This window comes from Macrobrachium rosenbergii, chromosome 2, assembly GCF_040412425.1.
Source record: "Macrobrachium rosenbergii isolate ZJJX-2024 chromosome 2, ASM4041242v1, whole genome shotgun sequence".
Taxonomy (NCBI): domain Eukaryota; kingdom Metazoa; phylum Arthropoda; class Malacostraca; order Decapoda; family Palaemonidae; genus Macrobrachium; species Macrobrachium rosenbergii.
The window spans coordinates 55,471,608-55,543,696 of record NC_089742.1 but is presented as its reverse complement, the minus strand read 5'-3'; the positions used below and the strand labels follow the sequence as shown (position 1 = coordinate 55,543,696).

At 37.2% G+C, this 72,089-nt stretch overlaps 3 protein-coding genes and 1 long non-coding RNA gene across 4 annotated transcripts; 3 read left to right on the top strand and 1 right to left on the bottom strand.

Moving 5' to 3' along the window:
- Positions 1 to 13,926: 13,926 nt before the first annotated feature.
- On the top strand, positions 13,927 to 19,792 carry LOC136847276 (uncharacterized). The gene is made up of 2 exons (XR_010855689.1): positions 13,927 to 14,227; positions 19,607 to 19,792. It is a non-coding gene; the product is annotated as an uncharacterized lncRNA (long non-coding RNA).
- Positions 19,793 to 24,630: 4,838 nt separating this feature from the next.
- LOC136847267 (uncharacterized) lies at positions 24,631 to 40,118 on the top strand. The gene is made up of 4 exons (XM_067118797.1): positions 24,631 to 24,795; positions 36,425 to 36,511; positions 38,248 to 38,472; positions 39,909 to 40,118. Exons 1-4 carry the CDS (start codon positions 24,646 to 24,648, stop codon positions 40,008 to 40,010), a joined length of 564 nt encoding a protein of 187 aa, XP_066974898.1. The 5' UTR covers positions 24,631 to 24,645; the 3' UTR covers positions 40,011 to 40,118.
- A 234-nt stretch (positions 40,119 to 40,352) lies between these two features.
- Positions 40,353 to 42,642, bottom strand: hoip (NHP2-like protein 1 hoip). Its single transcript, XM_067111120.1, has 3 exons — positions 42,631 to 42,642; positions 40,893 to 41,021; positions 40,353 to 40,607 (listed from the first exon to the last, which is right to left on the bottom strand). Exons 1-3 carry the CDS (start codon positions 42,640 to 42,642, stop codon positions 40,353 to 40,355), a joined length of 396 nt encoding a protein of 131 aa, XP_066967221.1.
- A 3,288-nt stretch (positions 42,643 to 45,930) lies between these two features.
- Positions 45,931 to 70,609, top strand: LOC136847264 (dihydrolipoyl dehydrogenase, mitochondrial). Its single transcript, XM_067118787.1, has 9 exons — positions 45,931 to 46,077; positions 53,524 to 53,670; positions 53,805 to 53,942; positions 56,276 to 56,392; positions 63,462 to 63,692; positions 63,883 to 64,095; positions 64,460 to 64,605; positions 66,662 to 66,851; positions 69,898 to 70,609. Exons 1-9 carry the CDS (start codon positions 46,033 to 46,035, stop codon positions 70,189 to 70,191), a joined length of 1,521 nt encoding a protein of 506 aa, XP_066974888.1. The 5' UTR covers positions 45,931 to 46,032; the 3' UTR covers positions 70,192 to 70,609.
- The last annotated feature ends 1,480 nt before the right edge of the window (positions 70,610 to 72,089 follow it).

Here is a 72,089-nt window from a genome sequence, read left to right as displayed (position 1 = left end):
CATAAAAACAACTTTACTGTGTATACGTACAAGTTACTGTTTCCAGGATATGTTGTGAATTTTTTTGGAATAATTTGAAATGGCAATGAATATTTAAATGCTTTTATTTTCACTTGACATGAAGTAGCGCTGTTGGAACTCGAGGTTCATTGCCCTTATGAGCAAACTTTGACACTTGAAATCATTAAGCAAAGGTTTCGGCAGCGGGAGAAAACTAAATTGCTTTGGTTCGAGAAGTGAGGATGTATTGGACAGGAGGAGCAGGCTGAAATGAAACACTGACCACAAAAAGAAAGGGGCAAAGCTGAAGTATGCTCTAGTCAGTCGACATAAACTGCACGCTAATTGTAGCTATTTATTTTAGGGAATAAAACGTAAATTTTAGTGCTGCGCAAAGACCAATACTGACCTAAAAGATTAAATCAGAATTTTAACGCGCAAGATTTTATGTAACTGCTGAGCGGTGATTATCGTATAAATGAATCTTGTATCATCAACTATTCATTAGAATTAAAACAAAACTAAACAAAAATATTAAAGCAAATAGTGCAAGAAACCAAGGTTTCGAATAATTATTCATTGAGTCCACAATATGAACTAGTCTCAACTTCCATAAAGACTTGCATGTACAGGCCAATATCTTCTACAATTTAGAAAACGAACTTTCTTTGTAGAAATGGTACAGTATTTCTAGCCTAGATGCAGCCTAAGACGGTTCGTCAAACCTTATAACTGGAGGAATAGAAGTTTGTTTAGAAGTTATATGATATACGAGAATAAAATGGAAGAAATGGGATATTTTCTCGGAAGCGTCGTTGTTTTATTTTGACAGCTTGGTGTAACATGATAGCGAGGGTGGGCACCAGACTCCCTCGTCACTCTCCCAATTTAGAAATCTACAGCATGTAAAGAGACGTTTTTATGAAACTACATAATTCATGCTATTTTTATTGAGGTCACTGCGAGACTGAAATTGAAAATAAAATAGTATGTCGTGCAAATTGATCGAAATGAAAAGCAAAGAGGACTCGCAACAGCGATCACAAGGAGCCATCTTTGTTCATCATTCAAAGAAGAAGAGAAAAACAAAAGCGCATCGCTGAGGCGATGGCAAAGTGCTTGAGATGGTGATCATTGATGAAACGCTTTCTATGCAATTAATATAATACGAGGTGGATTTCATGCGTGATTTTATTAAGAGAAGAGATGTGTTGGTGGCAGAAGTGTTTTGGAAGTGGTAAATGTTGACGGGAAGTAATATAATTTGAATTTGAGGCGATTAGAGTTGGCGTTGGTGCCCTTCTTACTCGGAATAGGGTTAATTTTTAGATACAGTAGAAGTTCCAAGACAGATTCCTTCGTAGAGCGGCATAACCGAGTGGTCATATCACTCTACCAGTTGGGCCACAAAACAAAGAAATACTGATCGTATATGGCGTACCCATATACGGTCGGAATTTATGCACAGCCGCACACCAATGTTATATAATATGACTATATTATTTGATAGAATAACCTTCCTTTTGCGACACAAATGGCGTTTTAAGAGGACACGACTGCTCTTTTGCGATCAGCGAAGTTAAGCTGCTTTGGGTGTGGTCAGTAACTGGATGGGTGACCGCCACCGAATCACTGTCTAAAACTCTCTCTCTCGGCTTTTAAAGGGATTCTTTTGTTTCATTATCATAATCTATTATATATATGTATGTAAATATACACTTAAACAGTTTATAAAATGAACAATAAAAAAAATGACGTCTGTCATGGACTCGAATCCTGCTCATGAGGGCCGACTTCAGTGCAGGTGAAGGTCGATTCTCACCACGCACGTCAGTTTTTTCTTTAATTCTTTATTTTAGAAATTATTTGTGTATATACATACATATATGCAATAGCTTCTCATAATGAAACAAAATAACCCATTTTAAAAATCGGGAGAGAGCAGAAAACAGGGATTCATTGGCGGTCACCCATCCAGTTACTGACCACACCCAAAGCAGCTTAACTTCGCTGATCGGAAAGCAGGTGTTTTGTCTACCCTGTACTTAATTCACCATCTCAAGCACCTTTCCTTCCTCTTGATAACTGCTGCTTCGAGTCGTGTTTTGCTTTATATTTAAATATGTTTACTATATATATATATATATATATATATATATATATATATATATATATATATATATATATATATATATATATATATATGAGTGTGTTTATCAGTACGGTGTCTTCTCCTTCTCATTCGTATCATTATGTTAACAAATTGGTCTAACTAGACTTTATGATAGTTAGCAGTTTGGCTGCAAGTCTTTAGTCTTTTTCAGATTAATTAGTTAATTTCGCCTTTTAATGTTTCGTTTTTTCTGATAATCGCGCAAATAATCTCGTATAGTTCCTTAAAAGTGATCATCCTCTTGTAGTACCAACCTTTTAAAGTATAAATTTGCATTACTGTGTGTTTTTTTTAATGAGTAGGCTATCATCAACAAAATTATTATCTGCTGGAGAGGAGAACGAAATCATAGGTGTCTTTGCTACAGAACTTGGCAGCGCTTAGGCCTGTTATTTATTACACAATATGTGAAAAAAATTGTGTTAATTGTAACTTAAGCATTTCATTTGTATTGGAAGAACCTTCATATGACCGAGATTATAAGCAGTGTTTTCCTATCCTAGAGTCATCATTGTTTCTGCCTTAATTACAAACTGTGAATTCATCCATAAGGACATAACCGCCTTCATATCACCACTTGCCGATATGAGCGCAGGGGAGGGCTTCGGTTCCCACCACAGACGTAGTTTTTATTCTTTATCTTTTTATATTATAGATAATTTAGGTGTATATTTACATGCATATATACAGTAGATCATTGTAATAAAACAAAAGAACCCTTTTAAAAAGCGAGAGAGAGCATAAGACAAGAATTCAGTGGCGGTCACCCGTGCAAGTACTGAACACACCCAATGCAGCTTAACTTCGCTGATCGCAAAAGAGCAGTCGCGTCATCTTAAAACGCCATTTGTGTCGCAAAAGGAAGGATATTCCATCAAATAATATATTCATATTATAGAACGTTGGTGTGTGGCTGTGAAAAATTCCAGTTGTATAGGCTACGCCTTATACCACCAGTATTTTTATTTTTGTCTCTCGGGGTAGAGTGATATGACCACTGGTTATGCCACTCTACGAAGGATAATGTCTTGGAACTTCTATTGTATCTAAAGATTAAGCCTATTCCGGGTAACAAGGGCACCAGCGCCAAATCAAATCGCCTCAAATTCCAATTATATTACGTCCTGCCAATATTTACTACTCCCAAAACACTTCTGCCACCAACCCATGTCTTCTCTTAATAAAATCACGCATGAAATCCATCTTGTATTATATTAATTGTATACAAATCATTTCATCAACGATCACCGTCTCAAGCACCTTGCCATCGCCCTGGCGATGCGCTTTTGTTTTTCTTTTCTTCTTAAATGACGAAGCCCAATGGAAACAAAGATGGCTGCTTGTGATCTCTGTTGCGAGTCCTCTTTGCTTTTCATTTCAATCAATTTGCACGACATACTATATTATTTTCAGTTTCAGTCTCGCAGCGACCTCAATAAAAATAGCATGAATCATGTAGTTTCATAAAAACGTCTCTTCACATGCTGTAGATTTCTAAACTGGGAGAGTGACGAGGGAGTCTGGTGCCCACCCTCGGTACCATGTTATACCAAACTGTCAAAATAAAACAACTACCCTTGCGAGTGAAACGCCCATTTCTTCTATTTTATTTTCGTATATCATATTACATCTAAATAAACCTCTATTCCTCCAGTTATAAGGTTTTACGAGCCTTATTAGGCTGCATTTAGGATGCACAGAAGATAGAAACCCATCGGGTATAAGCCAAGCACATATAGTTTGAGAAGCAACAAACTTAATGCCAGTTTAAAAGACACTCTCTTGGCTGCCATTTTTTCATATATAGGTTAGATTAGGCTAGAAATACTATACCATTAAATTCTAGGAAGAAAGGTGATTTTCTAAATTGTAGAAGATATTGGTGTATAAATGCTAGTCTGTATAGAAGTAGAGACTAGTTCATATTGTGGACTCAAGGAATAATTATTGGAAACCTTGTTTTGTAGGATTATGTGCTTTAATATTTTTGTTTAGTTTTGTTTTAATTCTAATGAATATTTGATGATAACAGATTCATTTATATGATAATGATCTTTTCAGCAGTTACATCAAATTTTGATTGAATTTTGAGGTCATAAAGTTTGCTTGCTACTGAATTTTATACACGATTTCTTAATAACTTAAGTACTGTGACCTCGCAATGGTGGACATTGCCGAAAACAGAACCAGTTAGTACAAGATAAGTTGTTTCAGGTCTTCCACAAAACCATTTTTGTATTCATATAGTGACGTTCTTACATAAAAACAACTTTACTGTGTATACGTACATTCATGTTTCCAGGATATATTGTGAATTTTTTGGAATAATTTGAAATGGTAATGAATATTTAAATGCATTTTATTTTCACTTGACATGAAGTAGCGCTGTTGGAACTGAGGTTCATTACCCTGCGATCAAAAGCAGACATTTTGAAATCATTAAGCTTGGGTTTCGGAAGCGGGAGAAAAATAAATTGCTTTGGTTCGAGAAGTGAGGTGTATTGACAGGGTGATCGGCTGAAATGAAACACTGACCACAAAAAGAAAGGGGCAAGAAGTATGCTCTAGTCAGTCGACATAAACTGCACGCTAATTGTGGCTATTTATTTTAGAATAAACGTAATTTTTATTGTTGGCAAAGACCAATACTGACCTAAAAGATTAAATCAGAATTTTAACGCGCAAGATTTTATGTAACTGCTGAGCGGTGATTATCGTATAAATGAATCTTGTATCATTAACTGTTCATTAGAATTAAAACAAAACTGAACAAAAATATTAAAGCAAATAGTCCAACAAACCAAGGATCTCGAATAATTATTCATTGAGTCCACAATATGACTAGTCTCACAACAAGATAATACTTGCATACAGGCCAATATCTTCTATGATTTAGGAAACGAACTTTCTTTTGTAGAAATGGTACAGTTTTCTAGCCTAGATGCAGCCTATCAGACGGTTAAGCTGTCAAAACTTAAACTGGAGGAATAGAAGTTTGTTTAGAAGTTATATGATATACGTTTAAAATGGAAGAAATGGGATATTTACTCAGAAGCGTCGTTGTTTTATTTTGACACATTGGTTTATAAAATACCGAGGGTGGGCAAACTGACTGTCTACACTCTCCCAATTCGAAATCTACAGCATGTCAAGAGACGTTTTTAAGAAAACTACATAATTCATGCTATTTTTATTGAGGTCACCAAGAGACTGAAATTGAAAATAAATAATTATGTCGTGCAAATTGATCGAAATGAAAAGCAAAGAGGACTCGCAACAGCGATCACAAAGAGCCATCTTTGTTCATCATTCAAAGAAGAAGAGAAAACAAAAGGCATCGCTGAGGCGATGGCAAAGTGCTTGAGATGGTGATCATTGATGAAACGCTTTCTATACCTTAATATAATACGAGGTGGATTTCATGCCACCGTTTTATTAAGAGAAGATGTTGGTGGCTTTCTTGTTTTTGAAGTGGTAAATGTTGACAAAGTAATATAATTTGAATGTGAGGCGATTAGAGTTGGCGTTGGTGCCCTTCTTACTCGGAATAGGTTAATTTTTAGATACAGTAGAAGTTCCAAGACAGATTCTTCGTAGAGCGGCATAACCGGGAGTGGTCATATCACTCACCAGTTGGGCCACAAAACAAAAGAATACTGATCGTATATGGCGTGCCCATATACGGTCGGAATTTGCACACAGCCGCACACCAATGTTATATAATATGACTATATTATTTGATAGAATAACCTTCCTTTTGCGACAAATGGCGTTTTAAGAGGACACGACTGCTCTTTAGTTCATAAGTTAAGCTGCTTTGCGTGGGTCAGACCAGCAACGGATGGGGACCGCCACCGAATCGCTGTCTAAAAACTCTCTCGGCTTTTAAAGTGAATCTTTTCCCCATTATCATAATCTATTATATATATGTATGTAAATATACACCCCAACAGTTTATAAAATGAAGAATAAAAAATGACGTCTGTCATGGACTCGAATCCTGCTCATGAGGGCATCTTCAGTGCAGGTGAAGGTCGATTCTCACCACGCACGCCGCTTTTTTTCTTTAATTCTTTATTTTAGAAATTATTTGTGTATATCATACATATATGCAATAGCTTCATAATGAAACAAAATAACCATTTTAAAAATCGGAGAGCATAAAAACAGGAATTCATTGGCGGTCACCATCCAGTTACTGACCACACCCAAAGCAGCTTAACTTCGCTGATCGGAAAGCAGGTGTTTTGTCTACCCTGTACTTAATTCACCATCTCAAGTGCCATTTTTCCTCTTGATAACTGCTGTTTGAGTCGTGTTTTGCTTTATATTTAAATATGTTTATTGTGTATTCATATACAATATATATATATATATATATATATATATATATATATATATATATATATGGGTGTGTGTTTATATATGTCTTCCCTTCATTCGTATCATTATGTTAACAAATTGGTCTAACTAGACGTTATGATAGTTAGCAGTTTGGCTGCAAGTCTTTAGTCTTTTTCAGATTAATTAGTTAATTTCGGCCTTAATGTTTCGTTTTTTCTGATAATCGCGCAAATAATCTCACCCGTTCCTAAAAGTGATCATCCCTTGTAGTACCAACCTCTTAAAGTATAAATTTGCATTACTTTGTGTTTTTTTAATGAGTAGGCTATCATCAACAAAATTATTATCTGCTGGAGAGGAGAACGAAATCATAAGTGTCTTTTGCTACAGAACTTGGCAGCGCTTTAGCCTGTTATTTATTACACAATATGTGAAAAAAATTGTGTTAATTGTAACTTAAGCATTTCATTTGTATTGGAAGAACCTTCATATGACCGAGAGATAATAAGAGTGTTTTCCTATCCTAGAGTCATCATTGTTTCTGCCTCACACAAACGGTGAATCAGGTGTCCATAAGGACATAACCACCTTCACCTCTTGCCGATATGAGCGCAGGACGTAGTTTTTATTTCTTTAACTTTTTATATTATAGATAATTTAGGTGTATATTTACATGCATATATACAGTAGATCATTGTAATAAAAAAAAAAAGAACCTTTAAAAAAGAGATTTTCATAAGACAAGAATTCAGTGGCGGTCACCCGTGAAATTACTGAACACAGCGAATGACGAGCTTAACAACTTCGCTGATCGTAAAGAAACAAATCGGCATCACAAAAACGCCATTTGACGTGTCAAAGGAAGGTTATTCCATCAACCCATATATTCATATTATAGAACGTTGGTGCGGCTGTGAAAAAATTCCGGTTGTATAGGGCTGCCTTATACCACCAGTATTTTTTATTATTTATGGTCTCTCGGGGAGTGATATGACCATCAGAAAGTTATGCCACTCTCCTTTAGGATAATGTCTTGGAACTTTCATTGTATCTAAAGATTAAGTTTATTCTGAAGAGACTAATTTAGCGAAAATAAATCTTACCAAATTCCAATTATATTACCAGCTGCCAATGTTATACTTACTCAAAACATTTTCGCCACCAACCCATGTCTTCTCACAATAAAATATAATGAAATAACATCTTGTATTATATTCATTGTATACAAAATCATTTCATCAACGATCACCGTCTCAAGCACCTCTGCCATCCCCTGGCGGTGCGCGTTGTTTTTCTTTTTCTTCTTAAATGACTATTTATGGAAACAAAGATGGCTGATTCATGATCTCTGTTGCAAGTCCTTTAATATCATTTCAATCAATTTGTAAATAATATTATTTTCATTCATCATGCAGTGACTCAATAAAATAGCATGAATCATGTAGTTTCATAAAACGTCTCTTCACATGCTGTAGATTTCTAAACCAGGGAGTGACGAGGAATCAGTGCCCACCCTCGGTACCATGTTATACCCAACTGTCAAAATAAACAACTACTCCATCAAGTGAAACGCCCATTTCTTCTATTTTATTTTCGTATATCATATTACATCTAAATAAACCTCTATTCCTCCAGTTATAAGGTTTACGAGCCTTATTAGGCTGCATTTAGGATGCACAGAAGATAGAAACCCATCAAGGGTATAAGCCAAGCATATATCAGTTTGAGAAACAACAAACTTAATGCCAGTTTAAAAGACACTCTTTGGCTGCCATTTTCTCATATAATAGGTTAGATTAGGCTAAATACTATACCATTTCTAGGAAGAAAGGGGATTTTCTAAATTGTAGAAGATATTGGCCATAAATGCTAGTCTGTATAGAGTTGAGACTAGTTCATATTGTGGACTCAGGAATAATTATTGCCTTGTTTTTGTAGGATTATGTGCTTTAATATTTTTGTTTAGTTTTGTTTTAATTCTAATGAATATTTGATGATATCAGATTCATTTATATGATAATGATCTTTCAGCAGTTACATAAAATTTTAATTGAATTCAGAGGTCGGTATTGTTCTTTGCTTGCTACTGAATTTTATGTTTTATTTCTTTAATAATAAGTACGTGGCCTGGGGTGAACATTGCGGCGAATAGAACCAGTTAATACAAGCGTGTTGTTTCAGGTCTTCCACAAACCATTATTGTATTCATATAGTGACGTTCTTACATAAAAACAACTTTACTGTGTATACGTTTTGTTACTGTTTCCAGGATATGTTGTGAATTTTTTTGGAATAATTTGAAATGGCAATGAATATTTAAATGCATTTATTTTCACTTGACATGAAGTAGCGCTGTTGGAACTCGAGGTTCATTGCCCTATGAGCAAAATTTGTTTTGAAATCATTAAGCAAAGGTTTCGGCAGTTGAGAAAAATAAATTGCTTTGGTTCGAGAAGTGAGGATGTATTGGACAGGAGGAGCAGGACTGAAATGAAACACTGACCACAAAAGAAAGGGGCAAAGCTGAATATGCTCCCAGTCAACCGACATAAACTGCACGCTAATTGTAGCTTATTTATTTTAGGGAATAAAACGTAAATTTTAGTGCGGCGCAAAGACCACTACTGACCTAAAAGATTAAATCAGAATTTTAACGAGCAAGATTTTATGTAACTGCTGATCGGTGATTATCGTATAAATGAATCTTGTATCATCAACTATTCATTAGAATTAAAATAAGTCAAAACTAAACAAAAATATTAAAAGCAAATAGTTTAAGAAACCAAGGTTTCGAATAATTATTCATTGAGTCCACAATATGAACTAGTCTCAACTTCCATAAAGACTTGTATGTACTCCAATATCTTCTGCAATTTAGAAAACGAACTTTCTTTGTAGAAATGGTGACAGTATTTCTAGCCTAGATGCAGCCTAAGACGGTCTATCAAACCTTATAACTGGAGGAATGAAGTTTGTTTTAAAGTTATATGATATACGAGAATAAAATGGAAGAAATGGGATATTTACCGGAAGCGTCGTTGTTTTTTTTTGACAGCTTGTAACATGATACTGAGGGGTGGGCACCAGACTCCCTCTACACTCTCCCAATTTAGAAATCTGTTAGCAGCGTAAAGAGACGTTTTATGAAACTACATAATTCATGCTATTTTTATTGAGGTCACTCAGACTGAAATTGAAAATAAAATAGTATGTCGCAAATTGATCGAAATGAAAAGCAAAAGAGGACTCGAACAGCGATCACAAGCCATCTTGTTCATCATTCAAAGAAGAAGAGAAACAAAAAGCGCATCGATGAGGCGATGAAATAATTATTTCCGAGATGGTGATCATTGATGAAACGCTTTATGCAATTATATATACGAGGTGGATTTCATAAGTATTTTATTAAGAGAAGAGATGTTGGTAGAAGTGTTTTTGAAGTGGTAAATGCTGATTGGGAAGTAATATAATTTGAATGTGAGGCGATTAGATATGCTATGCACTTTGTTACCCGGAATGGGTTAATTTTTAGATACAGTAGAAGTTCCAAGACAGATTCCTTCGTAGAGCGGCATAACCGAGTGGTCATATCACCTACCAGTTGAACCAAAACAAAGAATACTGATCGTATATGGCGTACCCATATACGGTCGGAATTTATGCACAGCCCACACCAATGTTATATAATATGAATATATTATTTGATAGAAACTCCTTCCTTTTGAGCACACAAATGGCGTTTTTAAGAGGACACGATCAGCTGTTTTGCGATCAGCGAAGTTAAGTTGCTTTGGTGTGGTCAGTAACTGATGGTGACTGCCACCGAATCGCTGTCTAACTCTCTCTCGGCTTTAAAGGGGTTCTTTGTTTCATTATCATAATCTATTATATATATGTATGTAAATATACACGTAAACAGTTTATAAAAACGAAGAATAAAAAAATTACGTCTGTCATGGACTCGAATCCTGCTCGCGAGGGTTTAGACTTCAGTGCAGGTGAAGGTCGATTCTCCACGCACGTCGTTTTTCTTTAATTCTTTATTTTAGAAATTATTTGTGTATATACATACATATATGCAATAGCTTCTCATAATGAAACAAAATAACCCATTTTAAAAATCGGGAGAGCATAAAACAGGGATTCATTGGCGGTCACCCATCCAGTTACTGACCACACCTAAAGCAGCTTAACTTCGCTGATCGAAAGCAGGTGTTTTGTCTACCCTGTACTTGATTCAGCATCTCAAGAACCTTTCCTTCCTCTTTGATAACTGCTGCTTCGAGTCGTGTTTTGCTTTATATTTAAATATATGTTATTGTGTGTGTATATATATATATATATATATATATATATATATATATATATATATATATATATATATATATATATATATATATATATATATATATGTAGTGTGTGTTTATCAGTATACGGTGTCTTCTCCTTCTCATTCGTATCATTATGTTAACAAATTGGTCTAACTAGACGTTATGATAGTTAGCAGTTTGGCTGCAAGTCTTTAGTCTTTTTCAGATTACTTAGTTAATTTTGTCTTTAATGTTTCGTTTTTTCTGATAATCGCGCAAATAATCTCGTGATAGTTCCTTAAAAGTGATCATCCTCTTGTAGTACCAACCTTTAAAGTATAAATTTGCATTACTGTGTGTTTTTTTTTTTAATGAGTAGGCTGTCATCAACAAAATTATTATCTCTCCTTAATCTTTGTTCACATTTGCTGGAGAGGAGAACGAAATCATAAGTGTCTTTGCTACAGAACTTGGCAGCGCTTAGGCCTGTTATTTATTACACAATATGTGAAAAAAATTGTGTTAATTGTAACTTAAGCATTTCATTTGTATTGGAAGAACCTTCATATGACCGAGATATTAAGCAGTGTTTTCCTATCCTAGAGTCATCATTGTTTCTGCCTTAATTACAAACGGTGAATTCATCCATAAGGACATAATCGCCTTCACCACTTGCCGATATGAGCGCAGGGGAGGGCTTCGATTCCCACCACAGACGTAGTTTTTATTCTTTAATTTTTTATATTATAGATAATTTAGGTGTAAATTTACATGCATATATACAGTAGATCATTGTAATAAACAAAAGAACCCTTTTTAAAAAGCGAGAGAGAGGCATAAGACAAGAATTCAGTGGCGGTCACCTATGCAAGTACTGAACACACCCAATGCAGCTTAACTGCTGATCGCAAAAGAGCAGTCGCGTCATCTTAAAACGCCATTTGTGTCGCAAAGGAAGGTATTCCATCAAATAATATATTCATATTATAGAACGTTGGTGTGCGGCTGTGAAAAAATTCCGGTTGTATAGGGCTACGCCTTATACCACCAGTATTTTTATTTTGGTCTCTCGGGTAGAGTGATATGACCACTGGTTATGCCACTCTACGAAGGATAATGTCTGGAACTTCTTGTATCTAAAGATTAAGCCTATTCCGGGTAACAAGGGCACCAGCGCCAAATCAAATCGCCTCAAATTCCAATTATATTACGTCCCCAATATTTACTACTCCCAAAACACTTCTGCCACCAACCCATGTCTTCTCTTAATAAAATCACGCATGAAATCCATCTTGTATTATATTCATTGTATACAAATCATTTCATCAACGATCACCGTCTCAAGCACCTTGCCATCGCCCTGGCGATGCGCTTTTGTTTTTCTTTTCTTCTTAAAATTTAATGACGAAGCCCAATGGAAACAAAGATGGCTGCTTGTGATATCTGTTGCGAGTCCTCTTTGCTTTTCATTTCAATCAATTTGCACGACATACTATATTATTTTCAGTTTCAGTCTCGCAGTGACCTCAATAAAAATAGCATGAATCATGTAGTTTCATAAAAACGTCTCTTTACATGCTGTAGATTTCTAAATTGGAGAGTGACGAGGGAGTGGTGCCTCCTCGGTACCATGTTATACCCAACTGTCAAAATAAAACAACTACCCTTGCGAGTGAAACGCCCATTTCTTCTATTTTATTCTCGTATATCATATTACCTCTAATTAAACCTCTATTCCTCCAGTTATAAGGTTTTACGAGCCTTATTAGGCTGCATTTAGGATGCACAAAAGATAGAAACCCATCGGGTATAAGCCAAGCACATATAGTTTGAGAAGCAACAAACTTAATGCCAGTTTAAAAGACACTCTCTTGGCTGCCATTTTCTCATATATAGGTTAGATTAGGCTAGAAATACTATACCATTTCTAGGAAGAAAGATGATTTTCTAAATTGTAGAAGATATTGGCGTATAAATGCTAGTCTGTATAGAAGTAGAGACTAGTTCATATTGTGAACTCAAGGAATAATTATTGGAAACCTTGTTTTGTAGGATTATGTGCTTTAATATTTTTGTTTAGTTTTGTTTTAATTCTAATGAATAGTTGATGATACCAGATTCATTTATATGATAATGATCTTTCAGCAATTACATAAAATTTTGATTGCATTTTTGAGGTCGGTATTGTTCTTTGCTTGCTACTGAATTTTATATTTTATTTCTTAATAACATAAGTACGTGGCCTTGAAATGGTCAACCTTGCCGAAAACAGAACCAATTAGTACAAGAGTGTTGTTTCAGGTCTTCCACAAAACCATTATTGTATTTATATATAGTGATGTTCTTACATAAAACAACTTTACTATGTAGCCGATACGTATAAGTTACTGTTAGCTGTAGACCCATTGTCTACAAACCTTTAGTACACGACATAATATCAGGACGTCATTAGGAAACACTGCTTAATGGCAAAATTAGCAATAATTAAAAAGTAATATGTAAATTGCTTCTGCCGCGTAGCTTGTTTGGTTTTGTTAGGCGGGTTGCGGCGGTTAACATTCTTTTGAGTTACCCCTGTTTTCCCCTCCCTCAAAAAATAGTCTTTCATGAAGAAGTTTCCAGGATATATTGTGAATTTTTTTGGAATAATTTGAAATGGCAATGAATATTTAAATGCATTTTATTTTCGCTTGACATGAAGTAGTGCTGTTGGAACTCGAGGTGCATTACCCTTATAAGCAATCTTTGACATTTGATATCATTAAGCAAAGGTTTCGGCAGCGGGAGAGAAATAAATTGCTTTGTTTCGAGAAGTCAGGATGTATTGGACAGAAGGAGGAGCAGGCTGAAATGAAACACTGACCACAAAAAGAAAGGGGCAAAGCTGAAGTATGCTCTAGTCAGTGGACATAAACCTTGTTCACATTTGCTGGGGAGGAGAACGAAATCATGACATTTGTCATATATTCCTACTGATTTATTTCATGAATTTTTCTTCTTGTGGGGAAATTACGAACAAAAGTATTTTTCTCCTTACGTTATATATATATATATATATATATATATATGTGTGTGTGTGTGTGTGTGTGTGTGTGGTGGGTACCTGGCTAAGAAAAGTCCTCTTGCGCACTGAAGTAAAAATGTATGCTGTAATCCTACGAAAATATTGTATTGCTGGACATTTCTATAATGAAGCTGGTAGTTCTTGATGTAAATGAACATTATATTATTATTGACAACTACTAAAGAATCAGTGTTTGCGAAGTGATAATGCAAGCAACTGCCCAGAGTTCAGAAAGTAACTAATGAGGGGCAGTTGTAAAGCGATTGTTGTGTTACATTGACTAACGAGAACTCGCATGTTGACAGTCGTGCGCTGAGTTTTGACCCAAAGAATTTGGTAAGCAAATATATATTCACAATTTCCCGCGATAGATCAGAAATAAAGTGGGCTGAGAATATTCAGCACAAATAATCAAAGTGAGTGATTAACTGACACTAAATAACTGAGAAATACCAATCATCGGCCAGTAGCATGTGCATGTTTTAAACGACCCCTAAGATAGCCTGTTTTGGGGTCTTTTTGAGATGTGGAAAGGGCGGTATGGCCCATAGAATGGTAGTAGTACATTATTAAGGAGGAGGTTTAATGATAGGAGTATTGAAGAGTTTATTAAAAAAAAAAAGATGGAGCGGTAGAACTAAGCATGACTCCGCGACGGGTATTAGCCTACCTTGGGAATTTACTTTTTCTATAGCATTTTGGTTGCTTACCAAGAATTTACTGTTATTTTTTGTCGCTCGACTGAAGTTAACCTTTAATTATCTTCAGAACTGATTATATTTTTGCTATTGCATGCTCAGTGTTATAGGGGAACTTTTGGTAAGAAGTGGAGTTTCCTTCACCACAGGGTTTGAGGGGGGGGAACCCCCTTCTTAAGTAGCCCTATGGCTCCTTAATGTCTTTTGTAAGCTATTCTCAGAACCATTCCAAACAGTCCATGTGGAGTTAATACTTAGAAATACCTTTCCTGTACTTTTATTGTTGCTGATGAAGGAGGTGGTGTTGTTTGTTGTAGGTCAATTATTATTAACCTCATATCTACCCACCGCAGTTGGGGACCCTTTGTCAACGGGGGTTTTTGGTTGGGGGAGGTAGGCTAGTTGGGAGAAAGACTGGACTGCCATGTTGTTGTTACCTATGGAAGGGTTCCGCGCATGGGCAAGTCATTCGGGAACCATATGTTCAAGAAGTGATTGGCTAAGGAAACCTGTTATAAAAGGAACTATACTAACCTAACGTACCCTAACCTAACCTAACCTAGCAGGCTGTGCCCCAGACCCCCCCGGTGAAGGAAACTCTACTTTTTACCAAAAGCTGCTCTATAACACTGTGCATATGCGGTAGCATTCCAGGATGGCCAGCATACAAAAACATGTCAGTTCTGATGTTAACTACAGGTTAGTTACAGTTGACTGGTAAATTGTTTTAATAAGCAACCAAAATACTATAGGAAAAGTCAATTTCCAAGGTAATGCCCGATGTGGAGCAACCCCATAGTTCTACCCCTGGTAGGCTAATACTACTGCAGGAGAGCGCTTGTGCATTGTAATGTTGCTTGGGGGGTTAACCCCCCCTCCTACCAGTTCAGTGCATGGTGCCCTGGGATAACTTAGGTTAAGCGAAGGTTAAGATAGGATACGTCTGTATTTAAGCATCTTTAATTTGCTTATATGTAAGTATCTTTAATTTACTTATAAACAGAAGGAGGCCACAAGTGTGCAACTTTTCTGTGGTTTTACCAATGTCAGTTCAGGCTATTAGGCAAATTTACTTAACCTATCACTGACTTGACATTTACTTTTGTTTACTTTTTGTACTTTTATAATCTGTAAAAAATTTATAAAATGAACACAGTGTTTGTAATAGCCGATTGATGATTGGGTACAAAGTAAGAATAAATTTTAGATTACTGGCTGGTGTAAGTCCATATTAGAATTGTGTATTCTGTAATGTCTGTCTTTAGCCTAAGCAAAGTGGGAACAATCACAAACCTAGTATATAGGTTAAGTAAATTTGCCTAATAGCCTGAACTGAAATTGGTAAAACTGCAGAAGAATTGCATGCTTTTGGCTTATTAGGTAATGAAATTAAATTCAGTATAATGACAGTAATGGGAAAGTAGGTTGAACCCAAGTGAATAAAATTAACTTTAATATATCCTTTTGAGTCAAGGTACTGTGAAAGTTTTGTTACAGTGCCAGTTCAGTTCTTTTTCTCCTTTATCATCATCATCAGATTAGATGAGAATATACCAACAGAATATACAGATACAACATATTGACCAAAAATTGTTACAAGACTCAGATAGCCTACACTGAAGAGGTGTTATTCAAACAATTTGAGATGTAAAGACAGGAGAAGTTGCACATTGAGTGAGCCACTCGACATAATGCAAAGTGGGGTGTTCCATGGGGTAGATCCCTCTCCTGGTCAGGTCAAAGGCTGGTCCGCAAGATAGGTTAGGTTAAGGGAAGGTTGGGTTAGGGTGCATCCCTGTTTAAGTGATCTGTAATGTGTTGTAAGCAAATTAAAGATATTTAATCAAGGATGCATCCTAACTCAACCTTCCCTCAAACTAACCTATCTTGGGGCACCATGCCCTGACCTGGTCAGGAGGGACAGGTGGCCCCCCATGGAACACCCCCACCTAATACTGCACATGGCCAAATGTGTGTGCAACTATTCTGCAGTATTACCCAAAAATGTTTTTTAAACACCTCTTAATTGTATCTAGGTCTTGTAGCAATTTTCAGTACATATCTTTTACCGGTGTCATGGTAATGTATATTCTATCAAATCTGGAGATGGTAAGCAGAAAATTAACTAACACCGTAGTGACCCTGCACAGTACCTTGATACAAGGGATATCTCTCTCTCTCATCTCTCTCTCTCTCTTCTCTCTCTCTCTCTCTCTCTCTCTCTCTCTCTCTCTCATATTAATGTTAATTTTATTCACTTATGCTCAACTTCATTTTCTTATTAGTGTCATTATTTTAAAATTCACTTCATTGCCTAATCTAACTTTGTACCTTAGTTTATTAATATAGTACACTGTACTTTTGCAGTCATTGTCAATTATTTGGAATCTTTGTTAATAATTAATGATAAATACTAATCAAACATGTTTTTATCCCAGTGGGAGATCAATTCATTTGATCAGCTAAACATTGTTACTTCAGTGAAACCATTTAAAACCCTCTGTTTCAGTGAGGAGATTTATTAAATTATGGTAATGAATGACACTGAGCATGTAGTACAGGCAGTTCCCAGTTTACAAAGGGGGTTCCATTTTGACGCCACGTCATAAGCTGAAAATTGTCGTAACACAAAATATCATTGAAATTCGTAAGTAAACCTTACTTTTAATCCTTTGGGTGTCTTGAAAATTACATAACCTGCGTTTTTAGAGTTTTTCATAAAAAACCTCCAAATTTTGACCATTCTGCCATTTTGGAGGCATATTTCTTCCATCGAATCGCTTGCCAAGTGCACGGACAATGCAGTAAGCCCCAGAACATGTGTTGTAACAGCGGGTGGGCGCCCATTTTTGATGAATATATTTGAAGAGCGTCCTAAGCTCAGAACGTCATAAGCCGAGCCTGCCATAACCCAGAGACTGTCTGTATATATATTTATTTTCTTGAAGTGTCTGTGCATTATATTTGTTTATTCTAGTTGCAGAATTAAGATAGAATTGACAAATAGCATTACCGTACATGATTAACTCCATTTTAAGTTTCAGTCCCTTTTGGTGGATGATTGATATCTTATTGAACTCTAAGTATCTAAGAGTCTAGAGATGTAAATACACTTATCTCAGTGGTTTGGCCAGCTGTATCTCAAACTATGTTAAACTTAGCCCAATAAATTTCTAATTTGTTCTTCTCTGAATAAAGGAAAATATTCAATAATGAATAAAGCTGCAAGGCACAGTACAGGTTGACCACTAGTCCGGAACAAGCAGTAATCTGGCACAAATTTCGGCTAGGGTTATTTCTAATGTTTCGCACTAATTTTCAAATTTCCGGTTGCCTGCGCTAACTCGCACCTGGCCGTTTTTGGTGGCGCTGTGGACTGCATCGATAAACTGGAGGTGTTTTAAAGATGCATGCTTTGCTGTTCCATTTTTTAAGGCATTTATTATTGTCTTTGGATCTCATCGCTAATGTATATCGTATAGTCTAAATATCGGTAGTTAGCCTAGATTATACTTGTGCTTGTTCACATATTAACAGAAGACTGTACAAACATCAAGATAACCTTATTTTGATCTTTTTACCTGAATCTTTAAAAAGCTGCTTTACTACTGCATTGATCCAGCTAAAATATTCTCGTATTGCATTTGGAGTCCTAAATTGAATCAGATTTGTGTTTGGAATCGATAACTGGTGTTTATTTTGCCGCATTTAACTCAGTTTGCACGCTTTTTCTTGCTTCTTGTGTGTTAAATGAATATAGATACTTTATTTATTTGGGACAAGGATATTTTTCATCCCATATGGAGTGTTTTAGTCTAAATATAACTTAAATACGCCCTACATTGTGAAATTAATTTAGCTGTTTTTTCATTAATATATGACGTTCAGCGGAATCCCGCTGGCTTTTTGAAGCATGTTTGTTATTGTGTAAAATAAATCAAGATGCCGTTTCGCTATTTTCTCTTGATTTCATCATAAAATGAGCTTTCGTGTTTATCTTTTATCAGTGGAAAACATTAGTAATTTGTATTCTTTCATGCTCAGTAGTTTTAAAAAGTACATTCTCTCCAATTTTATTTACAGTCGAAGGCTTCATCCATGTTGCGATAAATGATAATTTATAGTCATTAGCAGCTTGAACATTGTTTTCTCAGCTTCAGCCACAAGCCCTGCAGCTGGGAAGTTACTGTAGCAGTATATTTCCTTGGCCGATCTTTTCTTTTATGAATAAGGGTATAGTGTAAAAATATATCAGTCCTTTGCAGTACTTAACGTCATTTGTAACATAACGACAGTAATTGTTTGACCGTGCGATGGTTGAAATTCAAACAAAACAGTTGTTATCCTTTTACGATTAGTAGCAAAACAACAGTTTCATTTGGTTGTTTATGGCTCTATTTTCATTGCAAAGAGTATAACATTACTGACAATACTTTTATCGTTTCTCTTTACTTTTTTAACTAACAGATGGAATAAAGAGATGGAGGAAAAGTTGGTTGGTCTCTATGTGCCTGATTCTCTCGCTAGGGCTTCCAGCCTTACGGTATCTAAAAATATTTCTAAATATTTTTACAGTGATTATTGCTAACCCCATCAAAACTCAAAATATCTCTTGTGTAGGAGGACCTGTATTTGATAATTGTCTTTTCTTTATTAACCAACTTGTACTGAAACAGCTATTTTAATTCTAAGATGAGGTGCTTAGCTACTGGGTTCGTGTTGATTCTAGCCTAATAAATGGACAATCCGTGCAAAATGGCTAATCCAGCAACCCTCCAGGTCCCAGTGACACCAAAGTGATGGTCAACCTGTATATATAAAATTGCTAAAAACCAATGGATGTTCTGTTTTAAACAGTCAAAGGTGGTGTAATCTTTTGTTTTTTCATAAAACCATAAAACCAAGTAAATTTATGAAGGACTTGAAATATGTACAGTATACAGTACTGTACTGTAATAGTAAATAAAGTTTGTACTTCATTTGGGTATTTTAATTCTTTCACTTTGTTACTTCACAGATTTTCAGAATCAAGAATGAAGGCAGAGGTAAAAAGAAAGAAGATTTCACCAAGTGTTACTCATTTGTCTGATGTCAACCATAAATCTCCTGGGAAGGTATTCAAAAAGAAACACAGACACCCTGGCTTTAGTTCAAACCAAGTCTCCAAAATGAAATCAGTGACCCAAAGTGATTCAGATGAAAAGCCAAAGAAAAAGAAAAAAAGTAAAATTAAGAAAAAATACCTCAATTAAAACATTTTGGCAATGAAAGTATGTCTGAGGGGAAAATGTTTACTGAAAATTCTGATCCGACCGAGGGAGAAGAAATGTCAGACTTGGAAGAAGTTGAATTATCTGGTGTATTGAAAAGTAGTAGTGGAAAGAAAGAAGGATTTGGTAATAGAAGTAGAAAATTTGCGAGTGAAACTCAAGATGAAAGGACCATTTTTGTAGGGAATGTTGGTTTGAATATTGGGAAACGTAAATTAGTCAGTTTTTTCTCCAAGTATGGAAAGGTAAGAACTGAGAATGTTTTAGGAAACCAAGTGCATCACATTATTCCAGTTTTCTTGTTCCTTGTAGGTTGACCAAAATGGCCATCTGATCCCATTTTTCTTAAGAGGTAAACTTAGCACATTACAGTATTTGATTCAGCCAGGTGAAAGTAACTTTCCTTGGGAAGTTTTTTTTTTTTTTTTTTTTTTTACATCACCCAACCTTTGTGACCTCAGAATTTCTTAAGCTCTGTTAGGTGCCTGCTCAAGTGTTCTTTTTCTGCTACCTCAACAAAAAAATGGAAGGTGAAGGTTTTCCAATGCCTGTGTTCATGTTTTGACTTATCTTGTAAATATTTTAATGGATTTTTATGAATTTGAGTAATCACATCCACTGTGTAAGTTACTAGGCTGATTGATTTTTGGGCAACAATGAGGTGTTCTGCAGTCATTGACCATTGGAAGAGATGTGGTGCTAACAAAAAAATGACTCATTATTGTAGAACATCTAGTTTCATCTTATTGTTATAGAACATCAAGCATTACTTGCAGTCTACTGTTGAAATTAGCAAGCCTTTTGAAACCAGTTGTAACAATGCCAATATTGTCATTGAACAAGAATTCAGGATTTAATCAAACTGCTGATTAGTCAAGTTAAAGCTACTCCAACAGAGTGTTCTTATGATCTTAATTTTTAGTACCATTTTTAAACTTTTAATGACCAACTTTTTATTAGATACAGAAGATGTTAGTTTAGTCTTAATGTGGCTTTGGTAGCCATGAGACAGATAAGTCTTTTTACTACAACAAATTGACATTGCTTGCAATTGGTGTGTGTGTGGTAAAACCTTTAAAACATTATCATCATTCAAAATTATCAGTTCACTATTATTATTATTATTATTACATATTATTATTATTATTATTATTAATATTAATTATTATTAATATTATTACAACCTCAGGGTTGGTATTTGTAACACATTGATTTTGGCTACATTTCTGTTGTAGCAGACACCATGTTAGCACGACTTAACTTTGGTCTAAAATCACTCATTTATCCTTATAGTTAAAAACTTAGTTCAAAAATTTATCTTTAGATTGTGAGCATTTTTAATGGTGTGATTGATATTTATGATCTTTATCTTGTTTATATTAAATAATGGTCCTATTAACAGATGCTGCCATTAAAATGTTTGTCTTTAATGAAAATTATCACTCATATGTTTGCAATGAAGTGCAGGGGAGCAAGAAGCATTTGTTTATTTATTTGTCATTCACTTACTTATTTTCCATAAAGTAGTTAGTAATATCATTTAGAAAAAATCCTTATTTGGAAAAGGAAGTTGTCCATAAAATTTTATTAGTAAAAAAACTTTATGATTGTTTCATCTTGTCTAAAAATTTTATCACTTTTGAATAAAAAACTTTACATACTGCAACTTGCAAAACTGATCACAGTATAGTAGTTTTCAATTGCAGCTCTAAGCAAACTAGGAATTTAGAATAAGTTATTGTTATATGAAAGTGTTTATCTGTTTTTTAAACACATGTAATTGTAAAGACTATGCATTTTTTAAAATTTTGTGTAGAACATTCGACTTTCTGCCCTTTAGTGGACCAGAAGACAAAAAAGGTTACTATACCATCTACAAGTTGACTCATCCTCTGTACCTCTGATCAATGTGTGTTCTTGCTAACCTGTCATTTATCAAAATCATTTAAGCCAGTGATTTTATTACATCTTCAAGAAATCAACTGATCATTAATGCAAATGTCCTACACTTACATACTTTAGTTCTTGGTTTACTGATTTTGAATGAGCCGCAAAAAATTGGGAAAGCCATTAAAAGTGATCAAACATCTTATTGGTCCACTGGGTGGAAATATTAGAAACAAAATCTAAAAAATTTCCTTTTATACTAAAAAGTTAACATATAAAAAATACTCTTGTAAAATAAAACATTGAGACCCTTATAAGGCATCTGTGCCTATCAGGGTTATAAAGGAACAAACTGTGTTCATTTTGCTGCAGGCAGCCCCTTGTTTGGATATTCTTTCTAAGATCCAGAAGAGTTTCTAGGTGTGATTCATTTTCCTGTTAATGGACTGCAATGTTGTGATGGTTAATTTTTGTAGACCACATTGATGGTGAAAAACGACAAATAGAGTCCATTATCACCAACAATTCATGAAGATAATTTTGATATGCTTTGAATCAAATTTGTGAGGTCAAGAAAGTTCCCAGGTGTCATGATGAATTTGATAATAGAGATGCATTTGGAAAACAAATTTCATATTAATTTAAAAGAAACTGTAGCTTTTAATTCCAAATGACAAAAATAATCAAACAAGGACTTGAAAGTTTGAGCACTGGTATCTTGTTAGCCTCAGTCTGGAACATGAAGACAGCTGAAGGTTCACACCATTCACCCTAGAATTTGGGGTGAGAAGTAATTGATTATTAAAACGACTTCCAGTGTGCTTTACAAACCACAAAGTCACTTTGGAAATGGGGACATTTAGAAAGAAAAGAAAGAAAACCGCTTAGAAAGTAATTTGGTCAGTATTTTTTCAAGCTGAATATAAAAAATGAAAGGAAGAATGTGGCTTTATGCTTGATATACTAAAAAAAAACAGATAACTGGAGATTGATTTCAGTGCCATGTTTCAATGTGTTGGTCCCCATTCATTGATTTTTTATTTTCTCAACATGAAGTTCATCCAAACCTTTGAATCTTATTTTTAGTCTTAATTTGAAATGTTCAGAAGTCTGAATTGAACATCTCTCTTGTAATGGGGATCAGATAAAATTACCTCCTTCTTCATGACCAGAAAGATACCCAGCAGTTCCTAACAAATTCAGTGTATCAGAGAAAATTACCAGCAGTAATCCTTTGAAAAAGAGGCTTTGCCATATCTAAAGACTGAGTTTAGTAACCTGGAGGAAACAAATGAAATTTAAAGATATGGTCTTAAGATTGACATGCAAACCCATAGTTCTTTTTTAGCTCCATATGTCAAAGACTTTACCAGCAGCACCTACCTGGGCAAAAGATAAACCTGAGTAGGACTAATGTATACCGAAGAATTGGAAAGTGCTTCTTCACCTGGTAACTGCTTCCATACAGAACTTCCCTCTAAAATAATGCCTTGATGGTACAGCCCAGAAATTAATCCCTTAAAGACCAAGTGAAGGTTTGTGTTTATGAAAATACAAATTACCTGACAAATTTGTCATTTAAGACTGGGCAATTGGGTGCTAATTGATGGGTCCATTAACATTGCTGGATAAGGGCATCCAAATTAAACTAAAGAGGTATTTTCCATTTTTTGTGTGGTATTCTTAAATTTCCTTATTCAAAGAAAGATAAATATCTTTATGTTCAGGTTATTCCCATATCCTGCATAAAATACACTAAAGACTGAAGCAGTTCTAAGAAGGGGACATTAGATTTGATACTATGTTTATATATTGTACACCCCGACAGATAAATTGTCAGTATTTTTGTGGAAACGTCAAAGTTTCCATCACCGATCAACTGTAAATTAACAAACTTTCAAAATGGAGATGCATGGAAGCACACAGAACAAATGATAGCTTGTGAGACAAAATTATGGTAGACCCAGAGCATCTCAGCCTTTCCGGTTAACCTGCATGTAGACTTGATGTTTGTCAAAAAGCCAAAATTCTGATGTGGTGTATCATACAGTTACTATTGTTGGTAAATAAAAATTTGTTTATTTTATTTATACAAATATTTATAAACCCAAAACTTGTACAACAATATATATAACAAAACTCACATAATGTCCTGGTCTGTTAAATACTGGCTCCTTGAAAACAGCTTGGTCTCACTAGATTGGGCTCTGGTTATTGGGGTCACATTGAACTTAGCAACACAATCTAGCCTCTCTGACACTTTTCACCAAAATCTTTTTATTGTTAATACTTTAAATTTAGAATGGCGCATTATAAAAATAGGGTAGGGCAAAATTTAATTTTTTATATAAAAGCCCATTTCAAAAAGTTCTTAAACTTTCCGTTATCAGCCAAAGTCCAGATTTTCAAAAAGTGATAAAATAGAACCAACGCCTGGGGATTACTAATGTCATAATGCACCAATAAAAGCCTGTTAGAAAACACTCCTTAATGTGAAGTCTGGCATCTGCTACAGAGATTACATTCCCTTAATCACTAAAGTGCCCATCACCAGTAATCTGTTAGTGAGAATTTCAGCATTGAAACCAAGATCTGTAAGAAATTTAATACTAAGAAATAGTTCACTTACTCCCATGTGTGTAATTTGTTAGGAAAAAATCATATGTACACTGTAACATTGCTTTGTCATTGATTGTAAATAGGAATTGTGATTTGAGAGAAACCTTTGCTTATTTGAGCAGTAACCATAGGTCATCGGAGGCTCTGTTATATTGCTGTAGTCCTGTTTTACATTGTGATTTTGCCAGTATCAATGTCTTTATGGTAAAACAAGTATTTTAATTGAGGTTTTTTGCCAAGTTGCACGTAGTTTATGTAATTAATATTTAAAGAAAATATCATGGTAATTGCTTCTATTTCTTACTCCACAGAATGTGAAGAGGAGACCTTATATAAACATTTTGAGAGGTGTGGTGAGATTGACAATGTACGCATCATACGAGACAAAAAGTTTTCCTCTGGGAAAGGTTTTGGTTATGTAAACTTCAAAGTAAGTGTATTATTGTGTCTCATTTACAATATTGTTGTTGGTATTTCCTTTATTGTTAAACATGATGGTGTCAGTCAAGATACACAGATGGCAAAGGAGGATGAATTTTGTTAAGATGTAAATCATACAAATGTAAAGTGAATTCCTTTGCACATTGTCATAGAAAAGTTACCATTATTTAGTATTGTTGAAGAATGGATGTTCTTGGTAGTATGCTGATGGAGTTATGTAGGCACACTGATAAAAGGGATTTTGACAAAGGAAAAATCTATTTCTGAGGAAGGTCCCGTGTCACCCGGTGAAATTCCATTACAGCACGAATTTCTAGGTATAACATTGCTAGATATACCAGAGAAAAAGAGCTTTCAGGAAAGCTGGGGTTACTACCCCAGTCGAGCGTCTTCTAGGAAGACGTCGGTATAAGGAGGGGTGAGTGAAATACCACTACCACGAAACCTACTCGAAAAGATCTCTCCCTATCAAAATCCCGGAACAGAGCGGTGAGCCGTTGCAGCCCCACACCAACACCCGCCAGGGCGGCGACACCAGCGCCACCTACCTCATTCCATGCTAGCACTAACCCCAGACTTGGCATGTGCAAGAGGGGGAGAGTACTAGGTGATCAGGGAGGGTCACCGGGTGACACGGGACCTTCCTCAGAAATAGATTTTCCTTTGTCAAAATCCCTTTTCTGAGTCCAGTCCCGTGTCAGCCGGGTGAAATAGTGATAGAGAATCATGCCAAGGCTGCAACTACCAGGAAAAAGAAATGGGGGTAATCTGAAGAAAAGGCAAAGTTTTACCAAAATAATTTTAATTAAGCAATCTCTTCCATGTAGCAAGAATACTAAGACTAAGGCATACTAAATCTAAGGCACATCAAAAAACTTAATACTATGAAACGTGGGAGGTCCCGGCACAACGGAGAAAAAGCCCCAAAAACCTTAAAATTACTTAAAAGCAAAATTGAAACATGAAAAAGCGCACAAAATAACTGCAAATATAACCTTAATACTATACACATAAACTTAGGCTAAACACGTAAGAGACAAAATCAATGAGCATTAACATGTACAGAACATATACATATATCTGGGGTGCGTGGAGCCAAATAAAACTGTCAGTACCCCATAAGAAAAACAATCATGGCATGTCAGATTACACTTTTCCATCAACAGGTACAAGAAACATCAATATGAGGAGCCAGGCAGTGAGTATAATCAACCAGGAGAATAAGCAGAAAAGTAAATGAGGCAGGCGGGCGGGGAAAGGAAAGGACAAGGATATGATTAATTAAGGTGGGAGATGACACTTCCCACAGCTATGGTAGAAAATTTCAGGGCTTCGAGCGATTTTTAAATAGTGGCGTTTAAACACTAGAGGTGATTTCAACCCGTAAATTTAGATAACTCCGAAAAGTCCATATTATGAAAGTAATTAATGGAAGTAGCAACTGCTCGAATATCATGAACCTTAGGAACTGAATCTGGGTTGGCCTGTTTAATGAAATATAGAATTTGTTGTCTTATAGCATTTAGTGAAAGAGTACCACCTTTCTCCCTGATAAAAGAGGACCCGACTTACTCTGTGGAGTTCTTAAAGGTAAGATTTAAGTGTATAAACTGGACATAAAGACTGGTCTTGAGGAAGGGCACCACCTTCCAAGGAGACCACCTGTCCTGTGGGTCTTCGTTCTTAGCTAAAAATCTAGGGTCAGGGGAAAGGAGGACCTCTCCAGACGGGAGGAAGTTCACATAATTATCACCTCTAGTGAGAGCCGACAGCTCTGAGATTCTAGCACCTGAAGCCAAGCTAATCAAAAATAAAGTCTTCCTTAACAGATCCTGATAAGAGCAATGAAAGTTATCCATCTCTGATGCTAACTTAAGGACGTCATTGAGAAACCACGTAACAGACTGTGGGCGTGATACTGGTCTCAGACGAGCGCATGCTCTGGGGATAGATGAAAAGTAGGAATCTGTAAGGTCGATTTTAAAGCCGTAAAAATACTTTCTTCAATGCTGACTTGACTGTGGTAATAGTGGCGGAGCAAGGCCTTTCTCAAACAATGATCTAAAGAAGGGAAACTCCTAAATTAGCTGTCATGATTTTGGCTTCAGATGCTTTTAGGAAGGAGGCTAATTTTTGACTGCTGAGTCATACTGTCTAATAGTAGAATCTCTTTTATCTGATTCTAAAACAGAGTGTTGACAGGGTCAATGTTAAGCTCCTTTTGGGCTGCGAATTTTATAAAGTCCATAAAACTAGGGCATTCTGAATTCTTGAGGAAGCTGACACAGTCTTGGTTTGTACTGTCTGAGTCAGAATGGGCTTGGGAATCCGAAGACTCCGTAATCCCAGTTCCTGAAGAAGAGGGAACCAATTGCTCTTCGGCCAATAGGGGGCTACTAGGGCTAATTGACCTTTGAATGTCCTGAGTTTGTGTAAAACTTTCAGCAGTAAATTTATTGGGGGGAAAAGATAAATCTTCTCCCAACTGTTCCAATCTACTGTCATTGCGTCTGTGGCGTACGCCTGAGGGTCCAGGTTGGGGGCCACATAACAGGGGAGCTTGAAGTTGCTCTCCGTTGCGAACAGATCCACTTGGAGGCCGGAACCCGGCGGCAAATCCATTTGAAAGATTCCACGTCCAGGGACCACTCCGTCTCCAGCGGAGCAGTCCTGGACAGGGAATCCGCCACCACGTTCGTGCCCCGCTGGGTGGGTGGCTGACAGGTGCCAGCCGTGCTTGTTCGCCAGGGGAGAAGATAGCAACCATTACTTGGTTTTACTCGGCCTGATTTGGAGCCGCCCCTGTTGATGCAATGAACTACCACTGCGCTGTCCAATACCAACCTGATATGAATCCGGTTGGGGGCGGATTTTCTTCAGAGTTAGAAAAGACCGCCATAGCTTCCAGGGTATTTATATGGAACTGCTGAAACATTGTGGACCACGTTCCTTGTACTTTTGTTTTGGTGAATATCCCCAGCCGCTTAGGGAAGCGTCTGTGTGAACAACTAGTGCCGGAGGGGAAATTGAAGCGGAACTGTTTTGGACAGGCCTCTGACCGAGGTCCAAGGTCGCAATCTTGTCTTTAAGATTTGAGGAATAGAGGAGACCTTGTCTCTGAGCTTGACATTGGCTCGACTCCGCCACACTCTGTTTATGTCTTTTAATTTCGCTTTTAATAGCAGGTCTGTCACTGAGGCAAACTGAAGAGATCCAAGGACCCTTTCTTGGGACCGGCGGGATGCTGATGGATTTTTGAGAATCTCCTGGTGAGAGATGCTATCTCTTTCCTCTTGGGAGGCGGAAGAGGCGTGTGAGATGACAGATCCACTGGAGACCCAACCACTGAAACCGGGACTCCGGGAGTCAGGCGGGACTTCTCTCTGTTCAGTTGAAAACCTAGCGACTCCAGGAAATTGATGACTATGGACGTAGCTTTCTGACACTCCGGAACTGTTGGTGCCCAAATTATCCAATCGTCCAAATATGCTGCTAGGGATATCCCCTCGAGACCGGAGTTGTTGTACTACCGTGTCCGCCAGCTGTGTGAATATCCTGGGCGCAATGTTCAGACCGAAGGGCATGACCCTGAAGGAGTAGGCTTGATTCCCCGAGTCTGAAACCGAGGAACTGAGAGAAGTTCCGGCGCAACCGGGACGTGATAATAAGCGTCTGAAAGATCGATAGAGGTGGTGACGGCTCCACGCGAAGTAGAGTCCGTGCCTGAGCTACGTAAGCATGCAAAATTTGTCGCATTTTATGTAGAGATTTAGACGCGACAGATCCAGGATCACTTTGCTGATCGAGGTCTTTTTTTAAGAACAGTGAATAACTTTGCTGGTGCCTTACTTTCTTTAGTCTTTTTGGTCCCTAATCTTTTAGAACCAAAAAAACCTGGTTAGGCGATCGCCTAGCCTTGGACACAATGCTGTTCTCTCAGTGGGAGGGACCGCCCTACCTGTGTTCTCTCAGTGGGAGGGGGGTTTATTCCCCTACCACGTCCAGGTCTTCCCCTTGGGGTGGTGTTGGGCTTCCCTCTGAGGGGCTTTGCCTCTTCCTCCCCTTGCAACCCTATTAAGGCCGTGAAAATAACCACGGCCCTCATATGTGGGGTTATACGCCGGTGAAGCCACATAGGAGGTGCAGCTGGTTGGACCAGCACATACTGTTGAGGTGAGCCTTGGAAGTGGAAGGCTGAGCTACTGCCGAGACCGGGGCGGCTTGGACTACCGCCTGATGGTGGGGCCTCTTATGCCTCCTGAAACGTTTGCCTCCTCTCGATTGGGGGTCGGCGATTCTGGGGTCTTACGCTTATAGGCAGAAATGCCCCAGCGAGAACGAAGACTCTGGTTGGCCGTGTAGCCTCGGCCATAACGTTACGTGACCTCCTCTTCAGGGAAGAGGTTAGGTCCCCAGATCGAGCTTTTCACGAGCTTGTTAGGCTGCGTGGCGGATGATCGCATCGGCAAAGATGAACTTCCTACCATTCCAGTCTGGCCATGATAAATTCAAACAAGTCAGACTGGAAGCCAGCCAGCAAGGACTTAGCCAAAACTTGGAAGAATGGTTCGTCCGAGCAGGAGACGGCAGTAGCTTCCGTGGAGGCATACAGGGTTCAAGGACCGGGCTAACTTAACCGAGCATCAAACTCCGCTTTCAAAAAGCTTCCGGCAGCTTGGAGCTGCTCACTGGTGCGTGGAGCGCAGAAGGGTCCAGCTTCCCGACCGTGAAAGTGGACGGGGCGTCTGTCAGAACTCATTACTTCCTGGGAATACCAGGAAGTAGGGTCTGTCTCTTAGCTGAGGTACGGATTACCATCGAAGCACTCGGGCCGTAGCCAGGCGACTTTGTCAAGCAAGGGGTGGGTAGGTTGTCTCCCAGGGCGAACATAGTAAAGTTGCCCTTGAAGGAGTCAACCGTGTTGTCTGCCTGCCACTCCGTCAGAGTGCGCAGAAGAGCCGACTGAGCTTGGTCCCTAGGGGCGATGACAGTCTCCCTAGGAACCTTGTCTGACGAATCCAAGCTTCCTCCGTAAGCCTCACGAAGCCTGGGTAAGGGCAGGAGATCGGGGAAGAACTCCAATTCCTCCAACCGTCTCGTGCCAAGACCATCAAGTGTCAGCTTGCCATCATGTTGGATGGCCCGGTCTGGCGCCAAGGGTTACCGACATCGACGCGGGGAGGTCCGCAGTGTCGGGGATAACATACTGTGGTTCGGCTGGGGGTGGGTGAGCCATTCCCGCCAGTATGTTATCATGACTGGCCAACTTCTCCAGAGATTTTATTAAATCTCGAGTCTGGGTCCTCTGTAAAACCCTTATAGAGCTGGTTTGCAAAGGCCTCTGCGTCAAAAGCAGGTTGGCGAGGAGGCTTGGTTTTGCAGCCCTCTTACTCGCGCCTTTGCTGGAGGAACCAGACTTGCTCCCGGAGGCTACAGGTCCTGAAACCTTAGCCTTGACGGGGGAAGGGCGATGCCTTCTTGGAAGTCGAGGACTTGTGGCCCTTCGCCTTCCATGAAGTCTTCAACTTCAACTTGGGGATAGCAGACGGGCTCTATCACCCAGGAGGAAGACTTCACAAAACCTGCAAAAAGAAGAGATGGATGAAGCAGGGGAGTCAAATAAAGGGGGCCCGCCCCAACAACCTCACTTACCTCACCACTTACCACCTGGTCCTGCTCTATGTTCATCGGTTCCAGGTTAAGATCAATGGCGGCTACATCCTCCGAGACCTCAGCGTAGAGGATATCCGCTTGGGGTGGCTGGGTCTCATCCGGATTTGCTGGATGATAGGGTGGCAAGGTCTTCAGGCACTCGGCGCCACCCGTGCGCCGGGGGTAGAGCAAGTCCCTCAACCTGGCGTCGAGGGCGTAGGGCTTCCCGACGGAACGTTCCTGCCAAACCCAGCCACCCAGGCGGAGGGGGATTCCAAGGCAGACTTCTTGGAAGTTTCGTCCGCCTGTAAGAAAACCAACAATTAGCTAAGAACGAAAACCATTCCGGGAACCTCATAAACAATATACAATATGAGGAGCATAAAGCGGGAGTAAAAGACTGTCACTTACCAACTCATCCTGGACAGTTGTGCAGAGAGCGAAGCAAACCTCACAACCATCAGGGTGCCAGACAACCAGGTCATCCAGTCGGACCGCACAACCAGCGTGGGTCCGGCAAACTACGTGACCGTAAGGTTGTTGGAGGGAGGCGGTGCACCCGGCTCCCCTCACAGCGAACAGTCTGTAAGTAGAAAAAGTACATAAACCTCACACCTAAGCAAACTAAAGCTGGCAAGGCCGGGAAACTCAACTACAACCGGAATACTCCGGCGGAGAAGAACTCCCTTATCATAAACTGGGCCAATAAGCTCCAAATTACATAGAGTGGAAGGTAAAGGTTTTCAGACCCCGGAGTACTCCGGGGAATGAAGAAAAGAAACCAGGAACTAACCATAAGGGCTGCCAGTAAAATAACGGCGGAGCCCCTGGTATAGAACCGGACTCACGTATATATATATATATAATAAATAAAGGAGAGTACTCCTGTAGATAAACAGACTTATCTAAAAAACAATAACAAAAATAATAACAATAACAAGTGATGGTAAAAACTCAAGAGGACGGAGGGATCCGCTCCTCTATAAAATGAAAAACCTTCGCCCTTACTTCCCGCCGGAGAAACAAGACGGGTAAAATGCTCAATATGTTCATAACATAGGCTGAAGCAATATATTTTACCGTATCAACGTAACCCGGGGGAGGCGAGAGGAATGGATAGTGATTTCGAACACGTTCGAGTAAACGAACCACCAACCCCCAATACAGTGATGCTAGGGACGATATGGGAGGGAGCGAATCCCTCAACCAACAGGAGAAGTCCTGAACTCCGGAGAAAACGCCATCTAGCGTCACCCGCGCGAGTAGAGCAAGGCTGGAGAGAGGAGGAGGGGGGAGGGGAGGAGTAGGCTACCAGGAAGGAACAGGAGACGGGGAGAAACATATCACCCGCTCAACTGCACCATACCTCCCAGACAATGAATCTTGGAAGGGTAATCTACAACTGGAAGCAACGCAACCCGAAGCCCGACTCCTACCTAGGCGAAGCCTAATATGGACCTAACCTAATATAGGCTAGGAAGAAGGGAGGAGTGCAGAAGGGAGGAGGAAGCAACAGGGAGAGAAATTTTGTGCCGAGAACCAACCGGGATCGAGAATGGCGGGCAAGGGGGCGACTAGCCTAGAGGAAACACATCCAAAGAACTCGATTCCCCCAAATGGAGGAAGAGAACCAAGGGCCTCACTCTGCCCACCGAAAAACGATCCCGGAGGAAACAGCAACAAAACTCCCTCAACCTGAACTCCCCACCCAGGGCAAGGATGGAAGCAAACAAGCCTACTCCACAAAATAACCATCACACATAAAAAACTAAAAATGTGCTCAATAGAGGCGTAGCCTACCTCGGGAAGCAGTTAGATCTGAGGCTGCGCCAGCACTGAGGTAAACCACCCAATAAAATAATAAAAATAAAACTAAAAGAGAGCACCATCTTCAAGCAAAAATTAATTAGCCTAGCAAGACCAAAAATAAACAGGAACCCAACCTGGAGGGGTACCTAGAACAGGGCATCACGCCCACAAAGGCCCGATAGGCCAATTGAATGTAATTCATGGGGAGCCACCGCAAGGAACCACCAGGAAGGAGGAACCAAGGGGCAAAATCTATCTATAACGACGAGAGACAACTCCAACTGAAAAGAACAGAAGGAGTCGCCTCGCGGGTCGACTTTATGGCTGGCGGGGACGCCGTGGCGACATAATAAGATCTCAATATTTATGAAAATACAGAGACCGTAACAGCCAAAAAATAGAACAAAACCCCACAAGAAGATGGTACTTAACTTTGAAATGGTAAAGCTGTCAAGACGCCATCACAGATGCAAGAAAATTCAAATAAAATGAGGCTAGTACACAAAGAACAAGCGAATTCACGTGCTAGAAAATGGAATGAGTGTGAGTGGCGCTGGTGTGGCCGTCTGGCGGGTGTTGGGTGTGGGGGCTGTCATGGCTCACCGCTCTGTTCGGGGATTTTGATAGGAGAGATCTTTCGAGTAGGTTTCCGTGGTAGTGGTATTTCACTCACCCCTCCTTATACCGCGTCTTCTAGAAGGCGCTCGACTGGGGGTAGTAACCCCAGCTTTCCTGAAAAGCTCTTTTTCTCTGAGTATATCTAGCAATGTTATACCTAGAAATTCGTGCTGTAATGGAATTTCACCGGCTGACACGGGACTGAACTCAGAAAATACTGCGTGATTCTTACATAGCATTTAAAACTCTTAAATTCTGCTTGCATTTTTTACTCTGTAAATACATAAAATACCATTTATTAACACTTTGGCAAGCCATATAGAATATTTTTAGAAGTGGTGGAGCTTATTTGATTTGGCATACTTCTCATTATATTTATTTTATTTCAAGAGTAATATGGCCCTTATTTCTGTCTAATTCTTAATTACCGTATATAAAAAAGTTAAAGTAGACAAATTGATTTGCATGTGTTGACCATTCACTTGTGGTGGTACATTATAGCAAGGTATCCTTACTCAGTTTATGGCTCAACCTGCTCACTTCCTTGTAATGCAAGTTAACATGACCCTTGAATTGGCTAGTTAGCTTAAATAGAGCAGAGTGCCCACATGTGAAAACAGAAAGCTGAGAGGGGAGGGTTGGAGAAAAATTAAATATAGATTAGTTAAAAATTATTTAATGAGTAAATGGTACTTTAAAAAGTTGATACTGTAACAACTATGACCTCTTACTTTGTTTTTTCTTCAGTGCAGCACTGAAGACAAATATGATGATGATAAAGTCAACTATTAGGTATTGTATAAATTTTATATGAACTTATACGACAGTTTCAGGAAAATTTTCGTGCTCCACATGAAAGAAAGTGGAAGCCTTTAAGAAGTAGTAGTCATTTATTGCATTTTTATTAGGAGAGTTTAATGTCGTGAGTTGTTATTTTATCTTGACCCTGCAACAGAACAAGGGCACATTTGAGCTCTTATGTTTGGCTACTTCCATGTTTGAAGGTCAGTCTTGGGAATTGTTTATGCGGGCCTTTCTATAAATATAATTTGGAGCAATGTTTGTTTCTAGTCCAAAGTGCATTCTGAACTGTTTGCCACCACCAGGTTCTTAACAGAATTGATGCCACCCGTAGCCATGCAACTCATTCTTGTGGTTTATGACAGCACTAACACCTTCATGATTGCCTGATGACGGTATTGACATGGAAGCATCTCACCCTAGACCATAATTGATTGGTTTATCTTGGTGAGGACTTGGGCCCTGTTGTGAAAAACTTTGACCACTCCCTAGCAGAACAACAAGTGGTATATGTACAGAAAAGCAGGCCAGTACCTCAAACATGGTTTATTTTTACATATGCTTTTTGGAGTTTTTGTTCTACTTCCTCTGGTTGCCAGTTCCAAGAGCAGCTATGTGGTAATAGAATCTCTTTAATGTTGTATCCCTAAAAAAAATTTGTTAGCAAGAACAAGTGCTCTATGTTATCACTGATGCTGATAACAATCCTGCATCAAATGCATAGGAACTTAGCTGATAGAAGAATCTTTATGACTTTCATACAGCTCCTTAAGGTATTTTAACAATATTTTATCGTGTCATGGTATTGAAATTTGCATCAATGGAGAATAGGGAATCCCATCTGTATGACAAACAGTCTCCATGAAGGTGAAGACCAAATGAAATCTAGGCTCACCTCAACAGATTACGGTCCTTCCAGGACCTATTGGCAAGACAAAGTAATTTGGGTCGTAACCAAAAAAATTTCCTTCAGGTTATATTTCTAGTAATGTAACCTAGCTCAGTTAATCAGTACGTTACCAGTGCCATAAGGGAAAAAACAGGCACTAAAAAAAAAATAATATAGTAGTAAGCTTTCTTCCAAGGAATGGACACCAACCTTCGGTCATTTCCTGTTATATTTTGTTGATATTGTCAGTCTTTGAAGGAAATTTTTCCCCCATCAAAGAGTAGCAAGATAAATGGTCCTTGACCACCTCAGTGCACTTCTTATTTTATTTGTAATATTATGGGTTATGTTTAATTTGATAAGTTATATTTGTGGTTGAATTTGATGGCACAAACCTGTTTTACTTGGGCGCCTGCCTCTCAACCAATAAACAGTCAGCTTGAGGTATTGAAACCATTTTTCAAAGTGACCCATAAAGGAATCTTAATGTTGCTGGAACCCTTATAAGTTTTCAAAAGTTTTGAATAGCTTACCTTCCATCCCTCCTGTAAAGTAAAGTTTGGATCGAGTCTGCTACTTGCATTGAGCCTTGCATGGCACACAGTAGATGGTGTTAAAGGCTGCATTTCATTCTGCATTATAGTTTTCATCTGTTCCCTTGGCCTTTTATTACTAGGTGTCTAACTTCTTCACTTTCACCTTGCTCTAATTTTCACTTTCCATTAAAAGAAAAATTTGTCTGGGAAGCTCTGTGAGGGACTAGAAATGTAACTCAGTCTTGTTAAAAAAATTTATCATGATAATAATAAAAATGCAAATGAAAGTGACATTAAGATAAGTAGTAGTATATCTAAGAAAAAATATTTATATAAGTTTTTTTTTTTATATGAGTGCTTGGATCTGATTTGATTACCAAATATTCTTGTTCCAGGTGATTGATAACAAGGATGGTGAACTAGCTTTCCAAGCACAGTATTGCAATTAACACTTTTCTCTAACAGTATTGTATATACTCTGCTTTTCCATGTCTCAAAATTTGAGGAATGTTGCTCATTGTAAAATAAACAAATGTTTATCTTAAAAATAAGTAATTAGCTTGACTTGTGTTAGAGGGTGAAAAAAGGGTAGTCAAACATGATTTCTGGAGCACAACCTGGGGACTCGTGAACTCATGGGCAGACCATAGTGTAATGAAAATGGCCGAATTAGGCTGTTGCCACATCTGGGGAAGTGAGACGTAGAGCCTAGGTAATTGTTGTAAGACAGGAGAAAGAGCCCTCCTGTCCTGAGTCCTTTATATTCTATCACTGTGCCAACAAGCACTGTTCTGGCTGAGGCCAACTATAAGAGAATTCTTTGTAATTGGTTGGTCTGTCTTATGGAGCCCTGGGGGACCATGAGAGTGTGGCTCCTTTGAGGAAGAACAGCGACTACCAAAAATAGGTTTCTCTTAGTGCATCAAAGCCTGCTTTTTAAGGATCATGTTGAGGATACTGCCTTAATTTCTTCTTTCCTGGCTGTCCAACTTCATGTATTATGTCCTGTTCCAATTTCCATCTCTCATTTAATGACATATCCTGTGAGCTAGCCTAATGAGGTATTGGAAATATTTCTGTTTAGGAAAACATACAATAATAATATGATAATTATATGATAATAATAATACACTAATCTGAACCTGTGAGTAAAAACTTATCAGTAACTTAATTTAGACAAGTAGAGGTTTGTAGTACAGTATGTGGACTGTTAGAATTAAATCAGCCTTAGGGTCATGAAAGAATGTGTGTGTAGTTTTGAAGGATTAGTTCATTCATATTTCTCTTAACAGTATACTGTATATATGTTTCAGTCATCAGATGCAGTTGAGGTTGCACTCCAGCTTGATGGAAAACTGTTCTCGAAACGAAACTTGAGAATTCAGCGTTGTGTGAAAAAAGTAAGTTTTTGCATATAATTTTCATTATCCCATGCTTTTATATTTCACATATTGAATAAAGGTTATTTATTAAAAACAATTATATTGAATTCAAGATTATCAGGCTTAAATCAAAGTTCAACCATATGTGAAGGGCTTGTTTTATTGGAAAAATATTGTAAGATATTTTTGAAATACAGTACTTTCGTCATTATCACCTTCAGTGCTGAATGAAACCAGGGTTCTCTGTGAAATTCTACAACATGTCATTACTTTATCTTCCACAAATATCCACTCATCTCCAGGTCACATGTTGAATAATGATTAAAAAAAATATTGAATTCAAGATTACTAAGATTGAATCTGAGTTCAACCATATGTGAAGGATGTTATTTGGTAAAATCATCAGCCATAAGAAGCATCTGCCACAGACCTAAGGCTAAAGATTCTTCATCAGACTCCTTCAGCCAAGTAATGGCAGTTAATGATAGGACACCTGTCTTCCCAAGAGGCAGGTACTATAGGGCTGCTTCAAATGAAGTCCCTGCAGTTGGAGCATCTAAGATAAATTTTGACTGTGACTTTCATTATGCCCACCTTGTTGCTCAGAATTAATTTTCTTAGCTCTCCAGTGGTGCTAAGACCCAGGAACTTCTGAACTTGTGCTCTTCATGGTTGCTTCAACACCTAGTAAGGGAGGATTCCTTCATGGTCAGCAGATGACAGAACCTAATTTGAATTGAAAAAGAAGTGCCATATCACCTTGCAGGCACTGGTGGCGGTTTTCCTGGTTCTCTTAATTATTTGTGACATTTATACAAGAAATTCATTTGTAGTTTTTACCATCAACTCCACTGTCACTGAGATCCAGTAAGGAACATATGAACCCCTATTCCAGCAAGCGGAGGAAATTGCCTTCGACACCGAGACTTACAAGGCCTCATGAAATTCTGCCCTTCGTGTATTTCCACTCCTACAATTCTCCACTCATCTTCCCCTCCTGTCACATAGATTTCATTCAATTATGTCTGGGTCCTCCACCTCCTTTGGTGGCTGAGCCCAGCTGTCATTATCATGCACTTGTCTCTGTAGGTTTGTGCAAAGGACGCGTCCAAGTCATCTCTGTCTCCTGTTCATTGTTATAACTTCTATTTGTGGAATTTCTGTTATGTAATACACTATGTAATGTAGTGTGATGAATCTGAAACTCTTAGTGATATTAGGTTAACTGTACTATTTTCAAATAGTAGGATTTTCACATACTTGTTGAACTCAGTCTTCACACACCTGTTTAACTCATGGTTACATAATGGGTACCTCTCATAACTAATCCATGTACAGTATTCAGAGAATACAGTACATCAGCTTTGAAGCATACTTTGCAACGGCCAAAATTTTATCCAACAGCAAATGATAGGTTGTAGATACAAATCCATGAAAGGAACTTCATCAAAATATTTTAACTTTTTCCTTTTAATTACCCAAGTGCAAACTTATTTAAACATGTACTTTAGTTGATAACATTTATTTTTTTTATATAAAAAGAAAGCCTTAGACCTGCTCTGTGAAAGTTTGGATGCTTAGTTCTAGCAAGAGTAAACTGTTTGATAATCAGGACAGAAAGTATTTGAAAATTTTGTGTAAATTATTTTCTCTCATTATTAAAATTTAACATGCTCCCCATTTTTGGGGAAAAAAATTTTTTTTTTTCAGTGCCCCATTGTCGGATTTATTTGAATTAACGATATTGTTTTTAGGTAAAGAAGTTCCAAAAGAAAGGCCAACTGCTGCCTCAAGACGGACAATCACTGGGCTTCATGAAAGTTAAAGGGTCATCAAGAATGAGTTTGAAGTTCATGAAAAACAAAAAGAAAGAAAGTAAAGGTAGACATCGTGGCAAGGGTCAGAGAAACAACACACAAAATAAGAATCAGGGCAAATTTTCAGGTCAAGAGATGATCCGAAGTAGTCAGTTTAAGAAGGTAAGTAATGCTTGTTTGTTTGTATTCAGGTGTAACATGTATTTGCCTCAGTTTTCAGAAATTTGTTTACAAATTAATTTTAAAAACCTAGCTATTTAGATATTGCAGTTGATGTTTTCGTTAAGCAAGCAAGGGCATCCAAATATAAGTAATCTGTAAAATATTTAACATTACTATTGCAAAATTGAAGTCATGCATTTGGCATGATGACGTCACACAAGCAGAACACCGTAATTGTAAATTTACCACCAAGGGCAGGGTGTTTTGTTGCAATAAAATGTTTGTGTGGCACTATATTAACTGACGGTTTCATAGGTTACAGTACAGTATATATACATGGTATATTAGTGATTGTGCATTAGTCAAACTTATTGTAGGGGTTGGTAACAATTCTTTTTGTTATTTCTTAGCTGTGAAGTAGCTAGCATTGTTTGAGGCAGTTGTGTATACTTTAGTTTAATAGTTGACATTTTAATGCCTCCAGTTGGGGGTGGGAGGAATCTAGTTCACCCGTTTGTTTGTATTTGTGTCTGTCCATCATCTGTTAATTCTTGTAAGGACTATCACATTAATACTATCTTTGAAGATAAAGTCTTCAGACTTCACACACATCATCTATTGGTGATGAGGATTCACACTGCATGTGGTGGATATGAGCTCAAGGGATCATTATGTTGATATAATGTCCTGAAAAATAATGTATACTTTGTTAAATTATTTTTCTTTTTATTTTTACAATAAAGTGATTCACTTAATGACAATGGCTAAAAAGGGCAACCATATTTTTCAGTTGCTGGTGTGAATTCAATGAGGCAGTTGTTCATTTAATTTTTTTGTTTGATATTTACATGTTCATCTTTAGCTGTAAGCCAAAATATCTACATGCCAAAACTGTGGTAACCAGTATTTGAATAATTTTATGATTGTTTAAAAAACATATGACTTCACTATTAGTGGTAAATCCAATCAGTTCTTTTTTATACTGTATTCAGTTGGCACTTCAGTAAATAAGGAACTCGTCAAAACTTAATTGGGAGTTTGGATTGATCATAATTCCATTTAATTTTTCCATCATGTGTAATGAATGAATTGAGGTACCTGAGGTAATTCTATTAGTAGTGATACCCAGCTTTTAAAGATATGCAAATTTATACAAAATAGAGCCTACAGCTATTTGTAGGTCTCAAAGGATTATTTCCTTTGTTTTAATCAAGCTGTATAAAAAAGTAATATGTATTATTTAAAAGAAACTGGATAACTAGATTTAGACAGTACATTATCCACTTATAACTGTCAAATTGAAAAGAATTCATTAGATCAGTTGAAATGACTTCCGTAGATCATTTGCATTGAAAATGTCTTTTTCAGGATGTGAACTGCAGTTCAGCAGATTTTTGTAGGCAGTTTCACTAGTAGAGTTTTCCTTTTTTTTTCAGATGCAAAAGAGTAAGAAGAAGCCAAGTAAAGAGGAAAAAAGAAAACATTTCATTTCACACCTTTTAACTGGCTCTAAACCCATGAAGAAGAAGGCAGCATAGAAGACTACTTACCTTTTCTCGACTATCCAGCAAAACCAGTTGAAGTACTTTAATCCTAATACTACTACTACTACTATGTCTGCCATGTAATAAATATTCTTTTCTTTAGTACTGTGTTTTGATGTATTGTACAAAGTAATCCCAACACTTTCCTAAACAAAGGAAAAAATAAATCCATTTTCAAGTAAAACATAATATTCTGTTTTCAAGGGGAATATTTATACCCTGACAACAAGAATAAAAATGAAGCTTTTATTTTTCTTTATTTGCAAGAATTAACTAAAAATATATTTTGCTTCAAAAATGAAAGAAAGGTCGCTTAAAACTTCAAAAACAACAAATCTAAACAAGCAGCTTTTCAATTTCCTGATGCATCATTGTGATTTGTGGTTTAAGTTGAGATCCTTCGTTTGCCATGACAGCACATGCCATCACCGGCCGAGACACACCACATGCACGACCAAGTGCAGTTTTGGACCTCACAAATACATATGGCACATTTTTATCTTCACAGAGCAAGGGCAGATGAAGAAGAATTTCCAAAGGTTCCGTATCTGCCGCCATGATTATCATCTCTGCCAAACCACGGTTCAGAGCCTTGAAGAAAAACAATCATTAAGTGGATAAAAATACATTTAGAAGCTTAATTCTACCAATATAAATTTAGAAGATTAATTCTGCCAATATAAAAGTTAAATTTCATCTACATTATATCTGTACAATTTTTTGTGGTACAAATAATGGAGAAATCAAAAGCAAAGCCCACTTCCTACAGTGTAGTGAAAGACGCCTGACATAAAAGCAAAATATACATAGCATCATCTGTCTTTATACACTATTTTAATTAGTTGTATTTCCAGCTCTTAAGATGAAACACCTTACCTTGGTGGCTTCATTAGCCCCCTTCTTCAGCTGCTGGTAATTGGTAGCCTGCTGAACCAAGTTCAACAATTTCTGAGTAAGCGTTGCATCAGCCAATGGGAAGGCTTTTGGGTTAACTTCAGCTTCACCCTGTGAAAGGGTGAAAGATGTTCACAGTTCTATGAGTGCTGTATTATCTAAAGATAACTGGAATCACTGCAAGAAACTTTCTGGACAGTATTTAATCTTTGTCGGATTCTGAGATTTTTCAAATGTAAATACTGCAGCAACAATACTTGCAACTGAAAAAGACATGCAGACTTCAACTATTTTAACAAAACGAGCTTTACTTTCGAGCAAATCGGAATATTACTGTATACTAATTAATTAGCAACCAACATTCAATACACCAATATAAAATATATTACAGCTCAAACCCAGGAGGATACAAACCTTCAAAACCAAGAAGGTTACTAACCGAAGTCCATCCAAAAAGATCAAACTTGTTAAAAAAACAGGTTTTGATGTAGGAAAAGCCTATTTTTGGTAGTTGCTGTTCTTAAGTTACAACTTAAGTAGATTAGCCTACTCTCAAAAAATAATCCCCTCCAAAGCAATACAAAGCACAACTTTTCCAGGTTGAAATACATATCAAAAGGTTAGTCAACAGAAACTAAAAGTTGAACAAAGCTACGTCTCAGACTTGTATATCAGGAATAAAAAATGGGCTTAATAATATGGTCATAAAGGAAGCAGAGAGAGACCAAGGCAAAAGGAAGAGAGAACAGGGTGGTTTTTTGGAAATACAAAATGGGAAAAATCCCAAAAAGTAAACAGTAGTCAGAGGCAAAAATGGACAAAAAATAAAATGCACAGACAAGATAGAGAATATGAAACTTCTACAAAACCTGTATCACAATTCTCTCTGTAAAAACAAAATAATTAATACATAATATGGAACTGGACAACAGGAGTGGAGTCTTTATAATGATTATATTTGGAAAAAGAAAGATTATATTTAGAAAAAATCAGAATGGAAAAATACAGTAAAATAGTTAGGAGGGGAAAGAGTAGGTTTCAATGTGGAGGCTTGGAAGGTTGAATGCAGATTACTAGCTATGACAAAATGTCGATTAACTGACCATAAAATGTATATGGGTGGGCCAACATAATCCATATTGTACATGGTTTTATGAAGAACAGAAGTGTTTTGACAAGTTGGACTTGAAGGACTTTATAGAGCACATGGCAAAATTTACAGACTGAGCAGAACCACTGACAATTGAGAAAATGAATGAAAATGGTAAAGTAGTATTTAATACTCAACAGTGACAGCAAAAAGTAGTTCTGAAAATGACAAAGGGTAATATCACTGAAGTTCAGTGATACTTAGGGAAGAGGGTCCAATGGGGGGCAGCAAAGCCCGCCCAGCCAAGTCAGGGGATGGTGCCGTAAGTCAGGTTAGGAAGGTAATTTCTGGTTAGGTCAGGGAGCAACACTCTACTGAAGGTTAGGTTACTGTATTGAAGGAACTGACTTTCTGTCTCTCAATTGGTTAGCTTTGTATGTAAAACATAAATAAAAGGCGGTAAATATTCCAGTCAAGGACTGGTGGGAACCAGGCTGCGGAAGTAGTCTCCAGTTCAACTGTCTGGCGTAAGCTACCACTTAGTTGTAGTAGCCTAGGCATTTAAGATGGAGTACAATTTTACCAATCATACCTTTACCTAACATCAGATTCACCTTTTCCCAACCTAACCTTAGACGTCATACTCTAGCCTGGCAAGGAGGGAGAGTGTGTTTCACTCACTGGAACCCCTTAACCTAAGATACCATGGCCATACCCTACCTGGCCCAGGGAGCAGGGGCTTCAGCACCCCTAGACCCTTCCCTAACCCAATTACAGTAGGTTTAAGTCGTGAACCCTTTAACTGCATATTCCCTAATATATTGGGGTGAAACAGGAATAAGCAATTCAAATCATAAACCCACACTAGCTTTGCCTTGACCACATTCCACGAATAGCCTCGAGGGACATAAAATAATGCAAACTCCTAAACTAGGCTATGCTTCTCTGGGTTGTACAACCTACTGCTGTCATTCTTCTAGTAATGCATATGTGCACTAGGTCTCTCCAAATGAGATTGGAGTGGTAGTTAACAAATAAAATTAATGGGAGACTTATAGTGGGCGGCCTTTCAAAGGAACCGCACGTCGGGCTAAATGTCTCAAGCTTACCATTTCAATAACGAGACGTACAGGACTCAGGCACCTCAATTACTGGAATGCTTTCTGTTTTATCGGCAAGCCCTCCGCGAACAGGTGTTCTTCGCTTCCTTGGGCACAAATTTTCTACAAGGTTCTACAGCGTTGACGTTCCCCACGTGGAAACCTCCAGGACTTGACCACACGGAAAGGAAGTGATAAAACGTTGAACGACAGCGTTGAAGTCCTAGTAGTAGTAAAGGGAAAATTTCCTTGCAACGACTCCCCCTCGCTCTTTTTTGTTTCTGCGTACACTTTTCAAAATTATTTCTCTATAGCTACGTATGCTTTCAGGTATTATTTTGCAAACTACCCATAACTTCTTACGTTATTCCAGCTTCATTGTTTCTTATCATATTGTTAATCAGAGCATTTTTCTCTAATAAAGATGTTATGTCATGTAAAATGTGTATCTTTTGAGTGTGGCACCCATATTGTCTTAGTTAAGGGATGCGCATATGTTAAAAGGGGTTTTGGTAAAATAATTGCGTCTACTCTACACAATCTCTCCTAATCATCGATATTTGTCACTAGCAGTTTTTAGACGAAAATTAATAAAATAATGCGAAAATATGTTTTCAGAAATATGGCGCTTACACCTGGAAAAAACTTATTACTGTAGATAATAATTAAACTGGCAAATTTCTAAATTTCTAAATTTATCCATTTGAAAGATACTTCCTTGTCATGATTTTACGAAATTATTTGTAAACTCTTTAGTGACCTCTGAAAACCATTTGTGTTATATTACATTCTCACACACACACATACTGTTTATATATATATATATATATATATATATATATATATATATATACTGTATATATATATATATATATATATATATATATATATACATATATATATATGATTATTATATATATGATTATTATCACTTTTGTACGTGATTCATTTATCACACATTACCACAGGTGAAAATATAAGAAACAGGGTGTAGGTCTGACCAGTTTCGACTTTATTTCCAAGCCATTGACGAAGGACTGATAGGAGTGTGAGAAGTCACAAATATATATATATTTGTGACTTCTCACACTCTGTATCAGTCCTTTGTCAATAACTTGGAAATAAAGTTTGTCCGGTCAGGACCTATTTTTCACCTGCCTTACATATATATTATATATATGGTAATATATATATATATATATATATATATATATATATATATATATATAAGACAATCATACCTATCTTCATTCAGAAAACATTAAGCTTTTATTCTCTATTTTCGCCTTTTACCCGCAATCCCAATAATTATTCACTTTCCAAAACTCACATTTGTTTAAAAAATCTTTAATACAAATTATAAAAATTTTACAGAAACCCAAATCTTGATCAATAGCATCGACATTTCAACCACATTACTCTGAAACACAGCATTCTTCCAAAAACACGTCGAAAGAGCCCCAAAAAAAAACTCACAGCCCTGAATTTTCTTTAGTTATAGTTATTGCTGACTCAGCCACATGTGTCATAGCTTTAAGAACACAAAATTCCTAGTTCTGTTTCCTGTTCTTGGCTTCTTCGATGTCGTGGAAAAGAACCCTGCAAGAAAAGATTTCTGGAGGTGAACAAAGATGACCTTGTAAGGACTGGAGAATGAGCGACATACTGGCTGGGTGTTTACTGGTTTATTGGTGGTTCCTTACTGACAACTCAGGATTCGAGTCAGGAACGGCAGGAATCAGCGAGGCGGCGAATGGTCTGTCGGCGCATGGGTCGTCATCTTGGGTCGGCCGGGTCCTTCGGGTCACCCGGGGTCACCACTTTACAGGTGCAAAAAAAAAAAAAGGTAAAAGAGAACTACCCGTTAAAGAACTTTTTTTTTTTTTTTTTGCACTCTTACAACCTCTCTCTCAATGCCGCGAGGCAATCGTCTCAACCACACTGGGGACAAAGCCACCGCTAAAAACTGCACAGTCGATTCCCACACACAGTATGTAATGCAATAAATAGTCGCTTTATGTAATTAGGGTAATATAAAAGTAAGTAGTTTGCTTACAAGGAGGCAGGTTTTCAAAAGGTAATGCAACTGAATGAAACAAGAAAATATATAGAATCAGTAGATATATCAATTAGGCTACATTTTAATGTGATTTGTGTTAATTGGTTTAGTCATAATTTACATTTATCGTCATCAGCTTATTTCTGATGCGTCAATCATATGAACGTTAAAAGTAAATCGAGAGCAAAGAGAAAATAAAATTACTGTATTGTGTTCAGCATGAAATAATATTACATATGACCGCCAAATGATTTTTTATTTATAAACTGATCACGTGTTTGGAATGTCTAGATAGATCGAGTATAAATTCTGAAAAGTATTGCGAAACGCACCTTTTGGTCGGAAAAGCTAGGTTATTTAGAGCATTTCAAGATAACATAACAGATAAATTGAAAACGCCTCAGGGTAAAATAATTCGTTCTTATTATTCTCTTAAAATTCAGGTCTTTTATTCATTTAGTTTTATATCTGCAAAAAAGCGCGGTATGTAGCTTACATTCTCTTTATCGGCAACCTAAAATGACATAAATCGGTGTCGGGTGAGAAAGCAAAATATTCACAAGAACAGTAAGAAAATGCCTATTATTACCAAAGCACTCATGATTTAATTTTACTTAGATGGCGTTACATAAAAACCCTTAAGCGCTTGATTTACTTTTACCCATTGGCTATTTAAAAGGTTTTCTGAATTTCAGTCGGGAAAATAAGATTTTTTAATACATTTATATAAATTTTTAAGATAGAATATTTAAAAGAATGTAGTTTTGTAACGCTAATATTATGATTACATGAGGGATGATGACGGCGGCCTCAGTTTAGGAACTGGCAAAGGGGACCGACGACGAAACAGCTGACTGACGGAAAGACGGCAAAATGATGCAAACAACTGTGTGGACCCGATTATCCCATGCTGCAAAGGTAACTGACTTTGTGAATACCCTGGAGGTAATAGAGCTTTGTAATAATAAGCGGGCGCGGCTTGGAAATATCTTCAGGTTCGTGGAATGCAAATGGTAGACCGGTGCTGTAACATCTTCCTTGGTTACTTGTGGATACTAATCTACGCTGACAACTGGTTAATCGATTGATTTACTTAGCACCTCGTCATATCTCAGGGTATATAAGTCACATCGAACCTGAAATTTTCTCGTGTTTAGCTTGTGTTTAAACTTTAACATCAGTAGAGTTTTAGGCTAGGCCAATGCCAGGCCTACCGTACAGCCTAATCGGACAGTTTCGTTGCCGTTTTGTGTCGCGTAGGTTACCCTAGTAATTAGCTTAGGAATATATACTATTAGCTTAGGAATATATACCCTCAGCAGAACTTAAATAGGTATCGCAAAGTTGTGGTTTAAACGTAGACCTTTTAATAAGGTTCATTCCATAGGCCTCAAGGTCAGGTTGATTGACTAGGCTGTAGTCGTCGTCTTTCATTCTATCTGAACTGTCACCAACGTAAGTTTTAGGTAGATGCGACAATACGCTCAGCTAGTCTGCCTCTCAACTGGCTGAAATCAGCACTTCTGATATCGTAGGCTTACTGAGATAAAGATGCAAACTGTTTCTACAGTAGGCTAATGCATCTGCTTGCTTACAGATACAAATAACCTTTACCCCTTCAGATATACATTGTTAAAACTGAAGACTGCTATCGCACTCCTCTGGTTTGGTGACTATCAGTTTACGTGCAAAATGGGCGCCGTGTTTAGTAACAGCCCCTTGGGGATGAATGTAAAATTATAAGCAGAAGACTAACTATGGTAAACACAAACAAAAGGTATAAATGTAAAAAAAATATAAGCGAAAGGCAGTAAATATAGATCAGTAAGATGCCGATTTATATTGGTACTATAATTATGCAAGCGCACAAAAGATGACCTTGTAACAGACACTCAACACAGGGGAAACATAAATTAACATTGGGTTTTCAATAATTGTGCTTTATCTCATTACTGTATAGGTAAATAAAATGACCTCTGGTTATGTAAGTGCAAGTAAAAGGTATTTTAATAACTTCTTGCATGTAATTTACACAAGTAGCTTAATACTCAAGATAGCATGAAATATTGTTTTCTATGAGGCTGTCTGGGGTAGCCTAGGTGAAAGGAACAGCCACTGAAGATGGGACATTTGCTATTGCATGGCAATGGTATTGCAGCTTTCTTTTCAGAATAATTTCCATATGTACATAATTTTTTCTTAAGCATACAAATCGTTATAATAGCTCAGTGGTTCGGCAGTCTCGGGAGTATTTTGCGAAATACTGTAACTTATCAGGCAAAAGAGTTGCCACCATCCTTTGTGTGTTGATGACATAGTCCTGTATACATCATGAAAGACTAACCAAGGTATGTTTTTTCAAATGTAAGCCAATTGAACAATGCTTAGATAGATTGAATAAATAATGGCTAAAATAAGCAAGTAATTTTGATTAATTTGGAATGGTAGTGTGCGTAAAAGAAGGCCAGTAAAATAAAATATCTGGAATAAGCCTATCGTTCATTTGTCAGTGCTTCGTGTTCTAGCAGTGAACATCATTAAATGTTATTTTTCCTGTTTACAGATGTGAATATAACATTGATATGATAATAAAGTTATCTTTATATGCATGCAATGAAATTATACATAGTACAGTATAAAGTTTGAATTATAGGGGTACCTGTAACATGGGCTATACCAGTGAGTTGAAGCATCATTATTGAAAGACCATGACAGTATTCATTTGTGTATGATATGGATAGACTGTTTGAAAATTGCTCATCTTTCTTGTGCTTGTATAGGTATATTATCAATACAAATTGGCATGTGTATCATTTATATAAGATGTGAGGGTTCTTGTATATACTGTATATACATTCAAATATATTACTGAAGATTACTTATCATAATAACCCAATGATACAGGAAACGTTGATGATCAGCCAATCATGAGCTACTTATACGCATGTGCCACATCATCAACCATGGGTGGACAGGTGAATTGAGCCAACTGTAGGCATTTGTAATCATTCTTTAAGGTAGTAACGTATCACTTAGAGCTCCACCAACCTATCCTGGCATGTTTTTTAGAGTGCCATTGAGCTAAGTAGCATGGGTTGTTAATCATAGTGAAATGAATGCTATGACAGAGGGGAAGAGAATGGTATCAGATTTCAAGTTAGGTTCTGAATCTGTAGGCTGTTTAGGCTAGCTTCTGTCTCGGGCCTGTTAGCTAAATGTAAGTCAGTATTTTAAGTTAGTCATTATCTGTGTATTTGTTTTAGTAAAAGTTAGAGGAAACTGCTTATATATTTTTTAAGTTGTAACCCTACCATATTTGATATATTTATTATATCGAAGTATTTGTTTGTCTTGGACGTAAAAGTAAGTAGGATAGGTTATATTTTTATGATAAAACTACTGCGGCATGGTTCTTGTCAGTCGCCATATGGAATACTTACTGCCATTTGTTTATGTTTATCACTTTTGTTTATGTTCTTTATGTTCAATTACCCAAGGGGCTAGTACCAAACATGACACCCATTTTACATGTAAGCTGGTAGTTACCAAACCAGCTTGGTACAGTAGTAGCTTAGGATTGTAAATTTTTCATACTTGTTGTAGACATACAATAAGTAAAAAAGTAGCATTGCTTGCCTATAGAGTAAGAACGAGGGGAAGAGTGAGGGGGAGTAGTGACTGTCATTATGAATGACATTACAATTTTCAAGAACAGTACTAATTGGAAACAAGACTGCCTATTGAAAGGTCCTGTATCTATTGTCTGTCGCCATATAATCTTTCGCTGAGGTCTGAATTTCCAGTACTGTACAATTTATAAGTGATTATCATTAATCGTTCTTGCTTATGTATTGAAGTGTTGAAGTTTTCATTTTTGGGGGAAATTTTCTTCTCTGTTCAACTTTAGTACAACAATTACCTGGTGTTGGGGGGTCAGTAATTACTGCTCATGTGTTTTAAATTTCAAATGCAGTGTTTACAAGAGGGAAGAAAGATAACTTGACGTTATACATACAGGAGTTGGACTAGCAATTTAAAAATTCTAAATCGCCTTTTTTCAAAATGAAATTGTATTTTTTTTACATTGTCCCAACCAGCTTAGTCATTGAGCTCTGGGGACTCTTTTGTTTTTTCAACCTCAGTATACAGTGAACTCTCAGATTCGCTGGGATGCGCCCCACACCCCCGCGAATGGGGTCAAATCTATGAATGCTTAAAACCTCTAAAAACATTTAGAACTGCCCATTTTGATAGCTTAAACACAGAAAAGCCCTGTAAAAATGCTTATACCTGAATATTTTAATAGTTTTATCACAAAAGTGCATTTATTCATGAAAATTATATGAAAATACAGTAATAGTGAATATTTCTCAAGAAAATACCGCGAATGGGCGAATTTTCCAAATGATGGCTAGATATGTTCCCATGAGAAACCAGCGAATGCGTGAGTCCGCGAACGTTGTAATGCTTGATTAATTTCTCATTCATAGTACATTTCCACTTTACATGGACCATGAAAATGGATATTCTTTGTTTCACATTTTCAATATGTCCATTTTCCATATAAAAGCCCTTGCTTCTGCTGTGTAGGGTAGCTCTCTCTTCAGTTTCATCCATGTTGAAAAAGCAACAGAAGAGAATTTAGTACAGGTTGACCATCACTAATCCGGCATCATTGGGACCTGGAGGGTGCCGGATTAACCATTTGTTAGCTAGAATGCATCAAACCCAGTAGCTAAGCACCTCATCTTAGAATTAAAGTATCCTATAAATCAGTACAAGTTGGTTAATGAAGAAAAGACAATTGTCAAATACAGGTAGTGCTCGAGTTACGATAATTAGAATTTCACGATATTTCGAGTTTACGATGGGGTTAGCAATAATTAATACCGTAAAAATATTTAGGAAAAATATTTTTAGATTTCATGCAGGTGCAGGCAGCGTAGAGAGACCAACTTACAATAGACCAACTCTTTTCCTCCATCTCTTTATTCCATCTGCTAGTTAAAAAGTAAAGAGAATGATAAAAGTATTGTTAGTAACGTTATACTTTTGCATAAATGCATACAGCCATAAAACAACCGAACGGGAAACTGTTGTTTGCTAATAATCGTATCGGATAACAACTGTTGTGCTTGTATTTCAAATCCATCGTACGGTAATACAATTACTGTAGTTATGTTACAAATGATGTTGCGTATTGTACAATAGGACTGATATATTTTTTACACTATACCCTTTATTTGGGAGAAAAGATCAGCAGGAAATATACTGCTACAGTAACTTTAAGCTGCAAGTTGTAGCTGAAGCTGAGAAAACAATGTTAAAGCTGCCAGTGACTATAAATTATCGTGCATCGGCAAAGGGGATGAAACTCGACCGTAAATAAAACTGAGAGTATGTATTTTAATCAAAACTACTACATGAAAGAATACAAATTACTACTGATTTCATCGCTGATAAAAAGATAAATACATAAAGTTTGTATTATGATGAAATCAAGAGAAAAATAGCGAACGGAATCTTGATTTTTTCACACAAAACAAACATTCCCCAAAACGCCAGTCGCGATTCTCGAGAACGCCAAGTACATAACGAAAAAATAGCTAAATTAGTTTCACAACGAGACATTTGCTATATTTCTGACTTAAAACACTTTGTATAACGAAAAATATCCTCATTTCAAATAAATAAAGTATCCATATTCATTTACTTAACTAGAAGTAAGAAAAAGCGCTTTGAACTTAGTTAAATGCGCAAAATAAAACACCGTAGCACCGATTCCCAAACAAAACATTGATCGCAATTTATAATACAATTGGAAACACAGTAAAGCATAACTTTTTAAAAGATCCATGAAAAAGATGCCATTTGTTATGTTGATGTTTGTATAATACTGTTAATATGCAATAGAGTTCAGTATAATCGTAGGCTAGCTACCAGTTTGTTGATGCAGCACACTGCGCCATGAAATTTAAGCAGCCATGAGCGAAGAGCGAGTTTACTGGGAAATTGAAAATTAATGAAACATTGGAAATTACTCTAGCCGAAATTTGTGCCGGATTACTGATTGTTCCGGACTACTGATTGCCGGATTAGTGATGGTCAACCTGTACTCTTTTTGTTGCTTTTTCAACTCTTGCTTCACATCAGGGTTCTCAGCTCTCCTCTCGTCTACATCTGCTCCTGTAATGCTTTTTGAGAATCTAAAATCTCTAAGTATGTTTTGAACCCTGGACATCTCATGTGAAACCATCTGTTACTTTTAGCATACAGTAAAGAGTTTGGCCCCATTCCCTTTCCAACAGCAGCCACTTTCCTGACTACTTTTTCATTGTCTTTCCTTCTTAAATTTTTTATGATTCCATTATTTTCAGTCTTCTCTCCATTCCACTTTCCCCTCTTTCTAAACAGTTCCATCACGCCTTCCTTAGATTCTGCTGCTAGTAGCCCCCAGTGATGCTCTTTTTTGCACTTTTGTAGCTCTTTCCATAGTACACTACTGCCCAGAAGCTATTTTCCTTTTTTTTTTTTTTAAATATTTACTTATATTTTTATCTATGTATCTATTAATTTGTTAACTGACCTCTCCATTTTATATTACCCTCTGTTACTTTTTTCAAATGAACACCATATACTTTGGAAGCTTGAATTTCAGGTCAGTGGCCCCTGTAGGCTAGTTCCATATGAATAGGGTTTGTCTTCTGGATAATGACAATATAATAATAATAGTAATGTAATGATAAACAGCAAAGGGCTCAACACTGAATGCAGCACAGTGATACCTGCTCAGAGTTGTTTGTGTTGTTGGACTGTGACTGTATAGGTGTTTATGTATGTATGCGAATGTGATTATATAAGTAATATTAGGAATTTAGTTTTGCGAATTTTCAGAAAAAGAAAATTTATACATTGTTAACATGATGTCATGAAACATGCTTATATTTCATATTAGAAGTATGTACAAGTTCAGTTATGCTTTCAGTTGTGTAACTTAAGAGATCAAGTGATTCACTCAGTAGCAGTTTAATGAATTTCATGCAATATATTCATTTCTACAAGTAAACAAATTTTTATCTTTCATATGGATATACCTTTGGCAAAGGCCATCAGGTCATTGTACCTGGGTAGTCACTGGTCTTACAAAACCTTTTACCTGATATGACTCATAAATGGTATTCAAATGTTTAGGAAAGTTTCATTTGAGGTTAGTCAGTTTGGACTTCTAGTTTTTAGAAGATTAATTGTAAAACAGTTAAGTTATTTTATAAGGGAAATACAGGCAGTACCTTTTACTAGTCACAGTAGCCTATTCATTGTATGTACAGTGTATAAGTAATTTGCAGCTTAACATCTTGAAATGTTACACTAAGGTGTAGACAATTTTTGCCAATAATTTACTTTTAATCCTTTCATGAATTCATGCTGGTTTTAGTAAAGCTACTATAGGCTAGGTCATTATCATATTTTGTTGACATGAGTTTGCATGTATGTTCTATTCAGCATACATCTTGTATGCTTGGATGTTTATATTTATCCGTACAGTTCTTAGGAAGAGTTTACTTTAGTAGTAATTGTGCCTCTGTATGTCGTAAGAACTCAGAATGGCTGTTTATTTTGACAAGCACTTTTTGAGGGGCATTGTGCACAGTAGTCACAGCTAGCTCTTCCAAGAAATGAGTGACTTCAGTACATGTATATAAAGCATGGTTGACAAACAGTATGTCATTTAAGTTGGTTTATTCATATAAGTTTATTATTCCTTTCCAACTGTGTATCATGGAACAGATTCAGATGACTTTGGTGGTGTGCTGAAATTTCGTGACACACTGTTGTTGGGGGAGGTGATAATCTTGTTACCACTATTTACTTTTGTGGTTGGACAGACCTTTCTTGTGTATGTAATGGGATGTTTGAATATTTATAATAGAAGCTTTAGTGTTAGTTTATGAACCATATAATATTGTGAAAATGTGATAATTGTATTTTAAGTGCTAATCTTTTATATTTTACTTTTACTAGGATACCAACCAAACCCTACAAATTGGCAGTTTCATATAAATAACTTACAATGCTATACTTCTCCACTCGCGTGGCAGCTTAAATTTAAGAATTCACCTTATCGCTTCTATTGTTCGGTTGACTGCAAAGTAGTACCAAATCCCTAGGGAACTTTCAAGTAGTGTAACCTTTAACCATTGCTAACAATCTTTGCAGTCACATTACTCTCAGTTTTATTCCAAAAGCCATGTTATTCATGAGAAATTAGTTTATAACTTAAAGACAAATTAGATAATTTTGAAGATCCTAAATTTGTATGCTGTTATAAATTGTTATAACACACTGATGTATTCTCTTTTCCAGGTACCTGTGGCACGCAAACCCATCCTTGCTTTAAGCTCCTCAACAGTCCAGAAGAGACATGCTTCTCATGAAGCAGATTTGGTTGTTATCGGTTCTGGACCTGGAGGATATGTTGCTGCCATCAAAGCAGCGCAGTTAGGCATGAAAGTAAGGAAATAATGGTAGTTTCTTTTTGTTTTGTGTTTCATACAATATTTTGTTCGCTTTTAAACTGTTAAATTGTTACAGTATGTGACCTTGTTTTTGAAGAATTTGTAGCAAATTTCATATCTTATCCACAGACTGTGTGTGTAGAGAAGAATCCAACATATGGTGGAACATGTCTTAATGTTGGATGCATTCCATCCAAATCTCTCCTTAACAATTCTCATTACTATCATATGGCAAAGAGCAAAGACTTTCTTGAACGTGGCATTGAAGTAAGTTACACTGCATATTTGTTGTTAGATTAGCGTTAGATGTTGAATGGATACTAGAGATTTCAAAGGAAATATGTACAGTGGAATAGATCTTATTAAGATTTATAGATTTATCACATGAGTTTTAATCAGGTTGTGATTTGTTCCTATGAGAATACAAACTTTCTCCTTATATATATAAGTATTCTTGGGCATAGTATTATTGAAGCTTGTTGAGAGGGTCATTAAGTGGTGGCAGGTGGGGAAGTGTAGCGAGTAACCAACACTCAACTGTTTGCATACCCTCACTTTTTCTGTGGCCACTGTCATGTCAGCATCTCCACTACTGCTGTAGAACTGTCTACCCTTGTTATTAGAGATTTGGATTTTCTGTATTTCTCCCGTCTTACTTGTTTTGCAGAGGCTTGGTTCATTCCAGTAAGTTGCCCTGCTATTAGTGTGCAGATTGGTTCCTTGACAAGTGGTCAAAGTATGGCTCTATGCAGATGTGGGCCAAGGAAACTGTGTTGGTGTTGTTGAAAGGTGATACATTTTACTTTACACCTATGTCTTATTAAACATTTCTCTGTAGCAACTCTAGCATCCCCTAATGGGGCTGTTTCTCAACTTGCTGCCCAGTACAGCAGTTGAGCAAGTACCTTATCAAGGATTGTGGACAATGCCTCCTGTCTGTCTGTTACAGGTATCGTCAGCAGATACTGTATGTGTTCTCATCAACCAGCCGCCAATACCAGTCACTTCTGCTCTTGCAATGCTATGCTGGACCAGTCTGAAGTTTCAGTCAGGTTTGCCAAAGTAGCTGAATGCCAGGGGAGCCTATTGGAGCATTTGGCCTTGCCCAAAAACTATTCCTGGGTCCCTGTTTTGGCAGTGTTCCCCTTTGCTTCTTCCATTTTTGTCCATGCTGCCATGACTTGGACCTTTGATGTCCTCTTCTTTAGTGGAAGAGCTGAGTGGGTAGTTTAGTTAGGAACAAGTGAAAGAATTGCGTGTATGCTTATTTGTCCTCAGACTCGACCTCCTCGCTCTCCACCACCTCACCCTCTTATTTTGTCAGTCCTCATACTGTAGGAGGGCAGGAAGTTGTAGAAAGCCCTGATTGACTTCTCAATGACATCACTGTTCCTTAGAGAGGGGAAGTAGACATCATAATTACAGTCACATCTTTTGTATATAATGTCACAGACTTGGTCATTGCAAGATTATTGTCACTGTACAGGCAGTCCCCAGTTTACGATGGGTCTGGCTTACAATGTTCTGAGTTTACGACGCTTTTCAAATATATTCATCAAAACTTATTTCCTTGTTTACGACACACGTTCCGGGGTTACGACGCGTCGTACACTGATCCGACGGAAGAAATATGGCTCCAAATGCAGTTTACATTGTTTTCAATACACCCAAAGCATTAAAAGTAAGGTTTTCTTAGGATTTTTGATGATTTTTTGGTTTACAACGATTTTCGGTTTACGATGTGGCATAAAAACGGAACCCCCGTCGTAAACCGGGGACTGCCTGTATTTTGAAAAAAAAAGTGGCATATTGCCATCACTGTAAACTGCTGGTAAGATTATGTAAATAAACCTCTTTGCTTTATGAAGGCTCTTATATAGGTGCAAAATATATTTGTCAGCTACTTCAAGCTGGTTGAACACTATGCCGTCATTACAGTAGCTGCAGAATCTTGAAAACGATCATCCATTCCTAGTCCATGGTTGATGTTATATGACTGCCTCTGTTCCTTCACCACCAGTCATCCATTGTTAGATAATTGTATAGAATGCAGAGACTACCACACTCTTTTACTTTGAAAATTAGAAATACTGTAGTACTTGCTTCTTTCAAGATCTTTCAAGTGGGTGTGTGACAGGATCATTTTCACACAAAGTAAAGCTATTAATGGTTAATTGGTTCTGAATGAAAATTATGTTTTTATAACCTTTTGTTCATACAAACTCGTGAATCATATAAGTCCTCTCTTTCGAGCTCCATGGATCTCACTGGCTCTCATAAATTTCCTATGAGAAGTCAGGTTATTTGTTAATACAGACTTGATGATCAAGAGAGTGCTGATGCAGTGGGACTGCCTCCGTCTTCTTAACAGTCAAAATAGTGCTGATCCTGGGAAAAACACTAATGCTGTATTAGACATATTTACTCTATGATTAATAGATGTGAATAAAAGATATAAAAAAGTTTTGTATTATAAAAGTATAGTTCCTAAGTAATGTTTCTTGTAAGGTTTACTTTAGTGTTGAATTTCAGGTAAAGTATTAATTTTTTATCATTTTTAAGAAATTTCATTAATAGACAATTTTATTCTTAATACCTAGGTGGATAATGTCCAGCTTAATCTACCAAAGTTGATGGCTGCCAAAGACAAAGCAGTCTCATCTCTCACTGGAGGTATTGCACATCTGTTCAAAAATAATAAAGTCCTTGGACTTAAGGTAAGTAAGACAGACTCTGCTACTTCTTTTTCTGTCATTCAAAATTTAAAGGTAATATTGTGGAATATTGAAAGCTTAAACTTCTTTTGAGATGTTTTCTTGATTTTTGAGAGAAATCTATTGTCAGAGAACTGCATCCTGTATCTCCTCCACACCTTAGCATGATAGCGCTGGGTATCATGAAAGCTAAGGAAACACTTTTACGGATATTAAATACAGTATCGGGATTCCAAACCATAGTGTTAAATATTCTCAATGCCTCCTTTGTGGATAATTTGTATATGACAGCAAAACAGTATTCTCAGTAACAAAGTGGCTCAGGATGGTACTAAATAAATGGCCTTTGATTTCTGTATGCATGACACTAAGAAAATCAAAGAAAATAAGAGTGACAATCAGAAAGAAGAGTTTACATGCATTCACAATTTAAAGCACTCACTCTTTCTCTCATTCTATATGTGTAATTTTTATTCTTTCAACCAATTTATAATATTTTGTTGATTTTTACTGTTACTGATTTTCATAATTTGTTTTTTGTATTTGCCCTGTGAAGATGCCTTTCCATGAGAATAACATTGATAGAAAACTTTTAAATTGTAACTACAGTGATGTAATAATGTCATTGTACCAGTTGCATTGCTTAACATATAATTTTTATATTGTGCCAAGTTAATCCCTTATTCTTTAACTGAATAATATTCATCATCATCATTTTTAATGGTTTAAGTTATAATATTTTGTTAACACAGTAGTTGGGTATTAATGTCAATTTATTGCACAATGAAATATTTTAATGTAGCCAGTCTGCTTATATAAATACTGTATACTAATGTTATCCTTACCTATATTACTCTTCCCTTGATGTTGATTGGTCATATATTACAATATTGAAGAGCTTAGTTTTATATCTAGGTTAATGTACTTTTCTTTTTCTTATCAGAATGATTGATCTTGTAGATTAGCCAGCCCTATGCAAGTTGAAAATGTTAAATCAGCAGTGTGGTTAAGCAAAATACTGTAATAATAGTATGTAGATTGGTTGCCTTATTTTCCTCCCTAATGTTAGAATACTGTTTGCTCACTTTTGTGAGTAATAGGTTAGTGCATCAGGGCCAAAAAGACAGCCATCATTTGCAAAAATAGTGATATTCATTTTAAAACCAGTCTGCTTTTCTGCCTGAAATGTTCTGTTCTTGTAGAGTAATAGTCATAAATAGTACTGTAATGGCATTTTTGGAGCTTAAGTGTCAGGATTGGATGCCATCATATACAGCTTAGTAGGTCCAGCCTTTAGGCATTCTCTCTGCAGATTCTGTGGTAAGAGAAGATGGCTGAGTTTATGTCCTGACAAAGAAGTCTTAGTATTGGAAATTAGAGAATGTTGGCATGTTTGAGAAGTGCTTAGCTGACATATGGTATGGATATTATTATTATTATTTTAGTAGAAGAAACCTATTCAGATGGAACAAGCACACAGGGGCCATTGACTTGAAATTCAAGCTTCCAAAGAATGTTGGCTTCAACATCCCACTGCAGACCCCACACTGCAGCAATAAATGATCATGATACAGAGCCAGTGATTTTTCATCCCCCTGGGGGAGTATATTCCATCATGAGTAACAAGAAGTCTTTATACCCGTTATATTTTGAACCACTTTAAACTTACTGAGAATGACAATGATGTGTTTCACATCAGTCATATAGTGCTGTTATTCATGGTCTAAATGTCCACAGGAAACTATATTCTAGTGTTTGTAGACAGGAGGCTGTAGAGCTAAGAGCATTGTTCACGTATGGGAGCCTTTGACCCTTTAAAGTATTAATTATCCTTGTTGCTTGCAGGTCTTTTGTGTTCACAACAGAGCTATGAGAATTTCCTTTTTACTAAGTGTTGTGATTATGCACTTATTTTTCTGTTGTGTTTAGTTTACTGTAAGTATGCCTAAGCAGGCAGGTATTAAATTTAGCAGTGATAGTTTTTGTGGCAATTTAGGATTATTTTTAAGACAGACCCTTGCTTTTTGAAAGATGAACAGGGCTTCCAGGTAGAGTTTATCATCACTGGAGATGGACCCGTACCTGCTATATAGCACCTGTTGAACAGTGGTTACACTGTAAGAAGGGAGAGATCTTGAAGGAAGGCCTTCTTGCCAATGGCTGCTGCAGTACCTGCTTGTCTGTTGCCTGATCTTCTAATATCACTCCCAATTTACCAGACATGTACTTGCTTGTTTGCAGAGGTATTATGTCAGATTTTCTCCTCTTGCTGCTTAGGATGACTTTTTGTCTATGTTTGGTTTCCCCAGAATCATTTTTTCCAGATCATTGCCTCAACTTTGTGTGCTAGGATCTACTGGATTACCAGTTATGACTGCTAAGCTGCTTTATCTTCAATGTTGATACTGCAGTGATGTCTACTGTGCCGCATTTTCATGCTGTGCCTGCTGCTGTAGCTGTTTTTCCTTTGACATTTAGCTGTGCTTGAAACACTGGTTGTCTATGATGGGACTCTGTTGTGCTTGAGGTTACCATGCCTACTGTTCTGACTTTTCTTTGTTTTGTTAGCAGTTCCTGTAGTGCTTGCCATGCTTGCTATATAACTGATATCTTTTGGTCCCCTCTTGACTGCTGTTTCTACTGTGCTGGCTGTTCCTACATCTGTTTTTCTTTTAACCCTACATCTGTCTAATCCTGCTATTTCCACACCAAGTTTACTTGCTTTATCTTCCACTCCTGATGTCCTTTATATTGCTATTTCAACAAGAACAATAGTAGCAGAAGGAGCAATGTCAAGCACATCAGGAATGGAAGGCAAAGTAGGTGCATTTGGCCTTGTAGGAATTCTAACCCACAAACAAAACAACACACAACACTCACCCCTGATCTTCGGTTGCTGGAGTTGGATAAAGGTCCACGGTCGCCAATCACAGCACACAAAAACCACAAAAACTGACCCTCCACCAACAACAACGAACGAAAAAAGAAGAGACACATGAACCATTAATACAAAACCAGACGAACTCCCGTCCACTTTCAAGGTTTGACCTCAACTGCCCAAGACTTCCCAAAACCGAAAAACCCCCACAGACAGACAGACAGGTAAACGAACTCCAACAACCGAACCACTCACAACGACAATTACACTGCCGCTCTCTCTCTCTCTCTCTCTCTCATTAAAACGTTGGGAAATGCTAAATAAAAACAAATTTCTTCATCCCACTATATTTTTCCCCTTTTAGCATTTCCCAACCAACACCTTTTCACACCTCTTTCAAATCGCCACGCAACACCCACGGATGCTCACTAGCAGGTCCTCTAGATCGCTGCTCGCTGGCACGCAATCATTCTCTCAGAATCACTCTCTTCTAGCAACGCTCAAACTCACATCATCTCCTTCATTCTCCTCTCAGATTCACGCCATCTTCTTCACTATTACCACCTCAATTTCATCCACAATCTCATCTATACCCTCTAACTCGTTCCCAAATACCTCCCAATTCTTCAACTAACCCATCCCATTCGCTCATTGACCTTTTCCAATTCTGGCAACGATTCATTCATGCTTTCAATCACTGCACCATCACTGCTACGCTTCTTTACTCTTACACTTTCGCTCACCTCCAACCGCTCACTAACCCCTACACGCTCAGTCAACCCAGTTATATCAAACCCGCATATGCTATAATGCCCTATCCATACCTTCCCATTCATCCGTGATACACACTTTTATCACTCATTTCCACTTTGCACTTACACTCCTATCACACAACTTACGACCATTCAGTTTACTTTCTACGCTCTTCCCCTTTCTTACGCTTCCTACCATACTCTATCAAAACAATTGTTTCATGCACTCGTCTTTCCAGCAAAACCTCCTCATGCAACAACCCTCACGCATGCATCACACGCACCGCTTGCATCCTGGGGATCCACCCATTTGAACCCCTTCACACTCAGTTTCCGAATTCACTGTCACAGTCACCCTCTTCATCTACATACACTTGATACATGCCTTCCATTCCACATTCACACTTCGCTTCTCTCGGTTCTGAACACATTCTCGCATAATGCCCATTCTACCACAGTTGCCACATATTACATTCACTGGGTACCCCTACAACCATTAGCAATATGACCCACCTGTCCGCACCTGTAGCATTTAACCCCTATCTTTCGTACACTCCTTACTAAATGTCCCGGTTGCCCACACCAAACACGCCCCAAAGCCCACTCTACACTCATTCTTTTGTATGTCCTTCCTTTCCACATCTAAAACACTTCGCCGACTTCCACTCATTGACCTTCCCCTTTGTACACTACTATCCCTAACCCGTCCAACCTGTTCCTTACAAACCTACCATTCATCCTCACTGGCACCTCCACATTACTTGCTCTTACACTTATCTATTACACTATCGGCCATTCTCATTGGGCCCCTCAACACTGCATCCCTAAAGCTTCCAAACCTGGTACTCTCTCATCTACCCCAGCCCTTACACTTACACTTCTGCTCTCTTTATAACCCTGTCAAGCTTCATAATCTTCTACAATTTCCAAAATTTCTCCCCAAGTCAACCTTTCATTCGGCCCATCTTTTTCTTCTCTCCTTCCGCTTCAAGTTCACAAATTCTCTAACTCCATCTGGCACTGTCCCCAACAAACTCCGCATACTAACTCCTTACATTCATCTATCCCATCATCCCCAAACTTCTTCCTGCCAACGTCTCCAGCCTACAAGCACAAATGACAAGGTTTCCCCAGCTTTCATTCTTGCCTCATCAAATTCATTCTTCCTCTTATACTTAACACTGCTTTCATACGCCTTTGCTCAACTAGTCTAGCTTTCACCTTGTCATACTCAACATCTCCACACTCATAATAACCCTATACATATCAAGTAAAACCCAGTCAAATATTCTCCCTACCTCTCGTGCCCACACTCTCTTTACTTCCCATACTTATCCTGACAAAACCTTTTGCATACTCCCTAAAGAAATCATGCACATCCCTACTTCCATACTCATTATACCTTCACACCGGGGTACCTCCTCACATACATAGCCTTTCTCACTTCTTTCTCACTTTCACTCTCACTGGGCTACTTTCACCTCTGTCCTTTCATACCCTCTTCCGAATACAAAGAGTCCACTTCTCAAGACTTACATTCATCTTACTCATTACACTCCTCTTCCCCCTTTTTATCCACTTTTATCCACTCCTCCATCCACCTCACTATCACTACTGCCTTCACCTCCCTTCTTTCCTGCCTTTCCCACTTCCTTACCCTTCTTACCACCCCTCCTTTCCCTTCCCTTCTCTTCCCCTTTTTTTCTTCCCCTGACTTATCCTTACTTTCCCTCTGTTCCTTCCCCTTGCTTTTCATTCCCTTTCTCACTCCTGCCTTTCATTCTCTGTTTCTACTTCCTATTTCCACATCACTTTCATCACTCACGCTCCATTCACTTCTTCCTCCTTTCTTTTCTCTTTGCCCTTCACACATTCCAGAGAACCTGCCTCCAACAGCCCCTTCTCCAAAAAAAACCCTGAACATACCTTTCACTATTTCTTCCACACCTTCATCATTCCTCCAACTTTTTATCCACCTCTTTCTGACTCTTTTCATCTCCCTTCATTTCTTCTTCGCACTTTAGCATTCCCATCTCCTCCAACTGACTCCTCAATCTCATTCTCACCCCTCAACCACGATTCTCCTCTCTCAACCTCACCAGTTCCTCTTCCATCCTTCTTTCAGTCACACTACCAGCCACCATCTCAACTGCAGCTGCAATACCAGCTGCCCTCCCACGCTGGGCGCCAAATATTATGTGGCGGAATTCTAACCCACAAACAAAACAACACACAACACTCACCCTGATCTTCGGTTGCTGGAGATGGATAAAGGTCCACGGTCGCCAATCACAGCACACAAAAACCACAAACAAAACTTAAAACCGACCCTCCACCAACAACGAACGAAAAAAAGAAGAGACACATGAACCATTAATACAAAACTAGACGAACTCCCTGGCCCACTTTCAAGGTTTGACTCAACTGCCCAAGACTTCAAAACCGAAAAACTCCCGACAGACAGACAGACAGACAGACAGACAGCGCTGTAAACGAACTCCAACAACCGAACCACTACAACGACAAATTACACACACACACACACCCACTCTCTCTCTCTCTCTCTCTCTCTACAAAACGTTGGGAAATGCTAAATAAAAACAAATTTCTTCATCCCTCTATAGCCTGGAAGAAATAGCAGGGTCAACAGAGAATGACAGTATAAGTAAGTTATGTAAGAGCTTCTGGCTGTACCAGCTCTTGTATTTACTATTCCAACAGATTTGCTGTAGCATCCTCTTAGGTTCAAAAACATCTGCTTCCAAGCCTAGCTACCCAAGGCCACCCTCTTCAACTTCATGGGCTCTAGTGTAGTTGTAGTCCAGTCAGAGGGTCACGCTTCCCCAAGCCATATTATTATCAAGGAACCATCTTCCAAGAATCGTGACTGCTACAGTGACTTTTTCCAGCCGTACTAGGAGCTCATTTTATATTAAGTTTGCCCATTATCTAGATATTTTGTTCACCATTGCAACAACAGCTTCATCAAGTCGGAAAATCCCATTTAAGTTGGATTCTTTCTTATCCATTAATGATGCAACATCTTTCAGGCCAGCCACTTGCAGGCAAAAGTGTGCTGTGTTGCATGTGATTTATCTGGCTCATTCAACACTAAGTAGGTGGTTCCTCCCTGACTGACCATCCTAAGACTTTTGTCTGTTGCTACTCTGTTTACCCCTGGGAAAGTCTACTTTGTCCTGTCTTGTGAAAATGCCCACATGGTTGATTTTGTAATAAATACAATTCCTATCAGAGGCACTTGGAAGTCTGGATATAATTCAGCCAGGTGAAAGTACTCTTTTATATTCTGAAGGGTGTATGTGGATTAGATTGGATGCCTAACAGGCTATAGTGAGGTAATTGGTTTGTATCAAAACACAATGGTGTTGTTTTTATAAAATTGTATATTTGTTAGTTGAGACATTGCATTATTTTTGCACAGGGTCATGGAAAAATCGTTAGCCCCAATGAGGTTTCGGTCATAAAGGAAGACAACACAACAGATGTTGTAAAAACAAAAAATATTCTCATTGCTACTGGCTCGGAAGTGACACCTTTCCCAGGTATTGAAGTGGATGAGGAAGTGATTGTTTCATCAACAGGGGCCCTGAAACTCGCTAAAGTGCCTGAGAAGATGATCCTTATTGGAGCTGGTGTCATTGGTTTGGAACTGGTATATTATTTTTATTTATCTCCTGTTATCGTTTTTTTTTTGGTGTGTACGCTGCTGATTATTTGTGAATCTTAAATGCTTTGTTAATTTTTAGATATGAAAAAAATATGTTTCAATGATTTTGAGATTAAAAACATATTTGTTTCAATGATTTTAAGATTAATTGCTTTCTGTACACCACTTACTACAGGGATCAGTTTGGTCACGTCTCGGTGCTCAGGTAACTGCTGTGGAATTTCTTGGAACCATTGGTGGAATAGGCATTGACGGAGAAATTTCTAAGAACTTTCAAAGGATCTTAACCAAACAAGGAATGAAATTTAAGCTCGGTACTAAGGTACTAAGTGCAACAAGACAAGGCGACAAAGTTATTGTCAGTGTGGAAGGAGTAAAAAATGCCAAGGTGGGTAACGATCTGTATCCAGTGTTTGGTGTAGATTCCTGAGTTTTATATGTTAGCACTTAGATAACTTTTTAAAACTTTGGTTGAAGTATTGTTCTATTACTTGACTTTCTAAGTTAAAAGATGAAACTTCCAGGTTAGGTTTTGTGCAGAATTTCTTACTATGTGTAATACTAAAGACTTTAGATGTTTCTAAGTGATGGGATTGCTAATCACAAAGTGTCTTTTGAGTCAAAGGTTTGTTTTGAAAGTTCATATAGTTAAAGCCATATTTTGAAAATATCTTTTTATGATTAATTTTGACATGAATGTTTATTTTAAAAGTATATCAACACCTATGGTGTGGTTTTTCTTTTATTAACAGAAAGAAGATTTGGAATGTGATACACTGTTGGTATGTGTTGGTCGCCGACCTTACACTACTAATCTAGGCTTAGAAGAACTGGGCATTGAAAAGGATAATAAAGGCCGTATACCAGTCAATCAGCGTTTCCAGACAGTCATCCCTAAGTGAGTAAGGTTGACAGGTACAGTCGTAGAAATATGATACAGTGGAGGAATGTGTTTACTTTTAAGGCACGTTGCCAGACTATACAAGCTACTTTGAAGAGGTTTTCTATTTTGGGGTTTAGTATTTTAAAGCAGTGAACATACTTGTCTGAAACCAGTGGTAGTTTTGTCAGATGTACTTAGAATATGTTGCATTTTGAGGCAGAACCTCTGTTACTTTAGAGAACCCAGAGTAATAACTGCGTATCTGAGACAGATATGCTTAAAATGCATAAAATTTTATTGGTCTTAGAAATTTATCATCATTTATTTCGTATTAGACATTAATCACGTTTTGTGAAATTACTGTCCACAATAGATACTATATGAAGTACACATGCACACCTAGCAACAGATGGCCAGAGCAGTCGATTATCGTTTCCTGAGGAATTCCCCTAGTTGACCTGAAAACAGTTAGAAAATACAGTATTAAAATAATCCAGATTTTTCCAAATTGCAAAACTTTAATTTTTTGAACTCCAAATACACCAGGCTTCTGGATGATATGTAAATAGATACATCAGCTCAAACTAGAAAAGCATCATAATTACCCTTTTATGTATCAGTAAGAATATATGATTTAAATCCTCTATAAAAAATAGTGTATTGCACTCTGTAGGATATTAGCATTTGAATGTGTAACCTACATACACATGACCTCCCTTGTACAGAATGTGCTATAAATCATTTGAATTGTTTAATACATAAAACAATGGAATTGCTTCATAAATACTACCATTATTGTTAAAATGCTTCAAGAAATTATTTTACAATGTCTGCATGTTCATAACTGATGCAACCAACATAACCCTAACTGCAAATATAACACCATACATATAAGCATTAATAACCTAACATATTCTTTAATAAAATGCTTTTTTTTAATAACTTGAAAGAGAAACTGTACAGAGATATTTTTTAAAAATACAGATTTTATTGATAATGATATTGAAATTCCCAAGCATAAATTTAATTAGATTTCTATCAGTTTCAATAAATTTTGCATTTGCTATTATATAATAGCAGTTTTAATTGTCTTCAATAAGGAGGTAATTATGTCATGGTTGTAGTTTTACATCACAGTTGTAATTAAGATGCTAAGGCATTGTTAATAAAGATGCTTTTAAAATCTCTTTTGTCATAAACTATAGTTAGAAATTTATTATCAATAATTTTAATATCATCATTTGAGAAGGGTCCTGTTTTATAAGGGTCTGTATTAGTATTAGAAACTTCAAATACTTGAGGATATACTGTATTGAATTAACATCAAATATGTTTCCATTATTTAATGATATTAGATCATTTATGTTATATATTTTTATATCTGAGCCTACCTTCTAAGAGATTAATACTGTATGTGAAAATTTAGACTTGTGAAAATATAAGTGTAAATTAGCAGTGTTTTGTCTGTAAAGTCTGTTATCAAATTTAATACAAAATTATAGTATTTTAACATTTAATTTTATCAATAGTAATTTTATTTTTATAGTATACTTCTAAATAAGAATCTGTGCATGTAATATATGACAACAGTGCTTCTAATAAGGTCCTCATGTGGCAGTACAGCTTACAGATTACCAGAATCAAAAGAAGATGGCATAAAATTATCTGACTTTCAAGAATTGATTTAGTATTTTGATATTTTTAGTGATCCAGTTATTTTCGGTATTACCAGTTACTTTATAAAGTGTATCCAAGATTAAGGAAATAAAGTAAATTAAAGATAACATAAAAAGTATATATAATACAAGTAACAGGAACAAAAACTTATTATCAATCTGTTAATTAGAAGGAATAGATCAAGGGAAAAATGTAAGAGATAAGATAATTATGTTTATTAAACAAGACTTAGTTATCACATTAGGAACAAAAAACACAAGAAACAGCAGATGCATGTAGACGTGGGCTTAGAACCAGGTACTGTAGCATTATTTGTATAAATGTAAGTAGAATTAAAAAGGTGATTGATGTCTCATAGCTTTTCCTCATGTTATTGTTTTCTTAACTTTTTCAGTGTTTATGCCATTGGTGACTGTATTCATGGGCCAATGTTGGCACATAAAGCAGAAGATGAGGGCATTGTTTGTGTTGAGGGTATGGCTGGTGGTCCTGTACATATAGATTATAACTGTGTTCCATCAGTAATTTACACACACCCAGAAGTTGCATGGATTGGCAAGACAGAAGAGGATCTCAAAGCAGAGGTATAGTAGTAACTTTGTTTGATAAGTATCTATTTAATGTTGTTTGAAGTTTCAGCTGTTTTAAGTTCAAAATGATGAAGAAAAATCAGATCAAATGACGTTGATGTCCATTTCTTTACATCAGTCAGCAACAAAAGTTAGAATGATATAAACATACAAAAATGAATAAAAAGTTCCAAATCACATAAAAAAGTTGAATTAAATAGTATACTATACAGTATAAAATCATTTAAAAGATTAAAGATTTTGAAAATATTGTCTTATTTACATGACATACAGCTATACAAAAATCTGTAGAAAAGTACCAAATCACAGAAAAAGCAATGTTGAAATGTATAAGGTAATATACTTGTACACTAATATACTGTGTACACATCAAACTATTTAAAAGTTTAAAAATATAAAAAGTATTGTTGAAGTATATGACCTTTGGCTGCATGGCAGCAAATTCAAGATTTATACTTTGGTATGTGTTATTTGCAGTTCCTTGTTGACAATGACTTTGTCTTTTTAATAATTAGTCCCATGGCTCGTAAGAAAGTTCATAGTGAGTCTTACTAAGCATAGTTCTATTCCACTAGAAAATAAGGTGGTTATGATAAAATGCTACAGAAATAGTGAAAGATTTCTGCCACAGCTTGTTGTTTTAGCTTAATTTAGACAATGGTATTGTGCACATCAATGTCACCCATCAGGTAGATACATAGTTTACAGTACATAGATGTATTTTTTATAGTGTAGTCGCTGTTACGTCCTCAAGGAGTTACCCTTCCATGGTGTGCCAGTGCTCGATGAAGGGGTAACTCCTTGAGGACTCAACAGCGGCTACCAAAAATAGGTTTTTCCTACGTCAAAACCTGTTTTTGTTTTTTGAGTTTCTCTTTACATTCCTTGTATTTAAATAAATTAGTTAAAAAGACAGTTAAATCTTTAACTATTGAATGAATTATTGTACATGTATTAGCACCAATTTTTAGGTCATTTCTTAAAGGGCTATGAAAGTGTTTGTGAATTTCTCCCCTTGAGAGATTGCAAAGCTGTTTCGTACCAAGATGCAAATGAAATGATTCGGCAAACATAAGGCTTGAGTAAATGATTTATATATAAATTATGCATTGGATTTTGATTTTTTTGTTTCTTAATAGCACATTTAATTGTGATATATGTATTGTAATTTGACAAGCCAAAAGGAAATGGAGGCATGTCTTGATAAGGAAGGCATCATAATTCTAAGGGAGTCAGTATAGGTATGGTCATATCACCATCATCATCACTATCGTTGTCATAAGCATTCTTTCTTCATCTTTCCTCTTTGTGGAGTAAGACATGGAATGAGTTCTCTATCTCTCCTCTCTCTCCTGTCCTGTGCTCTGTCCACTGGAATATCTATTAAGTCTGTCTTCATCTATGGCTTTTTTCCATTTCCTTGAGTTTCCTACTGGTCTGCATCTTGCTACTTCCATATCTGTTACTTTTCTGACCAACTGTTCCTCATCCCTTTTCATCACATGTTCAGATGATCTTGATTTTTGTGGTGTCAGTATTTTTCTGTACACAAATGTATATTAAATAATAAGAATATAAAGTGTTTTGTTAGAATAACAAAATCAGATATAAAACTTTTGAATGATATCTTAGGCTTTCATAGATTTTTGTTTAATTGGCTGATAAATGAAATTTGAGCTGTCAAGCCAACGGAAATTTGAGCTGTCAAGCCAACGATTGGAGCACTTTCAGCCAGAGAGCACTCAGACAGTGAAAAGAGGGAGTTGCTGTGGTTGGATAGCGAGATAAAGACATCCAAAAAATAAAGTAAATAAAGTACAAAGATCTGTAAGTGGAACTGGAAGGAAATCTTACATTTGGAGCAAAAAAAAGCAACAGTTAAGGGATGTTGGACAGCAAGATGGAAGAAAGGCTAAAAAGTAGATGCAGCTAGAGGATGAAGGGATGCTGCAAACACGTTTTAATAGTGCCCCACATGATGTGCATTGACAGTACTGCCCCCATTTGGATATCGTTAGTTTAAATATGGGTACAAATCACACAATTGTGATAATCGCAATTTAGTAAGGATATTAACTTTATCAAAACTTGGAGTAAAATAATGTTACACATCTGTGTTGTGGTGTAGAAAAATTAGACCTAGCTATTGCACAATTTTTGCAGTTTACCTACTACAGGCATTCAAAAGACTGCCAGACTTCACGTGCTGTGTATGTTGTTGGGTTGAAATTATTTGTCAAGAATAGAAAAAAAAAGAGAAGTAATTGACCAGTTAGTTGAAATTGGAATGGAAGTAGCATATCATATGAGTGTCAGAAATACCTGGCTAGCTGGGTGGAGGACTTGTAAACCAATATGTAGAAGGTAATGTGTGTTCTCCACTAGTTTTGAGAAGGGTGCTTTTCATTACATCTTCTGTAGGCATCATAACCATAATCCAACAGCCACCACAGCAAGTACATCCTTCCATGGTACGAATATATCAATATTTCAGGACTGAAGTTCTAATAGGGCAGTAAGTCTTGATTTCTTGAATCATATTTCAGCATCCTACTAGCTATCTTCAATAAGAAGAATCCAGTACAAAGCACAGTGGATGACGTATTGTTGTCAGAACCAACTGTTTTCAAAAGAAACCTCAGACATTCATATGATGTGGCTTTTGAAGCTGGTGGATTAGAACTCTTTATGCCCTTTATTTCAGTTTGGTCTGAGACTTTCAACAATTATATCCCCCTCCCACTTACTGAATTGAGTCTTGTCACCATAAGTAAAGGTTTGGTTGGTGTGAAAAATGTGATTTTTTTTTAAATGAATTTTGTCATGCAAACTCTGTCCCACAATCTCACTGTGAAGGATACAGTAACTCTAGGTATGAGGTGGACTGATAGCTGGAACCTGTGGGTCTACCCAAAAATGCTGTATGCATACATGAATTATTGTTTTGGAGAAATTATGTATGGGACATTTTGTGACAAAATGGGACTGTAAGTAAGGGATTCTATGAAAACATTAATCTAATGTTAAAATATATTTTCAGGGTGTGGAGTATACTGTTGGAAAATTCCCCTTTGCAGCAAATTCTCGAGCAAAATGCAACAATGACACAGATGGTCTTGTGAAGATCCTTGCTGATAAGCACACCGACCGCATGCTTGGCTCACACATCATTGGCCCAGGTGCAGGAGAAATGATCAACGAGGCTGCACTTGCCATGGAGTATGGAGCTAGCTGTGAAGATGTTGCGAGAGTTTGTCATGCACATCCTACTTGCTCAGAAGCTTTCAGAGAAGCAAATTTGGCGGCATATTTTGGCAAACCAATCAACTTTTAATATTGAATGTTGACAGTGTCTCCGTTCTTTAAGATACTTGGTATTTATAGATATATGATTTTGACTTTACAAAAACTCATAAATTTTGGAGAGCATAAAAGTTGTTACTGAATTTTAAACAACAATCACTTTTCACTGCTGAGCTGTACAGTACTTCAAACATAATTTGTACCTTATTCTGTCATTACAAAGTTTTTACTTGTTAATGAAGACTTTCAGCCTAAAGATAGTGCAGGATTTTATTTTTTATTTAATAATTTTTATTAAACAGTGAACCTTGTAGGGTATATAGTGTTTACTGGATAAAACATGTAATGGGCATGCTTTACTTTAAATTGTATATAGTTGTGCATAAAAATTGTCAAGTCGGTGGACAAGATGTAAGTACTCGAGAGTATATTAATTTCTAAGTAAAGTATTAAGTAGTTTTATTTTAACTTATTATTTGGTGGTTTCAATGACACTACCCTTTTCAGAGAAAGTTTTTATTATTACTTAGATGTTTCATTATAACTGTTTCAATCATATGTTGCTTTATTTCTATGAAGTGAATACCTAGTAACACCATCTCATACCATTCTAGTTGGAGAGGCCTGTAGTGCACATTTTCCCTGCAAAGTGAGACCAACATGGTTGCCTTTCAGAGGAAGGCCTTTGTGCCAATATTTTTATTTTACACTTCACTGCTTTCTTTCTGTTCAATCAGTGGCAACTTTATTTTAATTTTAATAGGTAATTTTGTCTTTTTAAGTGTATAGTGTGGAGCTAACATTTGTGGCCTGTCCTCTATGGGATTAAGGTGAGTATTTACTATTTCACTTTTTCTACTTCTTATCTACAGTATTGTTATTTTACATTGTTCCCTTTTTTCTAGTTTTTATTCAGTCTTCTTGCAGTGTTTACTGGGGTTATTGTTTGTTTTTACCCATTTAGTTTCTTAGTTTTGCAGTTTTAAAAGTTAACTATTTTATGCACTAAATTTTTCCTGATTTTTGTTATTTTTGCTATATCAGTGGCTTTTGCCTCAGTGCTTCAATGGTGGTTATAGGCCCCAGTGTTGTTATTTCTAACCTGGATTCTTAGCCTAGAAACTTGAGACCTCCAATGCCTCCATGGCTGTGATCTTGAAGATGAAATTCATCATTCTTTGTTGTTTCTTTAACTGAGTCACTGAGTAGCAAGGGTTGTAGTCATTCTCAGTCTCACAGCCAAGCTTGCTCTTCAGTTGGTGGTTGTGCCTCCAGTCATCACTTTTATTGACACATACAGCATTGTTCCCCATTTTTTTCCATCATGGATGTTTGAAGAGACTTCATGCACTCTTGCCACTCCAGACCTGCTAGGCCTATGACAAGCTTTCTCCTTGTAGTTACAGACACATGTTGCAGTTATGGTGTCTCCAAGTGTCTCTTCTCCTGGGCTGTGACTCCATAGATTTTACAAGATTCAAGAGTGTTTTCAGGCACTTTCACTCATCCTTTGCAATGGAGGTCATTGCTAAGGATGTATACTTTTCACCAGGACCTATTCCCTTGTTACTTACCGAAAGCTTCTGAGATGGGGTATGGGAGGTCAGCTCCTCGTCTGTTTCACCGCCATCTTGGTCATCTCTCGATGCCGCCAATTCCTTGTAACTTCTTTTTAACTGGACTCAAGCTGGTGCTAGAGAATTTTTCCCCTTATGTTAAGACTGCAGGTTTGTTTGTTATGAAAAATACAAATTTATTTAAAATTTGTCATTTCAAGTCAGAGGTAAATGCCTTACTGAATCAGTGAGATTAAGTTTTTTGTGACTCCATTGCTCTCCTGTCTGATAGGGCAGGAGCTTGAGTGGTTGCCAAGGCTCATTGGATATCCTTTTCATGAGCAGAGCCTCCATTCTCGACATACATTTGACC

Bases quoted from the DNA above. Each gene is read 5' to 3' on its own strand.
- LOC136847267 (XM_067118797.1), top strand. From the start codon at position 24,646: ATGGTAATTGCTTCTATTTCTTACTCCACAGAATGTGAAGAGGAGACC. The intron at 36,512-38,247 runs GTAAGTTTTTGC...TATTGTTTTTAG, and splicing joins TTCAGCGTTGTGTGAAAAAA to GTAAAGAAGTTCCAAAAGAA. The intron at 38,473-39,908 runs GTAAGTAATGCT...TTTTTTTTTCAG, and splicing joins GAAGTAGTCAGTTTAAGAAG to ATGCAAAAGAGTAAGAAGAA.
- hoip (XM_067111120.1), bottom strand. The intron at 40,608-40,892 runs GTAAGGTGTTTC...TTTTTCTTCAAG, and splicing joins GGGCTAATGAAGCCACCAAG to GCTCTGAACCGTGGTTTGGC.
- LOC136847264 (XM_067118787.1), top strand. From the start codon at position 46,033: ATGATGCAAACAACTGTGTGGACCCGATTATCCCATGCTGCAAAG. The intron at 53,943-56,275 runs GTAAGTTACACT...CTTAATACCTAG, and splicing joins TTCTTGAACGTGGCATTGAA to GTGGATAATGTCCAGCTTAA. The intron at 56,393-63,461 runs GTAAGTAAGACA...ATTTTTGCACAG, and splicing joins ATAAAGTCCTTGGACTTAAG to GGTCATGGAAAAATCGTTAG.